Below are 72,089 nucleotides of genomic sequence, written 5' to 3'. Positions count from 1 at the left end.
ATGCACTTTTCTATCAATTGCTCGACAGTAATTTGTTCACCCACCATAATATTTATGCTATCTTGAGAGAAGCCACTAGTGAAACCTATGGCCCCCGGGTCTATTTTCCATCATATTAACCTCATGTCAACTAGCTATCTCTGTCACTGTTTATTTTGCAATCTTTACTTTCAATCTTTATCATAAAAATACCAAAAATATTATCTTATCATCTCTATCAGATCTCACTTTTGCAAGTGGCCGTGAAGGGATTGACAACCCCTTTATCGCGTTGGTTGCAAGGTTCTTAGTTGTTTGTGTAGGTATGAGGGACTTGCGTGTGGTCTCCTACTGGATTGATACCTTGGTTCTCAAAAACTGAGGGAAATACTTACGCTACTTTGCTGCATCACCCTTTCCTCTTCAAGGGAAAACCAACGCATGCTCAAGAGGTAGCAAATCCTAATTTCCGTCGTAGTTTGTCATTAAGTTTTTTTCCAACGATCAACATATTGCCTCAAATGCAACGTGTTCAAATTTGACATTTTCCCGGGCTCATTTACAATATTTAGGGTATTATGTGCATTTTCTAGGCATTAATGGACATAATTCAAATTCAAACAATCGGTGCATGAAAAGGTGCACAAGAACGGTCTGGAAAACCATGCTCGTGTTATTTAGCACATTCTCATGCCTTTTACAAGGAATGGGTAGATATTTCAAGGAAATGTATGGCAGTAGTCAACCATAAATGCGTCGTTTACTCGGTTAACAACTATACAAAAAATGAAGCACATGGTTGGAAAACATGACGCTTGGCTTGGTGCCATGGTATGGCCTCACCATGCCCTGGTAAAAATTGGAGAATGTTTTCCTTATGTCATGATGCGCACCTTTCATAAATCGAACCATCACCGAAGAAGTTTCATGGTTTCAAGGTGGAAATCACCAAGATTGAAGGGGGGTCCAAATTTACTTTGTCCTTTGTCCACGAGTTTTTTTCTACGATGAACATACAACCTGCAAATCACCGTGTTCAAATTTGGCACTTTTCCGGGTTCATTTTCCATATTTAGGGGATTATGTGCATTTCCTAGGCATTAATGCGCATAATTCAAGTTCAAACAATCGATGCATGAAAGGGTCCACAAGAACGGCCTAGAAAACCATGCTCGTGCCACTTAGTAAATTCTCATGCCTTTTACAAGGAATGGACAGATATTTCGATGAAATGTGTGGCAATAGTCAACCACAAATGCAGACTAAGGCATAGCCTAGTGGTGGGAAGGGGCTGATGCCTTCCCACCCACCCAGGTTCAAGGCATGGTACTTGCAATTTGGGGTTGTTGCACCAATTATACTGTAGGGGGTTCCCTTACAGTCTTTCTGTCAAAAAAAATAGTCAACCACAAATGTTTGTTTGTTGGGTTTTCAACTATAAAAAATGAAATAAATGCTTAAAAAACATGATGCCTGGCATGGTGCTATGGTATGACCTCACCATGCCTTGGTAAAAATTTGAGAAGGTTTGGCTTATGTTGTCATGCACGCCCTTCATAAATCGAACCATCACCGAGGAAGTTCCATGCTTTCGAAAGGGAAATCCTCAAGATTGAAGGGGAATCCAAATTTTCTTCGTTCTTTGCCCTGGAGTTTTTTTTCTACGATGAACATACACCCTGCAAATCACCGTGTTCAAATTTGGCATTTTTCCGGGCTCATTTACCATATTTAGGGGATTATGTGCATTTTCTAGGCATTTAGCGCATATAAATCCAATCCAGCTACAGGTGCACGGGTGTGATGTGAGGGATGTGGATTGCCGTTCGATCGTGGCGCATCCAACGGTGCACACGCGTGATCCGCGTGGCTGGGGTTCCGGCCAATCATAAAGCAACACACAATAGGCTCAGCGCACACTGTTTCCGGAAGCGATGGAGATGAACCGTGTGCGATAATGAACGAGCAAAATTGTAAGGGAAACCAAATTTCTGTTGTCGTTTGTGGTTGAGCTCTTGAATACCACCGCACTGTACGGCTGCCCGGCCCCTCCGTCCCAGAGCTCTCTCCAGGCGTCGTCCATGGCACCGTGGCGCACAATAACTGGTAAGGAAGCGATGGCATCCTGCTACGCCGTGTTCCTCGCTGCCCGCGACCGCACACATGGTAAGGAAATGATGGCGTCTCGCCGCGCCGAGTTCATCGCCGCCGCCGGCCAGACAGTTACATGGGCGGACTTTGAGGCTGCCATGGCCGAATGGGTGGTGGATCTAGAGGTGGCCAAAGCCGCACAGAAGGAGCGGAAAAGGCAGAAAGCAGTCAAGAAAAGAGAGTCCCGCCGCCGCAAGAAAAAAGAGGCCGCACGCCGTGGTGAGGAGAGCTTGGCGGAGATCGAAGCACGGTGGGCTGCCGCCTACAAGGCCGGGAAGGAGAACGCCGGCGTGTGGCCAGCATGCCCTGATGGCAGCATGTGAGAAGTAGTTTAAGTTTGTAGTATTAGAGCAAATTACCAGTAGTACTTTAAGTTTGTAGTATTAACGTACAATGTCGATAAGAGCATCCTTTGAGGGCTTTGAGCGTTGATTAGCATGTGTGCCCGTGTGCGTTTTTTGCGTTAATCATTAGAAGATCACAAAACACACGGTTTCTATGCCGTACCCGTCTGTGTTTTTTGCGTTAATGACCCATAAGTCAGTTACCTGTGCGATATTTCCTAATAAACCAGGCGTACCATTGACCGAAAAAAATCAAGTACACGTGTACATTTTTTTGGAGACGGGATCTGCCAACTTTCTTTTTTCTCGCACACGAGTATTTTACGCGCTTCGTCTCCGTTGTGTGTTTCCCCCGCCCAAGTTTCAAATTTCGCACCGAAATTTTCATTAGGCGCGCGATTTCAGAATTTATTCCTCCAACCACATCCCCTTCCCCTCAGTATCCCCCCTCCCTCGCGCCTCCCCCTACCGGCATCTCAAACCGCCGCCGCCGCAACCACAGCTTCAACCACATCTACGTTCTGCTCGGATCCAGTCAGGTAAGCCACCGATCTCTATCATGTCCCCAGCCTGATTCCTTAAATGGCGCCTGCGAAACATCCTTATGCCTCCAAATTGAAGGAAATATGCCCTAGAGGCAATAATAAAGTTGTTATTTATATTTCCTTATATCATGATAAATGTTTATTATTCATGCTAGAATTGTATTAACCGGAAACTTAGTACATGTGTGAATACATAGACAAACAGAGTGTCACTAGTATGCCTCTACTTGACTAGCTCATTGAATCAAAGATGGTTAAGTTTCCTAGCCATAGACATGAGTTGTTATTTGATTACCGGGATCACATCATTAGAGAATGATGTGATTGACTTGACCCATTCCGTTAACTTAGCATACGATCGTTTAGTATATTGCTATTGCTTTCTTCATGACTTATACATGTTCCTATGACTATGAGATTATGCAACTCCCGAATACCGGAGGAACACTTCGTGTGCTACCAAATGTCACAACGTAACTGGGTGATTATAAAGGTGCTCTACAGGTGTCTCTGATGGTACTTGTTGAGTTGGCATAGATCGAGATTACGATTTGTCACTCTGATTGTCGGAGAGGTATCTCTGGGCCCTCTCGGTAATGCACATCACTACAAGCCTTGCAAGCAATGCAACTAATGAGTTAGTTGCGGGATGATGTATTACGGTACGAGTAAAGAGACTTGCCGGTAACGAGATTGAACTAGGTATTAAGATACCGACGATCGGATCTCGGGCAAGTAACATACCGATGACAAAGGGAACAGTGTATGTTGTTATGCAGTTTGACCGATAAAGATCTTCGTAGAATATGTAGGAGCCAATATGATCATCCAGGTTCCGCTATTTGTTATTGATCGGAAACGAGTCTCGGTCATGTCTACATAGTTCTCGAACCCGTAGGGTCCGCACGCTTAACGTTCGGTGACGATCGGTAATATGAGTTTATGTGTTTTGATGTACCGAAGGTAGTTCGGAGTCCCGGATATGATCACGGACATGACGAGGAGTCTCGAAATGGTCGAGACATAAAGATTGATATATTGGAAGCCTATATTTGGACATCGAAATAGTTCCGGGTGAAATCGGGATTTTACCGGAGTGCCGGGGGGTTACCGGAACCCCCCGGGGGTTAATGGGCCTTGTTGGGCCCTAGTGGAGAGAGAGAGGGGCCGGCCAGGGCAGGCCGCGCGCCCCCTCCCCTTGAGTCCGAATAGGACAAGGAAGGGGGGCGCCCCCCTTGCCTTTCCCCTCTCCCACTCCTTCCTTCCCCCTCCTAGTGGGACTAGGAAAGGGGAGTCCTACTCCCACTAGGAGGAGGACTCCTCCTGGCGCGCCCTCCTAGGGCTGGCCTCCCTCCCCCTTGCTCCTTTATATACAGGGGCAGGGGGCACCCCATGGACACACAAGTTGATCAGTTGATCATTTAGCCGTGTGCGGTGCGCCCCTCCACCATAATCCACCTTGGTCATATCGTAGCGGTGCTTAGGCGAAGCCCTGCGTCGGTAGCATCATCATCACCGTCATCAGGCCATCGTGCTGACAGAAATCTCCCTTGAAGCTCTGCTGGATCGGAGTTCGTGGGACGTCACCGAGCTGAACGTGTGCTGAACTCGGAGGTGCCATGCGTTCGGTACTTGGATTGGTCGGATTGTGAGGACGTACGACTACATCAACCGCGTTCTCATAGCACTTCTGCTTACGGTCTACGAGGGTACATGGACAACACTCTCCCCTCTCGTTGCTATGCATCACCATGATCTTGCATGTGCGTAGGAATTTTTTTTTAATTACTACGTTCCCCAACAGTGCCATCCGAGCCAGGTTTATGCGTAGATGTTATATGCACGAGTAGAACACAAGTGAGTTGTGGGCGATACAAGTCATACTGCTTACCAGCACGTCATACTTTGATTCGGCGGTATTGTTGGATGAAGCGGCCCGGTCCGACATTACGCGTACGCTTACGCGAGACTGGTTCTACCGACGTGCTTTGCACACAGGTGGCTGGCGGGTGTCAGCTTCTCCAACTTTAGTTGAATCGAGTGTGGCTACGCCCGGTCCTTGTGAAGGTTAAAACACCACATACTTGACGAAATATCGTTGTGGTTTTGATGCGTAGGTAAGAACGGTTCTTGCTCAGCCCGTAACAGCCACGTAAAACTTGCAACAACAAAGTAGAGGACGTCCAACTTGTTTTTGCAAGGCATGTTGTGATGTGATGTGGTCAAGACATGATGCTAAATTTTATTGTATGAGATGATCATGTTTTGTAACCGAGTTATCGGCAACTGGCAGGAGCCATATGGTTGTCGCTTTATTGTATGAAATGCAATTGCCATGTAATTGCTTTACTTTATCACTAAGCGGTAGCGATAGTCGTAGAAGCAATAGTTGGCGAGACGACAATGATGCTACGATGCAGATCAAGGTGTCGCGCCGGTGATGATGGTGATCATGACGGTGCTTTGGAGATGGAAGATCAAAGGCACAAGATGATGATGGCCATATCATATCACTTATATTGATTGCATGTGATGTTTATCTTTTATTCATCTTATTTTGCTTAGTTCGACGGTAGCATTATAAGATGATCTCTCACTAAATTTCAAGGTATTAGTGTTCTCCCTGAGTATGCACTGTTGCGGAAGTTCGTTGTGCCGAGACACCACGTGATGATCGGGTGTGATAAGCTCTACGTTCACATACAACGGGTGCAAGCCAGTTTTGCACATGCAGAATACTCGGGTTAAACTTGACGAGCCTAGCATATGCAGATATGGCCTCGGAACACTGAGACCAAAAGGTCGAGCGTGAATCATATAGTAGATATGATCAACATAGTGATGTTCACCATTGAAAACTACTCCATCTCACGTGATGATCGGACATGGTTTAGTTGATATGGATCACGTGATCACTTAGATGATTAGAGGGATGTCTATCTAAGTGGGAGTTCTTAAGTAATTTGATTAATTGAACTTTAATTTATCATGAACTTAGTACCTGATAGTATTTTGCATGTCTATGTTGTTGTAGATAGATGGCCCGTGATGTTGTTCCGTTGAATTTTAATGCGTTCCTTGAGAAAGCAAAGTTGAAAGATGATGGTAGCAATTACACGGACTGGGTCCGTAACTTGAGGATTATCCTCATTGCTGCACAGAAGAATTACGTCCTGGAAGCACCGCTAGGTGCCAAACCCGCTGCAGGAGCAACGCCAGATGTTATGAACGTCTGGCAGAGCAAAGCTGATGACTACTCAATAGTTCAGTGTGCCATGCTTTACGGCTTAGAACCGGGACTTCAACGACGTTTTGAACGTCATGGAGCATATGAGATGTTCCAGGAGTTGAAGTTAATATTTCAAGCAAATGCCCGGATTGAGAGACATGAAGTCTCCAATAAGTTCTACAGCTGCAAGATGGAGGAGAATAGTTATGTCAGTGAGCATACACTCAAAATGTCTGGGTATAACAATCACTTGATTCAACTGGGAGTTAATCTTCCGGATGCTAGTGTCATTAACAGAATTCTTCAATCACTGCCACCAAGCTACAAGAGCTTCGTGATGAACTATAACAAGCAAGGGATGGATAAGACAATTCCCGAGCTCTTTGCAATGCTAAAGGCTGCGGAGGTAGAAAGCAAGAAGGAGCATCAAGTGTTGATGGTCAACAAGACCACCAGTTTGAAGAAAAAGGGTAAAGGGAAGAAGGGGAACTTCAAGAAGAACGGCAAGCAAGTTGCTGCTCAAGTGAAGAAGCCCAAGTCTGGACCTAAGCCGGAGACTGAGTGCTTCTACTGCAAAGGAACTGGTCACTGGAAGCGGAACTGCCCCAAGTATTTGGCGGATAAGAAGGATGGCAAGGTGAACAAAGGTATATGTGATATACATGTTATTGATGTGTACCTTACTAATGCTCGTAGTAGCACCTGGGTATTTGATACTGGTTCTGTTGCTAATATTTGCAACTCGAAACAGGGACTATAGATTAAGGGAAGATTGGCTAAGGACGAGGTCATGATGTGGGTGGGAAATGGTTCCAAAGTCGATGTGATCGCGGTCGGCACGCTACCTCTACATCTACCTTCGGGATTAGTTTTAGACCTGAATAATTGTTATTTGGTGCCAGCGTTGAGCATGAACATTATATCTGGATCTTGTTTGATGCGAGACGGTTATTCATTTAAATCCGAGAATAATGGTTGTTCTATTTATATGAGTAATATCTTTTATGGTCATGCACCCTTGAAGAGTGGTCTATTTTTATTGAATCTGGATTGTGGTGATACACATATTCATAATATTGAAGCTAAAAGATGCAAAGTTGATAATGATAGTGCAACATATTTGTGGCACGGCCGTTTAGGTCATATTGGTGTAAAGCGCATGAAGAAACTCCATTCTGATGGACTTTTGGAATCACTTGATTATGAATCACTTGGTACTTGTGAACCATGCCTTATGGGCAAGATGACTAAAACGCCGTTCTCCAGAACTATGGAGCGAGCAACAGATTTGTTGGAAATCATACATACTGATGTATGTGGTTGATGACCCACAAGTGTAGGGGATCTATCGTAGTCCTTTCGATAAGTAAGAGTGTCGAACCCAACGAGGAGCAGAAGGAAATGATAAGCGGTTTTCAGCAAGGTATTCTCTGCAAGTACTGAAATAAGTGGTAACAGATAGTTTTGTGGTAGGATAATTTGTAACGAGCAACAAGTAACAAAAGTAAATAAAGTGCAGCAAGGTGGCCCAATACTTTTTGTAGCAAAGGACAAGCCTGGACAAACTCTTATATAGAGAAAAGCGCTCCTGAGGACACATGGGAATTATCGTCAAGCTAGTTTTCATCACGTTCATATGATTCGCGTTCGGTACTTTGATAATTTGATATGTGGGTGGACCGGTGCTTAGGTGTTGTTCTTACTTGAACAAGCATCCCACTTATGATTAACCTCTATTGCAAGCATCCACAACTACAACAAAAGTATTAAGCTAAACCTAACCATAGCATGAAACATATGGATCCAAATCAGCCCCTTACGAAGCAACGCATAAACTAGGGTTTAAGCTTCTGTCACTCTAGCAACCCATCATCTACTTATTACTTCCCAATGCCTTCCTCTAGGCCCAAATAATGGTGAAGTGTTATGTAGTCGACGTTCACATAACACCACTAGAGGATAGACAACATACATCTCATCAAAATATCGAACGAATACCAAATTCACATGACTACTAATAGCAAGACTTCTCCCATGTCCTCAGGAACAAACGTAACTACTCACAAAGCATATTCATGTTCATAATCAGAGGGGTATTAGTATGCATATAGGATCTGAACATATGATCTTCCACCAAATAAACCAACTAGCATCAACTACAAGGAGTAATCAACACTACTAGCAACCTACTAGTACCAATCCCGGACTTGGAGACAAGAACTGGATACAAGAGATGAACTAGGGTTTTGAGAGGAGATGGTGCTGGTGAAGATGTTGATGGAGATTGCCCTCTCTCGATGAGAGGAGCGTTGGTGATGACGATGGCGATGATTTCCCCCTCCCAGAGGGAAGTGTCCCCGGCAGAACAGCTCTGCCGGAGCCCTAGATTGGTTCCGCCAAGGTTCCGCCTCGTGGCGGCGGAGTCTCGTCCCGAAAGGTTGCTTATGATTTTTTCCTCGATGAAAGACTTCATATAGCAGAAGATGGCCACCGGAGAGCCAACAGGGGGCCCACGAGGCAGGGGGACGCGCCCCCCACCGTCGTGGGCGGGTGGTGGCCCCCCTGACGTATTTCTTCCGTTCAGTATTTTTTATTATTTCCATAAATGACTTTCGTGGAGTTTCAGGACTTTTGGAGTTGTGCATAATAGGTCTCTAATATTTGCTCCTTTTCCAGCCCAGAATTCCAGCTGCCGGCATTCTCCCTCCTTATGTAAACCTTGTAAAATAAGAGAGAATAGGCATAAGTATTGTGACATAAAGTGTAATAACAGCCCATATTGCAATAAATATCGATATAAAAGCATGATGCAAAATGGACGTATCAACTCCCCCAAACTTGGACCTCGCTTGTCCTCAAGCGGAAGCCGATAACGATAAATATGTCCACATGTTTAGAGGTAGAGGTGTCGATAAAATAAAATACGGACATGAGGGCATCATGATTATTCTCATAACAGCAACATAAATGGATATTGTCATATGATTTCTTATGATCAAGTAATAATCTATTCACAATGCCAAGTATGAATCAGAAACTTTATTGAGAACTAACAAACTGTAATCTCAGTCATTGAAGCAATTGCAATTTATCATAACATCAGAAAGAGTCTATGTCAGAGCCTTCTAGCAAGTCCACATACTCAACTATCATTTAGTCTTTCATAATTGCTAACACTCACGCAATACTTGTGGTTACGGAGTTTTAATCGGACACAGAGAAAGATAGGGGCTTATAGTTTCGCCTCCCAACCTTTTACCTCAAGGGTAATGTCAACAATAATAACTCATGCTGACTTACATCCAATTAGATATATCTATCAGGATCTTTCCAACACCCTGTGCTTGCCAAAGGATAAAGTGTAAAAAGGAAAGGTGAAGATCACCATGACTCTTGCATAAGGAAGAAGATAATAATAAAAGATAGGCCCTTCGCAGAGGGAAGCAGAGGTTGCCATGCACTTTCAGGGTTGGATGCACAAAATCTTAATGCGAAAGAATGTCACTTTATATTGCCACTTGTGATATGAACCTTTATTATGCAGTCCGTCGCTTTTATTTCTTCCACATCACAAGATCATATAAAGTTTATTTCCTCCACACCAATCAATCATACATATTTAGATAGCAATTTTTATTGCTTGCACCGATGACAACTTACTTGAAGGATCTTACTCAATCCATAGGTAGATATGGTGGACTCTCATGGCAAAACTGGTTTAAGGGTTTTTGGAAGCACAAGTAGTATCTCTACTTGGTGCAAAGAATTTGGCTAGCATGAGGGGGAAAGGCAAGCCCAACATGTTGGATGATCCATGACAATATACTTTATCTCAGATATAAGAAAACATAACCCATTACGTTGTCTTCCTTGTCCAACATCAACTCTTTAGCATGTCATATTTTAATGAGTGCTCCCAATCATAAAAGATGTCCAAGATAGTATATTTATATGTGAAACCTCTCTTTCTTTATTACTTCCTATTAATTGCGACGATGACCAAAGCTATGCTTGTCAACTCTCAACAATTTTTAATCATCATACTCTTTCTATGTGAAGTCATTACTCTCAATAAGATCAATATGATCTCTTTGTTTCTTTTTATTCTTTTTCTCCCCCTTTTTTATTCACTCAAGATCATAGCAAGATAATCAAGCTCTTGACTCAACACTAATCTTTATTATATAGCTCATGGACTCGATTACATAGAGAGATCATAAAGCAAAACTCAAAACTAGACCATGCCATAAAATTTATTCTACTAGATCAAGATACTACTAATAGGATCGAACTAAGAAAGCGGTAAAGATAGGAGTGTGATGGTGATACGATACCGGGGCACCTCCCCCAAGCTTGGCAGTTGCCAAGGGGAGTGCCCATACCCATGTGATTATGTCTCCTTTGTTGGTGAAGAAGGTGGAGTTGTTGATGATGCGGGTTTGTCGTCCATCTTCCAAGGCATAGGCTCACCATCATAGAAGGATGATCGAGTCTCCGGGATCCTCAAATCTGCAGCCAAACTCATCCTTTTGAATCTATATTCATACTCACAGTTTTGGTTTTGCAGGTCATAGATTTGGGCTTGAAGGTGCTCGATCTTCTCGTGAAGCTTGAAGATGGTCTCCCCAATGTTGTTTGCATCTAGTTTGTGGTTGTTGGTGAACTCCGCGATCATCATGTGGTTGGGGTTGAGTCCAAGTTCCACCATCCCCTGGCACTTGAAAAGTTGTTGCTCCATTGCTTCGAGCCTCGTCTCCACGCTTCCGGTCCCCTTCGGTCCCTCAACATCGCGGATGTGCAGCAACCCATCACGCATCTCAATGGTTTGAGGGTGTCGCAGCACCTCCGCGAGGTAAGGATTGATGACCTTCTCGAAGAACTTGTCCTTGGGGGCACTTGGAGACGTCATGATAATCTAGATCTTGTCAGAAAAACAGCTCGAAACAAGGGCAGAGGATATTTGCGTGATACCGGGTCAAAACCTTCGGGAGATTATATAATGAATTTTTACCGACCAAAATACGTAATGTGTAAGAAAACGGAGTCCGGAGAGCACACGAGGTGCCCACGAGGTAGGGGGCGCGCCCAGGGGTAGGGCGTGCCCTCCACCCTCGTGGGGCCCTCGTGTCCTTCCCGGACTGATTCTTATTTTTCTATTTTTCTAAATATTCCAAAACGGAGAAATATTGCCATAAAAATTGTTTTGGAGTCGGTTTACTTACCGTACCACATACCTATTCCTTTTCAGAGTCTGAAACGTTCCGGAAAGTGTCCCTTATGTATTCCTCCGGGGTTACGGTTTCAACAACATTGGTTTCAACATTTATGGGATTACCTGAGATATAATGTTTGATTCTTTAACCGTTCACCACCTTCAGATTTGTGCCTTCGAAGTTGTTGATTTTTATGGCACCGGAACGATAGACCTCCTCGATAACGTAAGGGCATTCCCATTTAGAGAGAAGTTTTCCTGCAAAAAATCTTAAACGAGAGTTGTATAGCAATACATAATCACCTACGTTAAACGCACGCTTTTGTATCCTTTTGTCATGCCATCTTTTAACTTTTTCTTTAAACAATTTGGCATTTTCATAAGCTTGGGTTCTCCATTCATCACGTGAGCTAATGTCAAATAACCTTTTCTCACCGGCAAGTTTGAAATCATAGTTGAGCTCTTTAATAGCCCAATAAGCCTTATGTTCTAGTTCGAGAGGTAAGTGACATGCTTTTCCATAGACCATTTTATACGGAGACATACCCATAGGATTTTTAAATGCAGTTCTATAGGCCCATTATGCATCATCAAGTTTCTTGGACCAATTCTTCCTAGATCTATTAATAGTCTTTTGCAAAATTAATTTGAGCTCTCTATGACTCAATTCTACTTGACCACTAGACTACGGGTGATAAGGAGGTGCAATTCTATGGTTAACATCATACTTAGCAAGCATTTTACGAAAAGCACCATGAATAAAATGTGAACCACCATCAGTCATTAAATGTCTAGGGACTCCAAACCTCGGAAAAATAACTTCTTTAAGCATTTTAATAGAAGTGTTATGATCAGCACTACTAGTTGGAATAGCTTCTATCCACTTAGTAATGTAATCAACAGCAACTAAAATATGTGTATAGCCATTAGAGGCAGGAAAAGGTCCCATATAATCAAATCCCCAAACACCAAATGGTTCAATAACAAGTGAATAATTCATAGGCATTTCTTGACGTCTACTAATGTTACCAATTCTTTGGCATTCATCACAAGATAAGACAAACTTACGGGCATCCTTGAAGAGAGTAGGCCAATAAAAACCGGATTGCAATACCTTATGTGCAGTTCTGTCTCCAGCGTGGTGTCCTCCATATGCCTCGGAGTGACACTTGTGTAGGATCTTTTCCTGTTCATGCTCAGGTACACAACATCTAATAACACCATCTACTCCTTCTTTATAAAGATGTGGGTCATCCCAAAAGTAATGTCTCAAATCATAGAAAAACTTTTTCTTTTGCTGGTATGTGAAACTAGGTGGTATAAATTTAGCCACGATATAATTAGCATAATCAGCATACCACGGAGTACTACGAGAGGCATTAATGACATTTAATTGCTCATCAGGAAAGCTATCATCAATAGGTAGTGGGTCATCAAGAACATTTTCTAACCTAGACAAGTTGTCTGCAACGGGGTTCTCAGCTCCCTTTCTATCAACAATATGCAAATCAAATTCTTGTAGCAGGAGAACCCATCTAATAAGTCTAGGTTTAGCATCTTTCTTTTCCATAAGATATTTAATAGCAGCATGATTAGTGTGAATAGTTACTTTAGAATCGAACAATATAAGGTCTGAACTTATCACAAGCAAATACAACTGCTAAGAATTCTTTTTCAGTAGTAGCATAATTTCTTTGAGCATTGTCTAGAGTCTTACTAGCATATTGAATAACATTTAATTTCTTATCAACTCTTTGCCCTAGAACAGCACCTACAACATAATCACTAGCATCACACATAATTTCAAAGGGTAAATTCCAATCAGGTGGCTGAACAATAGGTGCAGAGATCAATGCTTTCTTAAGTATTTCAAATGCTTCTACACAATCATCATCAAAGACAAATGGTATATCTTTTTGTAATAAATTAGTCAGAGGCCGAGAAATTTTTGAGAAGTTCTTAATGAACCTCCTATAAAATCCGGCGTGACCAAGGAAACTTCTTATACCTTTGATGTCCTTGGGACATGGCATCTTTTCAATAGCATCAACCTTGGCTTTATCAACCTCAATACCTCTTTCAGAAACTTTATGCCCCAAGACAATACCTTCATTAACCATAAAGTGGCACTTTTCCCAATTCAAGACAAGATTAGTTTCTTCACATCTCTGCAAAACTCGATCAAGGTTGCTCAAGCAATCATCAAAAGAGGATCCATAGATGGAGAAGTCATCCATGAAAACCTCACAAATCTTTTCAAAAAAGTCAGAGAATATAGCCATCATGCATCTTTGAAAGGTAGCAGGTGCATTACATAAACCAAAAGGCATACGTCTATAAGCAAAAGTACCAAAAGGGCAAGTAAAAGTAGTTTTAGATTGATCGTTGGCTGACACGGTATTTGAGAGAAACCAGAATAACCATCTAGAAACCAAAAATGTGTATGTTTAGATAATCTTTCTAGCATTTGATCGATAAAAGGTAAGGGGTAATGATCTTTCTTAGTGGCCTTATTTAATTTGCGGAAATCAATTACCATCCTATAACCTGTAATAATTCTTTGCGGAATCAATTCATCTTTATCAATAGAAACGACGGTAATACCTCCCTTCTTAGGGACACAATGGACAGGACTTACCCACTGACTATCAGCAACGGGATAAATTATACCTGCCTCAAGGAGCTTTAGTATTTCTTTTCTTACCACTTCCTTCATCTTAGGATTCAGCCGTCGTTGATGATCACGAACTGGTTTGGCATCTTTTTCCAAATTTATTTGGGACTAATGCCCTTAAGATCATCAAGAGTATATCCAATAGCAGCACGGTGCTTCTTCAGAGTTTTCAATAGTCTCTCTTCTTCATGCTCTGAAAGGTTAGCACTAATAATAACAGGATATATCTTTTTCTCATCAAGCTAAGCATATTTAAGAGTATCAGGTAAAGGTTTGAGCTCAAACACGGGATCACCCTTGGGTGGAGGAGGATCCCCTAGGATTTCAACAGGCAAATTGTGTTTCAGGATAGGTTCCTGTTAAAAAAACACTTCATCTATTTCCCTTCTTTCATTCATAAACATATCTTGTTCTAAAGGATCACTAGGAGGTACGGCAATAGAAGCAAGACCAATAATTTCATCCTTACTAGGTAATTCTTCTTCACGGTGTTGTCTACGAAATTTAGAGAAATTAAACTCATGAGACATATCACCCAAACCAATAGTAACAACATCCTTTTCGCAGTCTATCTTAGCATTAACGGTGTTCAAGAAGGGTCTACCAAATATAATGGGACAAAAGCTATCTTGTGGGGAACCAAGAACAAGAAAATCAGCAGGATATTTAGTTTTCTCGCACAAGACTTCAACATCTCTAACAATTCCCATTGGTGAAATAGTATCTCTATTGGCAAGTTTAATCGTAACATCAATATCTTCTAACTCGGCAGGTGCAATATCATGCTTAATTTCTTTGTATAAGTCAATAGGTATGGCACTAGCACTAGCACCCATATCACATAAGCCATGATAACAATGATCTCCTATTTTAACAGAAATAACAGGCATGCCTACCACAGGTCTATGTTTATCTTTAGCACAAGGTTTGGCAATTCTAGCAGTTTCATCACGGAAATGAATAACATGCCCATCAATATTATCAGACAAGAGATCTTTAACAATAGCAATATTAGGTTCAACTCTAATTTTCTTAGGAGGTGTATAAGTTCTAATATTGCTTTTACGAACCACAGTTGAAGCTTTAGCATGATCCTTTATCCTAACAGGGAAAGGTGGTTTCTCAACATAAGAAGTAGGAACAATAGGATCATTATAAGTGATAGTCTTTTCTTCAACTTTAATAGGTGCGGCTACTTTTACTTCTATGGGAGGATGATATTTAAACCACTTCTCCTTGGGGAGATCAACATAAGTAGCAAAAGATTCACAGAATGAAGCTACTATCTCAGAGTCAAGTCCATATTTAGTGCTAAATTTACGGAAAACATCGGTATCCATAAAAGATTTAACACAATCAAACATAGGTGTCATACCTGACTCCTTACCTTCCTCGAGATCCCAATCTTCAGAGTTGCGTTTAATTCTATCCAGTAAATTCCATTTGAATTCAATATTCTTCATCATAAAAGAGCCAGCACAAGAGGTATCGAGCATGGTGCGATTGTTATCAGAAAGCCGAGCATAAAAACTTTGAATAATTATTTCTCTTGAGAGCTCATGATTGGGGCATGAATATAACATTGATTTAAGCCTCCCCCAAGCTTGAGCGATGCTTTCTCCTTCGCGAGGCCAAAAATTATATATATAATTGCGATCGCGATGAACAAGATGCATAGGATAAAATTTCTGATGAAATTCCAATTTCAATCGTTTATAGTTCCATGACCCCATATCATCACATAGCCTATACCATGTCGATGCATCTCCCTTCAAAGATAAAGGGAAGACCTTCCTCTTAACAACATCAGCGGGTATACATGCAAGCTTTAATCCACAAACTTCATCCACATATATTAGGTGCTCATCAGGATGCTTTGTTCCATCTCCTACAAAAGGATTAGCTAGCAGTTTTTCTAACATACCCGAAGGAATCTCAAAGTGGACATTTTCATTTTCATTTTCATTTTTAGTAGGTTCAGTGGGTTGAGGAGAAACTCTTTGCTCTACTGGTCGGGGTGAAGATACCCCGAACAAGCCCCTCAGAGGATTACTTTCCATAGTAACAAGTGACAGGAAATTTCAGCACACTATATAAATTTTTCCTTACCAAATTCCACCTACCAAAGGCGCTTCACTCCCCGGCAACGGCGCCAGAAAAGAGTTTTGATGACCCACAAGTGTAGGGGATCTATCATAGTCCTTTCGATAAGTAAGAGTGTCGAACCCAACGAGGAGCAGAAGGAAATGATAAGCGGTTTTCAGCAAGGTATTCTCTGCAAGTACTGAAATAAGTGGTAACAGATAGTTTTGTGATAGGATAATTTGTAACGAGCAACAAGTAACAAAAGTAAATAAAGTGCAGCAAGGTGGCCTAATCCTTTTTGTAGCAAAGTACAAGCCTGGACAAACTCTTATATAGAGAAAAGCGCTCCTGAGGACACATGGGAATTATCGTCAAGCTAGTTTTCATCACGTTCATATGATTCGCGTTCGGTACTTTGATAATTTGATATGTGGGTGGACCGGTGCTTAGGTGCTGTTCTTAATTGAACAAGCATCCCACTTATGATTAACCTCTATTGCAAGCATCCGCAACTACAACAAAAGTATTAAGGTAAACCTAACCATAGCATGAAACATATGGATCCAAATCAGCCCCTTACGAAGCAACGCATAAACTAGGGTTTAAGCTTCTGTCACTCTAGCAACCCATCATCTACTTATTACTTCCCAATGCCTTCCTATAGGCCCAAATAATGGTGAAGTGTTATGTAGTCGACATTCACATAACACCACTAGAGGATAGACAACATACATCTCATCAAAATATCGAACGAATACCAAATTCACATGACTACTAATAGCAAGACTTCCCCCATGTCCTCAGGAACAAACGTAAATACTCACAATGCATATTCATGTTCATAATCAGAGGGGTATTAATATGCATATAGGATCTGAACATATGATCTTCCACCAAATAAACCAACTAGCATCAACTACAAGGAGTAATCAACACTACTAGCAACCTACTAGTACCAATCCCGGACTTGGAGACAAGAATTGGATACAAGAGATGAACTAGGGTTTTGAGAGGAGATGGTGCTGGTGAAGATGTTGATGGAGATTGCCCTCTCCCGATGAGAGGAGCGTTGGTGATGACGATGGCGATGATTTCCCCCTCCTAGAGGGAAGTGTCCCCGGTAGAACAGCTCTGCCGGAGCCCTAGATTGGTTCCGCCAAGGTTTCGCCTCGTGGCGGCGGAGTCTCATCCCGAAAGGTTGCTTATGATTTTTTCCTCGATGAAAGACTTCATATAGCAGAAGATGGCCTCCGGAGAGCCAACAGGGGGCCCACGAGGCAGGGGGGCGCGTCCCCCACCCTCGTGGGCAGGTGGTGGCCCCCCTGACGTATTTCTTACGTTCAGTATTTTTTATTATTTCCAAAAATAACTTTCGTGGAGTTTCAGGACTTTTGGAGTTGTGCAGAATAGGTCTCTAATATTTGCTCCTTTTCCAGCCCAGAATTCCAGCTGCCGGCATTCTCCCTCCTTATGTAAACCTTGTAAAATAAGAGAGAATAGGCATAAGTATTGTGACATAACGTGTAATAATAGCCCATATTGCAATAAATATCGATATAAAAGCATGATGCAAAATGGACGTATCGGTGGTCTGATGAATGTTGAGGCTCGCGGCGGGTATCATTATTTTCTCACCTTCACAGATGATTTAAGCAGATATGGGTATATCTACTTAATGAAACATAAGTCTGAAACATTTGAAAAGTTCAAAGAATTTCAGAGTGAAGTGGAAAATCATCGTAACAAGAAAATAAAGTTTCTGCGATCTGATCGTGGAGGAGAATATTTGAGTTACGAGTTTGGTCTTCATTTGAAACAATGCGGAATAGTTTCGCAACTCACGCCACCCGGAACACCACAGCGTAATGGTGTGTCCGAACGTCGTAATCGTACTTTACTAGATATGGTGCGATCTATGATGTCTCTTACTGATTTACCGCTATCGTTTTGGGGTTATGCTTTAGAGACGGCTGCATTCATGTTAAATAGGGCACCATCTAAATCTGTTGAGACGACGCCGTATGAACTGTGGTTTGGCAAGAAGCCAAAGTTGTCGTTTCTTAAAGTTTGGGGCTGCGATGCTTATGTGAAAAAGCTTCAACCTGATAAGCTCGAACCCAAATTGGAGAAATGTGTCTTCATAGGATACCCAAAGGATACTGTTGGGTACACCTTCTATCACAGATCCGAAGGCAAGACATTCGTTGCTAAGAATGGATCCTTTCTAGAGAAGAAGTTTCTCTCAAAAGAAGTGAGTGGGAGGAAAGTAGAACTTGATGAGGTAACTGTACCTACTCCCTTATTGGAAAGTAGTTCATCACAGAAATATGTTCCTCTGACTACTTCACCAATTAGTGAGGAAGCTACTGATGATGATCATGTAACTTCAGATCAAGTTACTACCGAACCTCGTAGGTCAACCAGAGTAAGAACCGCACCAGAGTGGTACGGTAATCCTGTTCTGGAGGTCATGTTACTTGACCATGACGAACCGACGAACTATGAGGAAGCGGTGATGAGCCTAGATTCCACAAAATGGCTTGAGGCCATGAAATCTGAGATGGGATCCATGTATGAGAACAAAGTGTGGACTTTGGTTGACTTGCCCGATGATCGGCAAGCCATCGAGAATAAATGGATCTTCAAGAAGAAGACTGACGCTGATGGTAATGTTACTGTCTACAAAGCTCGACTTGTTGCGAAAGGTTTTCGACAAGTTCAAGGAGTTGACTATGATGAGACTTTCTCACCCGTAGCGATGCTTAAGTCCGTCCGAATCATGTTAGCAATTGCCGCATTTTATGATTATGAAATTTTGCAAATGGATGTAAAGACTGCGTTCCTGAATGGATTTCTGGAAGAAGAGTTGTATATGATGCAACCTGAAGGTTTTATCGATCCAAAGGATGCTGCTACCTCTTGAGCACTTCGTTGGTTTTCCCTTGAAGAGGAAAGGGTGATGCAGCAAAGTAGCGTAAGTATTTCCCTCAGTTTTTGAGAACCAAGGTATCAATCCAGTAGGAGGCTATGCGCGAGTCCCTCGCACCTACACAAAACAAATAAATCCTCGCAACCAACGCGATAAGGGGCTGTCAATCCCTACACGGTCACTTACGAGAGTGAGATCTAATAGATATGATAGGATAATATTTTTGGTATTTTTATGATAAAGATGCAAAGTAAAATAAAATCAAAATAAAAAGCAACAGAAATAACTAAGTGTTGGAAGATTAATATGATGAAGATAGACCCGGGGGCCATAGGTTTCACTAGTGCCTTCTCTCGAGAGCATAAGTATTCTACGGTGGGTGAACAAATTACTGTTGAGCAATTGACAGAATTGAGCATAGTTATGAGAATATCTAGGTATGATCATGTATATAGGCATCACGTCCGAGACAAGTAGACCGACTCCTGCCTGCATCTACTACTATTACTCCACACATCGACCGCTATCCAGCATGCATCTAGAGTATTAAGTTCATAAGAACAGAGTAACGTCTTAAGAAAGATGACATGATGTAGAGGGATAAATTCATGCAATATGGTAAAAACCCCATCTTGTTATCCTCGATGGCAACAATACTATACGTGCCTTGCTGCCCCTACTGTCACTGGGAAAGGACACCGCAAGATTGAACCCAAAGCTAAGCACTTCTCCCATTGCAAGAAAGATCAATCTAGTAGGCCAAACCAAACTGATAATTCGAAGAGACTTGCAAAGATAACCAATCATACATAAAAGAATTCAGAGAAGATTCAAATATTGTTCATAGATAAACTTGATCATAAACCCACAATTCATCGGTCTCAACAAACACACCGCAAAATAAGATTACATCGAATAGATCTCCACGAGAGAGGGGGGAACATTGTATTGAGATCCAAAAAGAGAGAGAAAGCCATCTAGCTACTAACTATGGACCCGAAGGTCTGAGGTAAACTACTCACACTTCATCGGAGAGGCTATGGTGTTGATGTAGAAGCCCTCCATGATGGATGCCCCCTCCGGCGGAGCTCCGGAACAGGCCCCAAGATGGGATCTCGTGGGTACAGAAGGTTGCGGCGGGGGAATTAGGTTTTTGGCTCCGTATCTGATCGTTTGGGGGTACGTAGGTATATATAGGAGGAAGAAGTACGTCGATGGAGCAACAGGGGGCCCACGAGGGTGGAGGGCGTGCCCCCCTACCTCGTGGCTTCCTCTTTTGTTTCTTGATGCAGGGTCCAAGTCTCCTAGATCATGTTCGTTCCGAAAATCACGTTCCCGAAGGTTTCATTCTGTTTGGACTCCGTTTGATATTCTTTTTCTGCGAAACTCTGAAATAGGCAAAAATAGCAATTCTGGGCTGGGCCCCGGTTAATAGATTAGTCCCAAAAATAATATAAAAGTGAATAATAAAGCCCATTAATGTCCAAAACAGAAGATAATATAGCATGGAGCAATCAAAAATTATAGATACGTTGGAGACGTATCAAGCATCCCCTTAATTCCTGCTCGTCCTCGAGTAGGTAAATGATAAAAACAGAATTTTTGATGCGGAGTGCTACTTGGCTTAATTTCAATGTAATTCTTCTTAATTGTGGTATGAATATTCAGATCCGAAAGATTCAAGATAAAAGTTCATATTGACATAAAAATAATAATACTTCAAGCATACTAACTAAGCAATTATGTCCTCTCAAAATAACATGGCCAAAGAAAGTTCGTCCCTACAAAATCATATAGTTTAGTCATGCTCCATCTTCGTCACACAAAAATGCTCTCATCATGCACAACCCCGATGACAAGCCAAGCAATTGTTTCATACTTTAGTAATCTCAAACTTATAAACCTTCACGCAATACATGAGCGTGAGCCATGGACATAGCACTATGGGTGGAATAGAATATGATGATGGGGGTTATGTGGAGAAGACAAAAAAGGAGAAAGTCTCACATCAACGAGGCTAATCAATGAGCTATGGAGATGCCCATCGATTGATGTTAATGCAAGGAGTAGGGATTGCCATGCAACGGATGCACTAGAGCTATAAATATATGAAAGCTCAACAAAAGAAACTAAGTGGGTGTGCATCCAACTTGCTTGCTCATGAAGACCTAGGGCACTTGAGGAGGCCCATTGTTGGAATATACAAGCCAAGTTCTATAATGAAAAATCCCCACTAGTATATGAAAGTGACAAAACAAGAGACTCTCTATCATGAAGATTATAGTGCTACCTTGAAGCGCAAGTGTGGTAAAAGGATAGTAACATTGTCCCTTCTCTCTTTTTCTCTCTTTTTTGGGGCCTTCTCTTTTTTTTATGGCCTTTCTCTCTCTCTTTTTATTCCTCACCTGGGACAATGCTCTAGAAAATGATGATCATCACACTTCTATTTATTTACAACTCAATGATTACAACTCGATACTAGAACAAAGTATGACTCCATATGAATGCCTCCGGCGGTGTACCGGGATATGCAATGAACCAAGAGTGACATGTATGAAAGAATTATGAACTGTGGCTTTGCCACAAATACTATGTCAACTACATGATCATGCGAAGCAATATGACAATGATGAACGTGTCATGATAAACTGGATGGTGGAAAGTTGCATGGCAATATATCTAGGAATGGCTATGGAAATGCCATAATAGGTAGGTATGGTGGCTGTTTTGAGGAAGATATAAGGAGGTTTATGTGTGAAAGAGCGTATCATATCACGGGGTTTGGATGCACCGGCGAAGTTTGCACCAACTCTCAATGTGAGAAAGGGCAATGCACGGTACCGAAGAGGCTAGCAATGGTGGAAAGGTGAGAGTGCGTATAATCCATGGACTCAACATTAGTCATAAAGAACTCACATACTTATTGCAAAAATCTACAAGTCATCAAAAACCAAGCACTACGCGCATGCTCCTAGGGGGATAGATTGGTAGAAAAAGACCATCGCTCGTCCCCGGCCGCCACTCATAAGGAAGACAATCAAAGAACACCTCATGTTTCAAACTTGTTACATAACGTTTACCATACGTGCATGCGACGGGACTTGCAAACTTCAACATAAGTATCTCTCAAATTCACAACTACTCAACTAGCACGACTTTAATATCACTACCTCCATGTCTCAAAACAATCATCAAGCATCAAACTTCTCTTAGTATTCAAAACACTCATAAGAAAGTTTTTACTAATCTTGAATACCTAGCATATTAGGATTTAAGCAAATTACCATGCTATTTAAGACTCTCAAAAAATATAAGTGAATCATGAGATATCAATAGTTTCTATAAAACAAATCCACCACCGTGCTCTAAAAGATATAAGTGAAGTACTAGAGCAAAAACTATATAACTCAAAAGATATAAGTGAAGCACATAGAGTATTCTAATAATTTCCGAATCATGTGTGTCTCTCTCAAAAGGTGTGTAAAGAAAGGATGATTGTGGTAAACTAAAAAGCAAAGACTCAAATCATACAAGACGCTCCAAGCAAAACACATATCATGTGGTGAATAAAAATATAGCTTCAAGTAAAGTTACCGATGGAAGTAGACGAAAGAGGGGATGCCTTCCGGGGCATCCCCAAGCTTTGGCTTTTTGGTGTCCTTAGATTATCTTGGGGGTGTCATGGGAATCCCCAAACTTAGGCTCTTGCCACTCCTTGTTCCATAATCCATCAAATCTTTCACCCAAAACTTGAAAACTTCACAACACAAAACTCAGCAGAAAATCTCGTGAGCTCCGTTAGCGAAAGAAAACAAAAGACCACTTCAAGGTACTGTAATGAACTCATTCTTTATTTATATTGGTGTTAAACCTACTGTATTCCAACTTCTCTATGGTTTATAAACTATTTTACTAGCCATAGATTCATCAAAATAAGCAAACAACACACGAAAAACAGAATCTGTCAAAAACAGAACAGTCTGTAGTAATCTGTAACTAACGCAAACTTCTGGAACTCCAAAACATTAGCCAAAATAGGAAGACCTAGGCAATTTTTTTATTGATCATCAGCAAGTGGAATCAAGATTTTATCACGTTCTGGTGATTTTTAACAATTGTTTTCGTGAACAGAAAGTTTCTGGAAATTACAGCAAGATCAAATAACTATCATCCAAGAAGATCCTATAGGTTTAACTTGGCACAAACACTAATTAAAACATAAAAACACATCTAACCAGAGGCTAGATCAAATATTTATTCTTAAACAGAAGCAAAAAACTAAAAACTAAAAATAAAATTGGGTTGCCTCCCAACAAGCGCTATCGTTAACGCCCCTAGCTAGGCATAAAAGCAAGGATAGATCTAGGTATTGCCATCTTTACTTGGCAATCCATAAGTGGATCTCATAATAGATTCATATGGTAGTTTTATTTTCTTCCTAGGGAAGTGTTCCATGTCTTTCTTTAATGGAAATTGGAATCTAATATTCCCTTCCTTCATATCAATAATTGCACCAATCGTTCTAAGGAAAGGTCTACCAAGAATAATAGGACATGAAGGATTGCAATCTATATAAAGAACAATAAAATATATGGGCACATAGTTCCTATTTGAAACAATAAGAACATCATTAATCTTCCCATAGGTTTCTTAATAGTGGAATCCGCAAGGTGCAAGTTTAAAAAGCAATCATCAAAATCACGGAAACCTAGCAAATCACACAAAGTTTTTGGAATCGTGGAAACACTAGCACCCAAATCACACAAAGCATAGCATTCATGATCTTTAATCTTAATTTTAATAGTAGTTTCCCACTCATCATAAATTTTTCTAGGGATAGAAACTTCCAACTCAAGTTTTTCTTCATAAGATTGCATCAAAGCATCAACGATATGTTTGGTAAAAGCTTTATTTTGACTATAAGCATGAGGAGAATTTAGCACAGATTGCAACAAGGGAATACAATCTATAAAAGAGCAATTATCATAATTAAATTCCTTGAAATCCAAAATAGTGGGTTTATTAATATCTAGGGTTTTGTTCTCTTCAATCCCATTTTTATCAAATTTAGCATCAAGATCTAAAAACTCTGAATTTTTGGAACGCCTTCTAGGTAAAGGTGGATCATATTCAGTCCCAGAATTATCAAGATTCATATTGCAAAACAAAGATTTGATAGGGGACACATCAATAACTTTTAGATCTTCATCTTTATTTTCATAGAAATCTGGTTTAGCGGCCATCTTATTAACTAAGGTAGCTTGCTTATCCGATATTTCAGCTATCAACTTTTCAAGACGAGCAATTTGGGATCTCAAACCATCAAATTCTTTAGACATATCATCGAGCTCTTTATTCATATAACTCATAAAGCTTTTTTGTTCCTTAAGCTCGTTTCTGAAGAAATTATTATGCTCAAATTGCAAAACCATAAAACTCCTGACGTTGCTTTCAATCTCTTCTAACCTTTTAAGGTGAAGATCACCAAATCTAGGTAGAGCCATCGTGACAAACAAGCAATCCAACACACGAGTAAACAAGAGACGGGCAAAAAGAGGCAAACGGAAAAGAAAGGGCGAATAAAACGGCAAGGGTGAAGTGGGGGAGAGGAAAACGAGAGGCAAATGGCAAATAATGTAATGCGGGAGATAAGGGTTTGTGATGGGTACTTGGTATGTTGACGTTTGCGTAGACCTCCCAGGCAACGGCGCCAGAAATCCTTCTTGCTACCTCTTGAGCATTGCAATGGTTTTCCCTTGAAGAGGAAAGGGTGATGCAGCAAAGTAGCGTAAGTATTTCCCTCAGTTTTTGAGAACCAAGGTATCAATCCAGTAGGAGGCTACGCGCGAGTCCCTCGCACCTACACAAAACAAACAAATCCTCACAACCAACGCGATAAGGGGTTGTCAATCCCTACACGGTCACTTACGAGAGTGGGATCTGATAGATATGATAGGATAATATTTTTGGTATTTTTATGATAAAGATGCAAAGTAAAATAAAAGCAAAATAAGAAGCAACCCAAATAACTAAGTGTTGGAAGATTAATATGATGAATATAGACCCGGGGGCCATAGGTTTCACTAGTGCCTTCTCTCGAGAGCATAAGTATTCTACGGTGGGTGAACAAATTACTGTTGAGCAATTGACAGAATTGAGCATAGTTATGAGAATATCTAGGTATGATCATGTATATAGGCATCACGCCCGAGATAAGTAGACCGACTCCTGCCTACATCTACTACTATTACTCCACACATCGACCGCTATCCAGCATGCATCTAGAGTATTAAGTTCATAAGAACAGAGTAACGCCTTAAGCAAGATGACATGATGTAGAGGGATAAATTCATGCAATATGATATAAAAAACATCTTGTTATCCTCGATGGCAACAATACTATGCGTGCCTTGCTGCCCCTACTGTCACTGGGAAAGGACACCGCAAGATTGAACCCAAAGCTAAGCACTTCTCCCATTGCAAGAAAGATCAATCTAGTAGGCCAAACCAAACTGATAATTCGAAGAGACTTGCAAAGATAACCAATCATACATAAAAGAATTCAGAGAAGATTCAAATATTGTTCATAGATAAACTTGATCATAAACCCACAATTCATCGGTCTCAACAAACACACCGCAAAAGAAGATTACATCGAATAGATCTCCACGGGAGAGGGGGAGGACATTGTATTGAGATCCAAAAAGAGAGAGAAAGCCATCTAGCTACTAACTATGGACCCGAAGGTCTGAGGTAAACTACTCACACTTCATCGGAGAGGCTATGGTGTTGATGTAGAAGCCCTCCGTGATGGATGCCCCCTCCGGCGGAGCTCCGGAACATGCCCCAAGATGGGATCTCGTGGGTATAGAAGGTTGCGGTGGTGGAATTAGGTTTTTGGCTCTGTATCTGATCGTTTGGGGGTTCGTAGGTATATATAGGAGGAAGAAGTACGTCGGTGGAGCAACAGGGGGCCCATGAGGGTGGAGGGCGCGCCCTAGGGGGGTAGGCGCGCCCCCCTACCTCGTGGCTTCCTTTTTGTTTCTTGACATAGGGTCCAAGTCTCCTGGATCATGTTCGTTCTGAAAATCACGTTTCCGAAGGTTTCATTCCGTTTGGACTCCGTTTGATATTCTTTTTCTGCGAAACTCTAAAATAGGCAGAAACAGCAATTTTGGGTTGGGCCTCCGGTTAATAGGTTAGTCCCAAAAATAATATAAAAGTGAATAATAAAGCCCATTAATGTCCAAAACAGAAGATAATATAGCATGTAGCAATCAAAAATTATAGATGCGTTGGAGACGTATCAGATGCTAACAAAGTGTGCAAGCTCCAGCGATCCATCTATGGACTGGTGCAAGCATCTCAGAGTTGGAATAAACGTTTTGGTAGTGTGATCAAAGCATATGGTTTTATATAGACTTTTGGAGAAGCATGTATTTACAAGAAAGTGAGTGGGAGCTCTGTAGCATTTCTAATATTATATGTGGATGACATATTGTCGATTGGAAATGATATAGAATTTCTGGATAGCATAAAAGGATACTTGAATAAGAGTTTTTCAATGAAAGACCTCGGTGAAGCTGTTTTGGACTTTCACGAAACACATACCTTGATAAAGTTTTAAAGAAGTTCAAAATGGATCAAGCAAAGAAAGGGTTCTTGCCTGTGTTACAAGGTGTGAAGTTGAGTCAGACTCAATGCCCGACCACTACAGAAGATAGAGAGAAAATGAAAGATGTTCCCTATGCTTCAGCCATAGGCTCTATCATGTATGCAATGTTTTGTACCAGACCTGATGTGTGCCTTGCTATTAGCTTAGCGGGGAGGTACCAAAGTAATCCAGGAGTGGATCACTGGACAGCGGTCAAGAACATCCTGAAATACCTGAAAAGTACAAAGGATATGTTTCTCATTTATGGAGGTGACAAAGAGCTCATCGTAATGGTTATGTCGATGCAAGCTTTGACACTGATCCGGATGACTCTAAGTCACAAACCGGATACGTGTTTATATTGAACGGTGGAGCTGTCAGTTGGTGCAGTTCTAAACAAAGCGTTGTGGCGGGATCTACGTGTGAAGCGGAGTACATAGCTGCTTCGGAAGCAGCAAATGAAGGAGTCTGGATGAAGGAGTTCATATCCGATCTAGGTGTCATACCTAGTGCATCGGGTCCAATGAAAATCTTTTGTGACAATACTGGTGCAATTGCCTTGGCAAAGGAATCCAGATTTCACAAGAGAACCAAGCACATCAAGAGACGCTTCAATTCCATCCGCGACCAAGTCAAGGAGGGAGACATAGAGATTTGCAAGATACATACGGATCTGAATGTTGCAGACCCGTTGACTAAGCCTCTCTCACGAGCAAAACATGATCAGCACCAAGACTCCATGGGTGTTAGAATCATTACTTTGTAATCTAGATTATTGACTCTAGTGCAAGTGGGAGACTGGAGGAAATATGCCCTAGAGGCAATAATAAAGTTGTTATTTATATTTCCTTATATCATGATAAATGTTTATTATTCATGCTAGAATTATATTAACTGGAAACTTAGTACATGTGTGAATACATAGACAAACAGAGTGTCACTAGTATGCCTCTACTTGACTAGCTCGTTGAATCAAAGATGGTTAAGTTTCCTAGCCATAGACATGAGTTGTTATTTGATTAACGGGATCACATCATTAGAGAATGATGTGATTGACTTGACCCATTCCGTTAGCTTAGCATACAATCGTTTAGTATATTGCTATTGCTTTCTTCATGACTTATACATGTTCCTATGACTATGAGATTATGCAACTCCCGAATACCGGAGGAACACTTTTTGTGCTACCAAACATCACAACATAACCGGGTGATTATAAAGGTGCTCTACAGGTGTCTCCGATGGTACTTGTTGAGTTAGCATAGATCGAGATTAGGATTTGTCACTCCGATTGTCGGAGAGGTATCTCTGGGCCCTCTCAGTAATGCACATCACTATAAGCCTTGCAAGCAATTCAACTAATGAGTTAGTTGCGGGATGATGTATTACGGTACGAGTAAAGAGACTTGCCGGTAACGAGATTGAACTAGGTATTAAGATACCGACGATCGAATCTCGGGCAAGTAACATACCGATGACAAAGGGAACAATGTATGTTGTTATGCGGTTTGACCGAGAAAGATCTTCGTAGAATATGTAGGAGCCAATATGAGCATCCAGGTTCCGCTTTTGGTTATTGACCGGAAACGAGTCTCAGTCATGTCTACATAGTTCTCGAACCCGTAGGGTCCGCACGCTTAACGTTCGGTGACCATCGGTAATATGAGTTTATGTGTTTTGATGTACCGAAGGTAGTTTAGAGTACCAGATATGCACGGACATGACGAGGAGTCTCGAAATGGTCGAGACATAAAGATTGATATATTGGAAGCCTATATTTGGACATCGGAATAGTTCCGGGTGAAATCGGGATTTTACCGGAGTGCTGGGGGGTTACCGAAACCCCCCGGGGGTTAATGGGCCTTGTTGGGCCCTAGTGGAGAGAGAGAGGGGTTGGCCAGGGCAGGCCGCGCGCCCACTCCCCTTGAGTCCGAATAGGACAAGGAAGGGGGGCGGCTCCCCCCCCCCTTGCCTTTCCTCTCTCCCACTCCTTTCTTCCCCCTCCTAGTGGGACTAGGAAAGGGGAGTCCTACTCCCACTAGGAGGAGGACTCCTCCTGGCGCGCCCTCCTAGGGCCGTCCGGCCTCCCCCTTGCTCCTTTATATACGAGGCCAGGGGGCACCCCATGGACACACAAGTTGATCAGTTGATCTTTTAGCCGTGTGCGGTGCCCCCCTCCACCATAATCCACCTCGGTCATATCGTAGCGGTGCTTAGGCGAAGCCCTGCATCGGTAGCATCATCATCACCGTCATCACGCCGTTGTGCTGACAGAACTCTCCCTCGAAGCTCTGCTGGATCGGAGTTCGTGGGACATCACCGAGCTGAATGTGCGCTGAACTCGGAGGTGTCGTGCGTTCGGTACTTGGATCGGTCGGATCGTGAAGACGTACGACTACATCAACCGCGTTCTCATAGCACTTCCACTTACGGTCTATGAGGGTACGTGGACAACACTCTCCCCTCTCGTTGCTATGCATCACCATGATCTTGCATGTGCGTAGGAATTTTTTTTAAATTACTACGTTCCCCAACACAAATCCCCCCCGCCAGGAGCTGATGGCGGTCCATGGCGCGATGGACGTTGTGCGTGTTGACCTGGAGGAACACCTCGCCTCCGCCGCCGCCGACATGGTGCAAGCTCTGGCCCAGATGAAGTCCCCCAGCGACTACCCCCCCCCCCAGGACTTAATAGGTAAGATCTGACCAGCTAAATCTTACCAATACCACTTGCAACGGCTATGATTTGTACGGTTGATGCATTAAGCATGTTCGTGCCTTGTTTATTTCAATACTACACATTGTGTGATGTTCAAATATTACCGTGCCCAGCTCAATTTCACCAATACCAGCAACAAACTTACAATACATGACTCAGGATATCACTAGAGATGCTGCCCATTTGCTATTTTTAGTGGATGCTAACCCTGTTGCACTTCACATGCCTGTCCATGTACTTACGCAGGGTCATAACGGCCGATGCTTTTGTTTGCCGTTGAGGTGAGCTGCATCCCATGTCTTAGAGTATTTCACATAATTTGTGCAATTGCAGTTTAACTTCTACCCATTTACTGGTTGCCTGTAGGTACACATGTCAGTGACACTGATCCACGCTTCGACCCGGAGGAACAGCTCGCCTCCGCCGTCGCTGACTTTGGGCGAGCTCTGGCCAAGATGAAGTGCCCCAGCAACTACCTCTCAGGACTTACCAAGTATGTACTCACCAGTTCAATCTTACCAATACCAGTTGCAATTAATGGCTATGTTCTGTACGGTCGATGTATTAAGCATGTTCTAGTAAACATGCCTAACACGTTTTTGCTACTATCCCTACCTTTTTATAGACATCTAGGCCATTCTCTGCTCTGGCAGCACCTGCCTTGTGATGTTTAACTATGCCAATTGCATTTTTATCAGTACCGGTTTCAATGTCTATTAAGCCTGTTGCAATTAACAGTTGAATCCATTTTTAAACAGTTGCATTTCAATGGCTACAAACTTACAAAACATGACTTAGGATGTTGTTAAGACTGTTGCAATTAACAGTTGTATCCATTTTTTAATTTGTCCATTTGCTACCATGCTACTCTCCGCAATGAAGATATACTAGAGATGCTGCCCCATTTGCTATTTTTGGTGGATGCTAACCCTGTTGTACTTAACATGCTTGTCCATGTACTTACGCAGGGACATAACGGCCAATGCTGTTGTTTGCCGTCAAGGTTAGCTGCATCCCATGTATTACAGTATTTCACATCATTTGTGCAATTGCAGTTTAACTTCTACCATTTACTGGTTGCCTGTAGGTACACATGTCAGTGGCACTGATCCACGCTTCGACCCGGAGGAACAGCTCGCCTCCGCCGCCGCTGACTTTGGGCGGGCTCTGGCCAAGATGAAGTGCCCCAGCAACTACCTCTCAGGACTTACCAAGTATGTACCCACCAGTTCAATCTTACCAATACCAGTTGCAATTAATGGCTATGTTTTGTACTGTCGATGTATTAAGCATGTTGTAGTAAACATGCCTAACACGTTTGAGCTATTTTCCCTACCTTTTTATAGACAACTGGGCCATTATCTGCTCGGGCAGCACCTGCCCTGTGATGTTTAACTCTGCCAATTGCATTTTTATCAGTACCGGTTTCAATGGCCATTAAGCCTGTTGCAATTAACAGTTGTATCCATTTTTAAAGAGTTGTATTTCAATGGCTACAAACTTACAAAACATGAATTAGGATGTTGTTAAGCCTATTGCAATTAACAGTTGTATCCATTTTTTAATCCGTCTCTTTGCTACCGTGCTACTCTTTCGAAATGAAGATATCACTACAGATGTTGGCGTTTTATTACCATTTGCTATTTTTTGTGGATGTTAACCCTGTTGTAGTTAACATCGGCTTTCCATGTACTTACACAAGGCTACAATGGGCGATGTTGTTGTTTGCCATCGAGGTTAGCTGCATCCCATGTCTTATACACCATCTATTCCTAAATATAAGTATTTTTAGAGATTCCAATATAGACTACATAAGGAGCAAAATGAGTGAATCTAGATTCTAATCTAAACTATATCTATAATTCTATATACATATGTATGTAGTTCATATTGAAATCTAAAAAAAATACTTGTACTTAGGAACATAGGTAGTTGTATTTTACATCATTTGTGCAATCTCAGTTTTGCTTCTAACATTTATTGGTTGCTTGTAGGTACATATATGAGGGGTACTGATCCACGCTTCGATCCCTTTTGCGTATGGGGCAATGAGATATTCATGAACAAGCGTCAAGTGAGGAAACTAAGAAAGATTGTTAGGCGAAAGAAACGGGTGATTGGAATTAACCTCTTTATTTACACTTTGTCGAAGACAACAGTGAACTTTAGGATGGTAAGTAATGTGTTGCCTTTTCCCCCTGCCCACAACAAGTTACTCTATTAGACCTCAGTATCTGATATTTTTCCCTTTTCAGTGGTTTTCGAAGCTATTTACTGATGATTACCTTGCAAACTACATGACCGGAGTGGAGGCAACTAAGGTTAAAGTATATAATTCATGCTACCATGATAATGCTGTAGAAGTATTCCTGAAGGCGGTGAAGGATGGGCGGGCGGTCGTCACAAGGGGTTGAACAAAAGTGGTTCGTGCCTATGGCATGCAGGAAGGCACATTATGGGCATTCCTCTTCTTCAACACTGTCGGCAGTCAAAATGATTTACACTTGTCTCTTCACCTTTACCGCCTTTAAATACTGTGGTTCATCATAGTTAATTGCTGCCTAATCCTGTAATTACTGAACATATTGTACTGGCAATTTTATTTATGGATTCGTTGTTGAACCATTGTGCTGAGAATTTGAATTTCATGTTTCGTATTTCAAAATTTCCAATTAGAATAATAAATTACAGGCAAAAATAAAAATAGAACAGACGGTCATGGACCTTTGCAAACGGTTCTAGCAGTAAAAGCGCTTGCGATGGATAGCCCAATGCCACACAGTTTTCTACATCAAATCGTGTGTGATGTAGTTAATGAAAGCAAACAGTTAACCAAGGCAGAGCGTGTGTGATAGTTACACCTTTCACACACGAGCGTATTCATAAAACCGTGTGGGATGTACATCCGAACGGAAACGTTTTCCCTGGATTGACTGTGTGGGATGTACATAAGAACGAAAACGTATTCCTTGGATTGACTGCGTGTGATATGCATACGAACAGAAATGTTTTTCTAGGATTCACCGTGTGGGATGTACATACCTACGGAAATGATTTCTAGAATTCACCGTGTGGGATGTACATACCTACGGAAATGATTTCTAGGATTCACCGTGTGGGATGTACATACCTACGGAAATGATTGGGTTTCGATGCCTCTCCCGATCGCACACGGCCCCAGCCTGGGTCCCAGGAGGGCCTATCCCCGACGATTTCTGGGTCGTGTGGGAAGGACACCCTATCGCACACACTCACTTGGCGACGGTTCCAAATGCCGTAGGGGAAAGGGGTTTTAAACCGTTTGTTTAGGACCGAGGCGCACCAGTGCTAGTGGCAATGGTATAGGAGGTGTGTTAATGCAAGAGAAGCGCCCAATTGCTTATTTTAGTGAAAAACTTTTCGACGCGCAACTCAATTATACCATCTATGACAAAGAGCTATATGCCTTAGTACTAGTTTTGCATGTGTGGGAACATTATCTCCATCCTCATGAATTTGTCATCCACACGGATCATGAAACGCTTAAATACCTTAAGGGTCAAACTAAATTGAATAAGCGACATTCCAAATGGAGTGAGTTTATTGAGTCTTTCCTTATGTCATCAAGTACATTAAGGGTAATTAAAGAGAATGTTGTGGTGGATGCTCTTTCCCGCAAATGCATGCTTGTTCCTCAACTTGAATTGAATGTCATTGGCTTTGAGCACATAAAAGACTTGTATGCACATGACCCTACTTTTGCTATTCCTTATGCCAAATGTTTGACGCATACTTCTTGGGAACGCTATTACATCAAAGATGATTATCTTATGAGAGCTAACAAACTATGTATCCCTGAGTCTTCTCTTTGTTTGTTACTTATACAAGAATCTCATGGAGGACTTATGCGACACTTAGGACGCGACAAGACCTTCGCTACGCTCTCGAAGAACTACTTTTGGCCCAATATGTTCCGCGACGTCTCCCGCTAAACCAATCGATGCTCTACATGTTGCAAAGATAAGTCTAAAGCTCAATCCCATGGTCTCTATATGCCACTTCATGTTCCGTATCACTCATGGGAAGATATTAGTATGGACTTTGTGCTTGGTTTGCCTAGAACTAGAAATGGCAAAGATTCTGTGTTTGTTGTTGTGGACTGTTTCTCTAAGATAGCACATTTTATTCCATGCGACAAGATAGACGATGCTTCACATGTTGCCAACCTCTTTTGTAGGAAAATCTTGCATCTACATGGAGTGCCCAAGACTATCGTGTCGGACCGCGACGTCAAATTCCTAAGCTACTTTTGGAAGATGCTATGCGCCAAGCTCGGAATCAAGCTCCTATTCTCCTCGGCATATCCACAAACTGACAGCCAGACAAAGGTCACGAACCGGACGCTATCCACTCTCCTACGCGTGTTGATCAAGAAGAACATCAAGGACTGGGAGGAGTGTCTACCCATCACCGAGTACGCCTACAACCGCGCAAGACATTCGACTACCGGCAAGTCCCCCTTCGAGGTCGTCTACGGCTTCAACCCGTTGTCCCCATTGGACATTCTACCGCTACCATTACAAGAGCGCATCAACATGGACGCGAGTGCACGAGCGAGCTATCTCAAGAAAGTGCATGAAGATACAAGGCACACCATCGAGCGCCAAGTACAACGCCTCGCGACCAAGATCAACATCAACAACAATCACATGATTTTAAACACCGGAGTTCTTGTGTGGCTACACCTTCGCAAGGACCGCTTCCCCAACGAACGCAAGTCCAAGCTTCTACCTCGAGCCGACGGACCCTTCAAGGTGCTAGCACGTTACAACAACAACGCCTACAAGATCGACATCCCACGTGACAAGTACTCCGTGAGCGACATCTTCAACGTCAAAGATCTCTCTCCCTACCATGGTAATGAGGCTTTCAATCCGATGTCGGATCTTTCCCAAGGGGGGAGATGATGCGGAGCATCCTATGGTCATCCCCATGGACTTACCTACGTCTCCCACGACACCACATGGACCAATGACTAGAGCTCGGGCACGGGCTATTGAAACTAAGGTGAACTCGCTCCTCTCCGAACTACCACTTTCCACATGTGAGACATGGCTACTACATCAAGCGGAGACCCTATGTGTGATCAGGTACTTAGAGGCAAGCCATGGAACAACTACATCCAACGGACAAGACAGCGAGAGCACCAAGTACAAGGACCAAGAAGAGGAGCTGCCAGAAAACCTACAGCCACCGGACGACCGGACTAGGCCGGACGTCCGACGCCTGAAGGGTCAGCCAGCCAGCCCAAGTCCCAGCTAGCGTATGCTACAGCGGCCGGACGACCGACACGGACCAGACATCCGACACCTCCCAGCTTCCGGACGACCGAGCCCCTCCGGACATCCGATGTCACCCAATAGAAGAGAAATTAACGGAAGTTTGAAGACCTTAGGACGACCGACGACCAGACATTCGACCCCGACCGGAAATCCGACACCGACCCATCTGAGGTAAAACGCCGGACGTCCGATCCCTACCGGACGACCAGACCCTCGCAAGCCACCGGACGACCGACGCCTGTCTGCGCACAGAGTGTTGAGCCGAGGCCCATGTACCCCTTCGCCCCTCTAGACTATATATACGACTCCACCTCCCCTTTTCTAGGGTTAGCATTGGTTTAGCTCATATGAGAGATAGAGCTTTGCTCATCCACTTGATACATACTCCATTGGAGACCGAGGCCTCCGCGGAGAAGATCCCAAGTGGATTCAAGACCCCGAAAGGGAAGATCCCCTAGTGGATTCAAGACCTCCTCTTGGAGAAGAACTAGCTACTTGTATCCTTCCTTTGTTGTCTTTGGATCGCTGTGACCTCTTTGTGTTCATGGATCTAGCACAAGTGTGATCGTTTCCCGTTGATTTGAGTGTTTCCTCTCGTTTCCCCTTGTGTTTTCCCTCGTGTGTTCGTCGTGTTCTTCATGGGATCCCCTCCAAATCGTGAAAGATCGGCCCTAGGGTTCCACCCTACATCATAACCCTTGAAGAAAAAGACTCTCAAATGATGAGAACTTATTTCTTATTACGATGAAGTAATATTTACAGGCTTTGACATTTTTTATGAGCTATTGTTTGTGTTTTTATTTATATGAACGAACAGTCTGACATGATACTATTCTAATGGTTGGTCTTAGTTTAACGGCGGGTCTGTTTATTCTGTTGGTTGTGCTTTAGGAGGAAAGCTTGGCCATGGCACCCGAACTGATGAGAAATACCCTAGATTGATTGAGCAGTTCCGGACTCTGAATATACAACCAATAGTTGTTGCTGCTAGTGCTTGGTATGCTGTTGTTGTGGGCAAGGATGGACGAGTTTGCACTTGGGGATGGGGACGTTATGGCTGCTTGGGTCATGGTAATGAGGAATGTGAGTATGTTCCCAAGGTGGTTGAGGCCTTGAGCAGTGTGAAGGCCGTTTATGTAGCAACTGGAGATTATAGCACATTTATTGTGTCACGCAAAGGTGATGTTTACTCGTTTGGATGTGGTGAGTCATCAAGCCTTGGCCACAACACTACAATTGAGGCTAGGCACTATCTAGCACACCTCCTAAGTGCTTAACAAACATGCAATTCAATTTAGTTTTGTATGTATTAGTTTAGTTGGCCTACTTGATCATCAATGCGGGATTCTTGTGGCAGTTTCTATTTTATATTAAGATTATATTGTTGATTTTTTGGATTACAAATCCTCAATATTACCGAAAATTTAGACTACACATTATGATCATACAAGGAAGAGCTAATGCACATGCAGTGGCGGGTGCTTGAGTTTTAGGGTTTATGTGCATGTCCATATAGGGTGTAAGCAAAAACAATTTGTATGACTAAACTTACGAGAGAGATTTGGTTTTGAGTTTTGTATTAATTATTTGTTCGATTGTAACTCCTATGATAGTGAAGAAAGAAAAAATTGATCGAAGTTTAGATTTTTCTGTGGGAAATAGCACATAGTATAACACCGTGGAAGATTGTGGCTACAAGTATAGCTGATATGCCAGTTTTTGCAATGATCATGTAATAGAGTTATATTCCTTGAAGTTTCCGTGGAAAGCTAGCCAACACGGGGCTATTGGATGTGCACTATTGTATCTAGAATTTATTAGTTATAGAGTGATTTTTTTTGTGTGTTGTTCGATATTATGTTTTTGTTCGGTTGGTTAACCTCTTATGGCACCGTTAATCTTCCGTTTGCAGATAATTGCTTTAGTTTGCGTTGTAAGAATAAGCAGAAAGATCATATTTGTTAATACAAGTCCTTTTAGTCCTCTCTAATTTAGCTTGCTACTTCTGAATCAATCGTCATTTTCTTTACCATCTATGTGTGCTTTTCCAGGGTAACAACATGCAGAGCAACGTCCTTAGCCCTGATCAGGTGACTTCGTTGCAGAGTATGAATGAGAAGGTGGTGTAGGTCAGCCTTACGAATTCCATATACTGGAATGCGCATACATTTGCACTGATAGTCAGGCAAATTCTACGCTTTCGGCGCAGGGGATAAAGGGCAGCTAGGTAGTGAACTTGTCGCACAAGAAAGTGAGAGGGGAACCCCGGAGCGGGTCGAAATTGACCTCAGTTAGGTTCAGTTGCAACATCTCCTTCTCACTCCAATTGCATGCTACTAACCATCACCTTCCTAATTAACTTTTGATTGCAAGCACTTAGTTTGTACTCCCTCAGTCCGAAAAGGTTTGTCCCAAACTTATCCCTCAAATGGATGTATATAGCATTAACTTGGTGCTAGATACATTCATTGGAGGGACAAGCTTTTTCGAACGGAGGGAGTACCCCTGTTTTGTTGGGTCTCATCTGTGTCTCAGCCGATCCTTGTGAAAACAGTTACCCTGCAAGACATTGTTTTTTTTTTGAGTGAAGGCCATCATGACTAGCTTTATTAAAATTAAACAATGTTTGCATCGTCTATGAGCTTACTAACAACACAGTCAGGAGGCTCGCCCAACCAACCAAAGGCCCAGCCGATCCTTGTGAAAATAGTTACCCTGCAAGACATTGTTTTTTTCGAGTGAAGGCCATCATGGCTAGCTTTATTAAAATTAAACAATGTTTGCATCGTCTATGAGCTTACTGACAACACAGTCAGAAGGCTCGCCCAACCAACCAAAGGAGGATTTATTACAGAAACAAAAATTGGCTAGCACATGAGCTGCTTGGTTACAAGAGCGATAACAATGCTTAAAAATGACCTTCCCGATCAAGGAACTAGTATCCACACATTCTGCAAAGATTGCCACTGTTGAGTCCCACCATCTAGTTTGACCATTACAAAAGTTAATAACCTGTAAGGAGTCTGATTCCAATGCACACGATTGAATCCGAGAGAATTAGCAAATACTAGACCATCTCTCATTGCCAAAGCTTCTGTAGTGATGACATCTGCAGCGAAAGGAATAAATTTGCATATAGTTGAAACTGTAAATATAAGGACCATGTCTTGTAGTCCGCTCCTTGAAAAATGAGCAGTTGATTGTGGTTGATAATTTAACATATTGTGAAACGTACCTTGATTGGTATACTATTTTTATTTCGGTGTGATGCTGCTGTGTTGTATTTTTTATACTTTAAGTATGAACCCATGTTTAATACATGTGACCATTTTGGTAACTAGATTCGGAGGCTGCATGGCGATTGTTAACTTACTACTAGTGCTTCGTTTAAGGTGATTTTTTTCCATCACCCCCTCGGTGAAAAGCAGCAGTGTCTGGAGAGCAGCGTTTTGGCTGCCGAGCCCAGCTGCTCTCGTAATCTGTACCGCTGAATCATATTTGGGGATGCGTGACATTGGGTTTTCTGCTGCAGGTACGGTTCGCTCAAAAATAGTGTATTTCAAGCCTCCGTATGGCCCTTGTTCATGGCAGGGTTGGCAGCAGATACGTCGACCGATGGCCCAGAATCGGTGGGCGTCATAGACCTGGTACAGAAAATGTGCATATATGTTTTGCGTGCTGGACGCCGCTCCTAGTCCATGCACGCGGTGTGCTCGACCAAAGGCGAGCCACGCTCCAGTGTCCCGGGAGGCCAGGAGGAGTTGCAGGCTGTTGTCCGCGGGGCGCAGGCCATGGCCGTGTGGATGAGAAAACCTCACACCAAGTCGTCTGTTCGTCAGAATTCTGTGAATCTGTGATTTGGTTCGTGCGTTTGTTAACGAGCCGGAACGACCGAACGAGTTGTTTGCTCAGGCCAGCAATGTGGTGCTTGTGGTGATGCAGTGGCGAAGTGGCAATAGTCATGCGATGTCCACACTATCATCCATGAATAATTGCTGAAGATGATGATGCCGATGTATGTATAGCGTGTGTTTGTTGCAGTTAAAATCATGCACGATTTGCACGCAAAAAACATGCAGTACGTACCAATCGTCTATTCTTGGTCAGGTCTGAACTCTGAACGTCGAGCATGGTTAGCCACTTCTGTCCTGCCACCGCGCTCGGTATCACCCAGCAGCCAGCCAGCCACGCGTGCACAAGACCTCTCCCGACAAAACCAACCAGGCCACGGACGACCAAGATGATCACTGGAGCTCCTCCCGCAACATCGATGAGCGGCTTGCCTTTCGTCGAGCACACAACATGAGTGCACCAGAAGCAACACCCAGCACACCGGACGCTGGCCCATCGAGGCGCTGACGCTAGTCCCATGCTGTGGGCTCACTTTCTGCCACTTGGTTGCCAACCTTGAATACTGAGCAAGACGAGAGCTCCGCCATGGTGCACCGGTGTCTCCTTGTGCAAGCATAAAGCATTGTCGCCTCCCCATGCAACAACGGTGCACCAGGTGAGCACCAGGCACAGAACCGGCAAGCGACGGTACATAATTTATGCACAGATCCAGGACTGTCAAAAGATCTACTTTTTTTTTACCGGTCACGGAGAGAAGCATTCAATTTCTGTGGACCACCCATGGGCCTCATCTGTAAATTAAAAACCCAACCAATTCACTGTACGGGGAAGAATACAGGCTGGAAACCAAATCCCCATGCGATTGAGCGACACAGATTTCGGGAGCAGATACGCTCGGGCACCGAAAGGGATTTCCGTATGCATAAAACTTATATTGAATCAGTAGTATACGAACTCAAGCAAGTTAACACTGCACTTGGATTTGTAGTATACAAACTCAAGCAAGTAGGCAACACAATAGTTGCGTAACTGCAATGAATATTGTAACATCAACATTACGTCATTTGCATTACCACTAGTATGCACTGTTCAAACCAACTCAACAAGAATACTCATCTTTACAATAAAAAAGTGTGCAAGGAAACAAGCTTCCCAAAATTTGAAGGATAACATATATACACTAACCCTACTACTGTACTGAAAATCACCCTTCTAGTATTAACTAACAGAGTTCCTTCCGAAAGAAAACAAACATTTTATCAATCCGGCACATGCCAATAGCCTCACAGCCCTAAAGACATGGGGGATAACAATTGGGACGCATCAAAACAGCAACTTGAATAAGAGGATATAAAATTACTACAACACAAATACAGATCATGTGTACTAACATAAGATTGGCAACCTTTTACTGGCAGTCGGTACATCCTACTGTCCCATCCCATACCATCTACCCCTTGCCGCCCTTCTCTCCAGATCCAACATAGGATGCACAAGCATCCCTCTCACAAGCTGGTGGCAACTGGCATGCAACTCAACAAGCAACAGAATTCACTCCGTATGTGCCATCCGCACTTGGAAATAAGCCATCAGAACCTCTGGGCTGCAGTTAAGCACTGAAGCTTCAGGGTGGTTAAAGTATTACATGGTGTACACGTGAAGCCTAATGTTCCATCAAAGCTGCATCAGTTTCTGATAATGGTGCTGCAAAACAGACAAGTTATCAGTTGGTGTCAAACAGGAAGTAAAACAGACAAGTGACTTGAAACAGAAAAGGGTGCGGCAAACCCTATCCTTTTCTAGATCAATTCAGACAACACAACTACTCCCTCCGTAAACTAATATAAGAGCGTTTAGAATACTAAAATAGTGATCTAAACGCTCTTATATTAGTTTACAGAGGGAGTACTTACAAAAGTAGCACTGGTTTAGTTACAGCATACACATAATTACTTTAACAAGTTTGTAAAGACATACCAAGCAAGTCCTCGTACATGTCGGGGAACAAGGAAGACTCCAGCAGAAGTGGCGGGGAGAATACTTGATCAAGAGCATCATCTGTCATAAACGACTGACCACTGACTGGGTAAAAAAAGTTTGCAGCACTGCTTGGATCGTCATGGCCATTCAGTTTACTTGACACAGCTGGGGTTGTATGCATTGGGCTGTCAGGATTGAAGTAAAGATCGCTTGTGCTCTTGGGTAACTTCGACTGTGACGACGATGGACCTATCTTTTGTTTTCTTCGGTTTGCCACGGCACCCACATCCTTCCTTGCAGCACCTGTTGATAGGGGAATGAAGAAGTGCTCCGAACCATCATCACTACTCTTGTCCTGTGGACTCTCCATGTTGCTCAATGGCTTTGATAGAGCAGCTTCACGAACAGAACGTCTGATGTCATGAGCAAAATAACCATCATTTTCTGCAAAGAGAATATAGAGTAGCTAATAATTAAATGAAACAAGACTCATCAAAAGCAGATTATAATCAGCAAAATAACAACATAAAGAAGAAGCATATTTTTACAGTTAGGCATTCCCTACAGTTTTCAGTTAAGAAAGAAGCTGATCTAGCCTATGTATTAAGATATGAATACCATGCATCGAACCATTTGCTTGATCTTTGGCTGAGGGGTGGGTAAGTGCTTTCTCTTCAGGCATAATTTCTTGCCTAGGTTGGTGTGCTAAGGCATTCCGTCTTTGTGTCTGTGCTCCTTTTCCAGAAGAACTTGGAGTCAGACTAAATAGAGGAGGTAGCTTTAGAGCAGGACTACTCCCAGCCTTGCCGATCTGTGTTGAACAGAGCTTAGAAGTCATCTCTGAAACTTCGCCGCTGCTTTCCTGCTTTAAAGTAAATAAGTAATTAGAAAGCATGTGAATAAATAAACAGAGAAAGGTGCAAAAAATGTTTTGCACGCTGAGACTCTAACGTAGAGATTTAATAAAGATGAAATGTACATACCCCCCTAAACTTCCAGGTTGGGCCACATCACCCCCTGAACTCCAAAATACCTGACTTAATCCCCGCAACTTCCAAAAACCAGACAAATCATCCCCTGGTACCCTCGTGAGTGGTTTTGCCTATGTGGAGGTTGTTTTGTTTTGTCAGCAAGGCTTAGCAGAGGCACGTAAAGAAGGCAGGAAACGGCTGAGAGGTTCCTGCCTCCATGCGAGCTCACTGGTCCTCCACTTCCTTGATTTGGTGCAGGGATTTGGGCCGGCGCCGTCATCTCTCTTGGCTCCGGCGAGCGTTGCCGCAACACCCCCTCGCCGTCATCCTCTCTGAGCACTTATGGTGACCTATAGAAGCTCCTGGTGCCTTGGTGAATCCTCCCGACCAACAACCAAAGCCCCTCCCCGATGCCAGCAGATGCGGCCCCATCACCTCGGTTGTTCGCGAACTTGTCCGAGCACGAATTCGAACTCAGGGTGAGCTCCCAGTTCCTTCACTGACTCCTCCCTCTCCCTCCAGCTGTCTCTCTAGCGCCTGCTCCAGTTTCTCATTCCAAACGTCGCCGGCGGCGATCATGGTGCCATCTCCGGTAGCCTTGTGACCCTGGACTGACGCAGGTGAGCTCGTAGCTTTAGCCGCTCCCGTTTGGTGCATGTGACGCATCCACAGGCCCCTGCAACACGTCTTCCGGCGTAGAGCCACCGCTGCCGCAAAGCTTGCTGGAATTGGCACGATGACGGCGTCCTGCAGGCCGGGCCAAAGAGTCGATGACGTAGGGGAAGCCGTCAAGAACGCCACGCCGGATTGCAAGATGAAAATAGCATCGGAGCAGATGGCTGCTGTTGGAGTGAGCTTTGCTCCTAGGAAGAACGCCGTGGGAACGCAGAGGCACAAGACTGCTGCTGCACGCACGCGCCGCAATGATGAGGGCTGGCGGCTCTTGGCGTGCGTCCTCCATCTTATCTGGCAGCATGACGCGGGCATTGGCGCCGAACACAGAGGCCTTGATCAACGTATGTGGACATTTTTTGGCTGAGGTGGCTGCCATATCACGTCCCACAGAGGCAAAAACACTAAAAAAAAACATCGAGTGGGCTACGGGGTGATTTGTCCGGTTTTTGGAAGTTGGGGGGATTAAGTAAGCCATTTTGAAGTTCAGGGGGTGATGTGGCCGAAACCTGCAAGTTTAGGGTGTTTATAATGTCACTGAAAAGGTGCTATGTGATGATCTGTGAGAAAACAATGGTCCATTTGGTTTGACAAATGCCCCTATGCTAGAATATCTCCTCACTCATTGAGAGGATTGGGGCCATAGTCATGTGACAGCCTCTTGCTATCAACACTTCTGCCCTTCATGAATAGTCAATGCTAGCATGAGTTCACCCCATTGCACCAACCAAAACGCAAGCCTCTTGGATCCTAGGATTCAACGGTGACAAACCAAAATTTTCACCTTTCAGCAATTATATTATTACCAGGATGGAGGTGTTCCTCATAGCAAACAACCCTAATGATATGAAAGAAACTAAATATTCTGGTATGAACACGAGGAATGACAGTAGTACAAAGGAAAAATATACAATCAGAACAGCAGTTGCATTTTTGTCCATATTGAACAAGTTAAACAGGAAATACGATAAATCGTCAAACAGTAGAATCATGCAAATGAGAGCGATTTCGTACTTCTGGTCTTCCAAGCACTGTATTTTGGACAGACAACTGTCTGGAGTTTGTTTGATCCATCAGATTACTAGGTACACTATTAACTTCTTCGGAAAGTTTTGTTATTGACTGCTGCATTGCTGGAATAGCTTCCTTGAGTTGATTAATTAGGCCCTAAAAAAGGAAAAATAATGGCAAATGATTAAACAATCAGTCAAATGCCACATAAATTCGTCCTCGGTAAAATCTGTAAATGAGGTGCATCTTCGCAAGCCATGCTTACAACAGATGAATGGAGAAAAATAGCATAGCTTCTGAAGGATGTTGTTATTACCTGTATACTGACTAAATGCTGGCGATGTTCGGCCAATGTTGCAGTTAATGAGTCGGCATGGCTACTAGTTTCGCTGTCAGATGCACTGCAGAGTAATTCTGGCCCCTCCCCATCATTTGCTTTGGCCTACACCATTAGTTGGTTGTATGTTACTCCCTCCGTTCCGAATGACTTGTCGCAGGTATGGATGTATCTAGATGTATTTTAGTTCTAGATACATCCATTTATGCGACGAGTAATTTGGAACGGAGGGAGTACAAGTTATAACCGAATACATTGGTTCAGAACATGTGATGTGCCTGTACTTCAGGATGTGACAATACCACTATGCAATACCGATCTGTCATCAATACACCACCAATGCAGAAATATGCATGGGTGGTATGTAAGGTTATTTTCATCTTTATAAGGAAAGAAAAACAAATGGGGATTAAATGTCCCTGTTTCTAAATATTGTCCAGTCCACGGACCATTTAATCGTACGTCGTTTGTCTTGTGGTCTATTAAAAATTTAATCATATAATTCTTCATAGGTGGTTATACTTGACCCAAAATAAAATATCAATGATTTAGAGAAAATGATGCATCATCACTATACCGGCATTGCCGGCTAGATTTCACTAACCAAAATGAAATCAAGTCAGAAGGTACAGAACGACCACACAAAACATGAGAGAAACAACGGTCTGAAAGATTGAAACAATTAAGAACTGGAAGAACATTGCAGAAAATTTGAACTAAATATGGCTATTAACATTTTGCAGAAGTTAATAGACCTTGAAGCATGAAAAACAGGGACGTGGCAGGAGCTCTCGATGCTAAATTTTGGTTACCAAAGAATGCTGCTATACTGTATAAAATGGCCATCAAGTGAAATGGACTGCGGCAATTCATGAGTTATCTCCAGGTTAATAGGTGTGTCGCTTAGCATAAAAATGCTACTGCTGCACAAGGGCACGAGCCATAGTGAAACACTGAAACTGAAAAAACCACTAAAGATAAGAGAGGCCAGCATATTAATAGGGACAAAGCAGTTCTTTGCCAGCTCTAGCACTGTAAAATATATTGATAGTTCTGGAGGCACAGTTCTTTGCCAGCTCTAGCACTGTAAAATATATTGATAGTTCTGGAGGCACAGTTCTTTGCCAGCTCTAGCACTGTAAAATATATTGATAGTTCTGGAGGCTCAAGACCTTTTGACTATTTGCAGGTTATGCCACAGATGATGTTGTTTGTCTGTACTCCTCAAAATCGATGTGTCTTATAATTCCACAGCTTATTATTGCGCAATAATCCTATAGTGGTTTGTAGCAGATCTAATGGGAGGTTGAACTTTCTCCCAGTCGAATAAATTGAAATGTTGACCCCATTTAGAAAAAGAACATTTGAGCTAAAAATATATATGTGTGGGACATATTCAAATTACTGATGATTACAAACCAATGTTAGCACATAATCTGTGATGCTAAACTTTGTATAGGTGCCAAAATTCTTTTACCGTAGTGACCAAGATAATTGACAACACTTTTTACCCAATATTACACAGAAATAACATGAGCTATAACTTTGTGCCGCTTGATGGAAAACTATAACAGCATTGTGCAGAAAAAAGCTGGTCTAATATATAGGAATAGTTTACTCACAACTCACAGTGCATGACATTTGATGCTTCCATAAGATCAATGAGTTTAAATTAATATTTAATAAAATGACTGCAACATATTAGAATGCAGAGAGAAGAATATCACATGGAAACCAAGTTTCGAAGAAACTTTATGGAAACCACATTTGAAAGTTTCGAAAAAATCTGAAAAAAATACAGGATGTTAAGAGAATGATGTTCTATTCCCAATTTTCCATACGAAATTCCAAGTTCAAACACATTACCATCTACAAGCTATGAAAAGAACAAATTTAGCAATGAATAGTGATGTTTACTGTTCGACCTACTCAATGCTGATTTTAATTTTTTTTTCATACCTCGTAAATGGTAATGTGTTTGAACTTAGGAATTTCACATGCTAATAGAACATCACACTCTTAACATCCCTTTTTTTACAATTTTTTCAAAACTACAAAACATTATTTCCACAGTTTTCACCGGTTTCCACCAAAACTTGGTTTTCATGTTGTGATATTCTCTCTCTAGAGTGTAAGCTCTGGTAAAACTGGTAGTTCGATCATGCTGCGAGATTAAATAAATTCATGGTTTAAAAAGGTGTGCCTACGCAATTGCAGAACGCCTAGCTGCTAGACTGCTAGGCATGTGCTTAAGCATGCCTAGGTGTGTGCTTAGGCAAGACAGTTGCTAGGCAGATACAAGACTAGGAATTTAACCTGGTGCTTTTTTTAACCCTGCACAAATTAAACAATTGCTTACCAAATGAAGAGATTGTTTATGAATACGCTGCAAAGCATGAGTCCAACGTCGAAGAATTTCAGCTACGTCAACAGTTTGTTGGACACGCCCATTCCTATCATCTAATCTTGGAAGAGCTTCTTCCTTTCCCTGGAATAAAGATATCTGCTCCTGCTTGTCCAAAATTTGAGACGTTTCACCAGCTCGGGCTGATAGTAATTCAGAATGTGGGATGCTTGAACTTGTATCCATTGCTGCTAGCAATTGCGATCCAGATATACGGTACCTAAAAGAACGTATTTTGTGGAGCAAGGTGAGTAGTGATGATTAAGGATATTTGGATCAAAATGTAAAGTTTAACAGAAAGTGTATCACACCTATGCTCACGGTGTGCTATAAGATCTTCAATTGGCCCAGAAGCTAAAACCTCATGCTGGCCTGCAAGGGTATTTCCATTACTATCTAGAAGAAGCTAAAACATTATGCTGTCGTGCATGATATGGATAGTTTGAGCATGCTGGACACACATATTCTGGAAACGATACTTCATTGACTGTACCTTTGCGAGCCAATATCGATTCCCACAAACGTGTTGCCTTAGATACCAAATGTGAATTCTGTCCAGATGAGCTTGAGATACGTTCGTCCCACAGTTCCCCCTCTAGCTTGGCTTTGTTCCTCATATCTTGTAGCTTCTCTAACTCCTGTTGCAGATATGCCTGAAAGCTCCATGCAAACATCATAAGAAATGAAAACAGGACCCAAAACATAACCATCTGAATGGACTGTATAGAAGCTACCCTGTACCTCTTCAGCACATAGACTTCGGAATTCAGCTGTCATTTCATGGGCTAAATTTGACCAGGTTGTCTGCCTTTGAACAGCAATGTTTGCATTTTTAAGAAATTTACGCCTCTCAAGAGCAATCCTTGCCTGTTAGGAATATCACATATGAGCTCGCAGATAAACTCATAAAGAGAAATAAGCCCTGAGATAACCGGGTGTTTTTACTACAAGGACAAACACCAGAGACCAATTTTCCTTAATGGTAGCAAAGGTGGTCCGTGCGTTTGGATAAATTATGCTATCAGGCTCAGTTTGTTGTTGCTGAACTGTGTTGTGATGTGCGTATTTGTTAAGCTACTGCATATAAGAACTCAAAAAGGATCCACTGCTCTTCCTTAGAAGCCAAATAAAATGTACATAAATCAGGTTGACTAATGGTTTTCCTCTCACATTTCATCTTGCATCTTCCACAACGAAAAGAAGAGTACATTTGCAAAATGACCAAGTAAGCGAGCAGCCAAACAATCATAATCCAACAGCAGTTCAACGCATCATGATTATATTATAACAATCCGCCTCAATGCCAAACAGAGCGTATATCTGGATCTAAAAATGGTTTGTGTACCCATCAGTTATTATACAAGCCTACTAGCTTCATTGGGTTTGCATCTTGTACAAGATTCAAATTATTCTGTTCTGTTTATTTCCTAGGTAAGAATATACTTACTGGAGTGGAATCATACTCAAATTCTACAGGCAAGTGAAGTCATCAGGTTTCAACAAAGAAGTTAGCTTGCTAAGGGGTATATTATCTTGTCATGCTCAAGAAAGGAAGAGATACATCTTGCTTCACTAAACTGAATTACTGTGCATAAAGACTAACTTAAGACTGAAGTGGTGAAGCCTGCTGTATCCACGTTATTGGTCTCGCATCAAAAAATCAAACTGTACCTCATGTGAGGTGCCCGAAGTCCCCAGCATTAAATTAAAGTATACCAAACAAAATACTCGCCAGTCTAGAAAAGTTTCGTACTGATAAGAACTTTTAGGACTTCATGTTCCCTTTATAAGTGATTTGCATTTTAGGGTAGAAGGTAGTCCTGAAAGAGGGTCACCATACGATATAACATAAATTAACAGTTCAGAAAATTTAAGAGCAAGCTATCCTTGCCTTTGTTACAGGAAGTAATGCAGCTGCATGAAGATAAGAAACGTCTGTGAGTGCTGCCGGCAGTGGATTTGATGCTACATCAGCCGCAAATGTTCTCCTATGGACTTCCCTCAAGGCATGTACAGAGAGTTGCCACAAAAGCTCAACAAATCTGCATCAGTGTAGGGAGTATAAGCTGTTACAAGGACAATTCTGAAAATATACCAAGTTGTCTGATCAGCTGATTTACAAGCAGTTAGTTTACATCAATGACTATTGGACTTTGTTTTCTAAGAGTGAGAACTGAGTGGCTACATATTGTAGTCACGTTTTTGATATCTTAAAGATCAGCATGTTGTTTTGGCCTTCAGTATGGCACTTGAAACAATACTTGACAAGTTGACCAATGCAATAGAACTTATTAACACCTGTTCCAAATCTATGAAGGAACAATATGGAATCATCAACAGGCACATAAAGTTAAACGCAGTCTAAATTGTGTGCCTACGGGGTATGGTGACATGAGGTGAGGTGCGGCACAATGCCTCAAGCAGTTCACAGCGCAATGTGTTAGGCCTAAACACTCCTGTTTGGTGTGTCAGTGTTTCTCTCCTACTCGCTTTTCATGTGCTTTGTACTTCAGGTGACTTAAGGATCTAGCACATTGAGCAGTGGTGCAACCTTGATTGCATTGCTCAATTCTCATAATACATTGTCTGCTATCTTAGGTGAATAATCAAAGTCGAGAAGCATGTAGAGAACTCATTTCTAGCACAGTAAATACTATAATCGATCCCCTTCTAAATTTTATTTAAAAGGAGCATTAAGCACTAGCATTCACTACCTATCTTCAAATTAGCTGACATAATATTTGAGAGAAACCATGAACTATGGATAGAGACAAGCAAAGCCGCATGATTGCATCCAGTTTCAGCAGACCTTTTCAACTTAGTAACAACGTTTCAATGAATGCAGTTAAGCTACATTGCACATTTGCGCAGCACGACAAGCCGCACAAACAGGACTAGCCGATTTCTAACCGACCAAACTACAGGCATCCATGTGTACTGACCTCGGCCCGCAGCAGGTGGCGAGAGACGAAACCCTGGAGTTGCTCCGTGGCAGCGCTCCCTGCTGCTCCAGCTCGCTGATGATACATTGTACGATCTAACCAAGCAACGAAACCAAAAGTCAAAACAAAGGCTGCTTTCGCGTGCACCCAAGCTAAGCAAATCTGCAAAATCTAACCTTGCGGAACTCCCTGGACTGCGCGGAATCAAAGATCGGCCACACTTTGTCGAAGTCCTGCGCAACGGAGAATCACACTCGGAAATCATATATCTCAAAAGAACCGGAGAAGGAATACCAGCGAACGGGGTAAAATAGCGAAGAGCCGGAGAGGCTGAGGAGGATTTGAGGGCGCGTGCGTGCGTGCCTTGGCGGACTGCGCGGGGCCGCGGAGTGAGGATAGGAGGAAGTAGAGGAGCTGTTCGCCGAGGCGAGGGTTGGAGTGCCGGAAGAGGCCGACGCGAGGAGAGGCCGCGCCGGCGGGGGAGCCGAGGACGACTGGATCGAGGCCGAGGAGGAGGCAGTTGGTATACATGGCGCCCTCCAGCTCCGCCTCCCGCTCCTTCTCCCTATCGGTCGACATGGTCGCCGGTTTCTACTGGGTGGCTGGGTTGGGGCTAGGTTTAGGAGGAGGCGGGCGCCATTGGAGTTGGGAGATCTCGCGAGGCGGAGGTGGAGGTGGAAGACAAAAAAAAAGTAAAATACATGTCCGGTCTAGCATCTCTAGCACACCCCGTGTAATGTCGACGAGTTAATTACATCCATAATACATAAACTTGCAATAAGATAACAATATCATACATAATTTTTAAAAACTCATAAAAATAGTACAACAACTTCATAATAACACATACTAGTAGAATGCCCGTGCGTTGCCACGGGCCTTTTAGTTTATTTTATTGTATCCATAAATACAAATGCATATCTCTTTCGCTTTCTTACTCTATCTACCACCCTTCATATCTCTTCCTCTCCTTCTCTCCCACCCATGCTCTCTCTAGCCCTCTCTCACTCTCTCTCTTACACACACCGTCTTCCTCTTCCATGACTTAATTTAATTTGAGCTCAACTTAATTTTAGCTTAGTGTTAACATTCTCGGCTATAGTATATCCTAGTAGCTTAAACACTAAAAGAAAAACTTAACTTTTACACGGGATCTAGTTAAGTTGTCCGTGCGTCGCAACGGGAGCGCGCATATTTTGACGGTTCAACACCAATCGTGTCTAATATATAATGTTTACAAGCTCCATACACATATGTATCGTTGTATACATACTTTACCACTACATCACTCTGTAATGACACGTCGAACAAATAATTAAACAAATAATTAATGTTGCCTCCAAGGTCAAAGTTCATTTGTCTCTCGCACGTTCGAGCATGTTCAGACATCAAATGGATGTCTAGCAGGCTCCCCAAAATTCAAGCATCTAGATATGAGCTAAAACTCTTAAACCTTAACGGGTAGCGCACTACAACAACCCATTCTGTATAGAATTGTTTTCATTATACATGATTCTGATAATAAGACTATCCTACCTCCAAACCAAGGCTATCTAAAGATCTAAAGATTTGCCGAGGCTCAGGATGTTCTGAATGGAGTTCAATTGTCAAACCAGCTAGGTTGCCAAAAGATCGTTGTTCAATCTGACTGTCTTGAAGTTATTAGTACACTACAGGTTAGAGGATTTTCGGTAATAGCAGCAGCTTCTACATACGAAGACATCAGCATTTAAGCTTCTTCTTTTGTGAAAGATTTGTATTTCTTTTGCTAGAGAGAAGTAATAAAGACAACTGAAAGATCGTGGATGTCGCCTAGAGGGGGTGAATAGGCGCTTTAAAATAATTACGGTTGAGGCTTGAACAAATGCGGAATAAACCTAGCGGTTAATTTGTCAAGCACAAAACCTACAACAACTAGGCTCACCTATGTGCACCAGCAACTTATGCTAAGCAAGAAAAAGGGATAATTAGATTTATGCCCCTAGTTGTGTCCCACTCGTCTGTTTTACCCCTAATTCCCAAAAGTCACCGGTTCTGTCCAAGTCACTTTGCTCCTCTTATGCTTTTGCCCTTTGACCGTTTGACCGTCAGTTTGAAAACTTCATAACTAATTCATACTGAATCAGAAAAAATGCAAATAAGATACCAAAATGTTCAGAAAAACATCACCTATATGTCAGTGTCACTTGCATTCATGAAAAAAGTGTTGGAAAGTGCACATCCGAGTTTTAGCTCTTTTGATACCACCATGCATAGTGAACTCTAAAAAAATTCAAAAAAATTCAAAAAAATATGGTGGCGAAGAACAACAAATGTTCTAAGTGCTTGCCAAGTTTCATTAGGGAACGACATTCATGGAAGTCGTGGCAAAAAAATAATCTATTTTGAAGTGTTGATTGTTTTTTTTGCCGCAGCACCCACGAATGTTATTCCCTGATGAAACTTGGCAGGCACTTAAAACATTTGTCATTCTTTGCCACCAATTTTTTTTTTAATTTTTTTGAACTTTTTTTATTTTACTATTCATGGTGGTAGCATAAGAGCTAAAACTCGGATGTGCACTTTCCAACACTTTTTTCATGAATGCAAATGACACTGACATATAGGTGATGTTTTTGTGAACATTTTGGTATCTTATTTGCATTTTTCTGATTTAGTATGAATTAGTTACGAAGTTTTCAAACTGATGGTCAAACGGTCAAAGGGCAAAAGCATAATAGGAGCAAAGTGACTTGGACAGAACCAGTGACTTTTGGGAATTAGGGGTAAAACAGACGAGTGGGATACAACTAGGGGCATAAATCTAATTATCCCCAAGAAAAACTACTTAGGTGATAGCAAGATATATGACAAGAAACAATGTGGCTATCACAAAGTAAAGTGCATAAGTAAAGGGCTCGGGTAAGAAATAACCGAGGCACGCGGAGACGACGATTTATCCCGAAGTTCACGCCCTTGCGGATGCTAATCTCCGTTTGGAGCGGTGTGGAGGCACAATGCTCCCCAAGAAGCCACTAGGGCCACCGTAATCTCCTCACGCCCTCGCACAATGCAAGATGCCGTGATTCCACTAAGGGACCCTTGAGGGCGGTCACCGAACCCGTACAAATGGCAACCCTTGGGGGCGGTCACCGAACCCGTACACTTTGGCAACCCTTGGGGCGGTCACTAGAACCCGTCAAATTGCTCGGGGCGATCTCCACAACCTAATTGAAGACCCCGACGCTTGCCCGGAGCTTTACACCACAATGATTGAGCTCCGAACACCACCAACTGTCTAGGGCGCCCAAGCACCCAAGAGGAACAAGCTCAAGGGTACCAAGCACCCAAGAGTAATAAGCTTCTCAACTTGTAACTTCCACGTATCACCGTGGAGAACTCAAACCGATGCCCAAATGCAATGGCAAGGGCACACGGAGTGCCCAAGTCCTTCTCTCTCAAATCCCACCAAAGCAACTAATGCTAGGGAGGAAAATGAGAGGAAAAACAAGAAGGAGAACACCAAGAACTCCGAGATCTAGATCCAAGGGGTTCCCCTCACATAGAGGAGAAAGTGATTGGTGGAAATGTGGATGTAGATCTCCTCTCTCTTTTCCCTCAAAAACTAGCAAGAATCCATGGAGGGATTGAGAGTTAGCAAGCTCGAAGAAGGTCAACAATGGGGGAAGAACACGAGCTCAAAAGGATAAGGTTCATTGGGGAAGAAGACCCCCTTTTATAGGAGGGGGAAAATCCAACCGTTATGTGCTCAGCCCGCACACGAGCGGTACTACCGCTCCACGAGCGGTACTACCGCTCGGGCGGAAGAAGCAGGAAAAAGGAGCAACAAAATAAGAACCTTGGGGCGGTAGTACCGCCGATAAGCGGTACTACCGCTCACCCCAGCGGTACTACCGCTGGAGTAGCAGAACACGGGACAAAAGGAGGCAGGACAGAGCAGTGTACGGTGGCAGTAGTGCAGTAGCGGTACTACCGCTCGACCGGAGCGGTACAACCGCTTATAGGCGGTACTACCGTGCCTTACTGCCGCGCGACTACTGCTGAACCCGACACGAAAAGAGCAGACCCAAAATCGAGGCGGTAGTAGAGCGGTACTACCGCTTGACGCTACAAGCGGTACTACCGCTGCCACCGCGGTACTACCGCAGGGAGAAAAACAGAACTGCCAAAACTTCTTCATATGAGCTCCGAATTGAGCAAACTCAAGCTTGTTGGATACAAGACGACGAGTAGCATCAAAACAGCGACTGGTTATAGTAAGAAGAGGCAGAGGAGGTATGCCTAACAAATAGAGGAGTGAAACCTCCAACCGAGAAGAACCGACATAACCTCCAACATCGAAAACATCATAGAAGATGCAAGTGAACTCCGTTTTCGGTGAAGTCGAGCTTGTCATCAAGATGACCATAAGCTCCAAAACTCACAAAGAGAAGAACCAAACAAGAACAAATAAAGATGATGCAAGGATGCAATGGTTTGAGCTCTCTATGAACGGTACGATCAAGCTACTCATCGAGAGCCCCCCTTGATAGTACGGCAATCGATCCTATAACCCGGTCTCCCAACTACCATCATGAGACCGGTAAAATAGAAAACCTATTAAGAGCAAACCTTTGTCTTGCACATGGTCCACTTGAGCTAGATGATGACGATCTTGACTACCTCAAGATGGACCACCTTTCTTGATTGCGTTGGCTCGATGAAGACTAGTTGATTGCTCCCCATACTCCACTATGGGTGAGCCACCCTTCCGCACATCTTCACAAGTCCATTGTCACCACAATGGATGGCAAGCTTCAAGCATTTGATCTCTTCGTGATGCTTTACTTGAACTTGCCCGCTTCACTTGAACTTGCACACCGCAACCTAACCCCACAAAGAACTCTCACGAAGACCATGGGTTAGTACACAAAGCGTAATTGACAATGCTTACCATACCATGGGATCGCTTGATCCCTCGGTACATCTTGTGCGCTTTGTGTGTTGATCAACTTGATTCACTCTTGACTTAGTCTTGATCAACCTTGACTCTTTCCAACTCTCTTCATTTGGATGATGTCTTGAAGGTAAAAATGAATGATCACACAATCTTCTTCTTCAAGACATGCTTGCAATAAGCTCAACTCTCACATGACCAATCTTTGGATAATTCCTTAATAACACCTTGGTCACCACATAAACTCCTTGAAACCAACACATGGACTTCAAGAAATGCCTATGGACAAATCCTTCAAATATAACTCAAGGCAACCATTAGTCCATAGAGATTGTCATCAATTACCAAAACCAAACATGGGGGCACCGCATATTCTTTCAACAACTATCGAAGAACAATTAATGCATGCAAAAAAAGATAATATCACAAGTGTTTATAAATCACTACCCCGTGAATTTCACAAGGCCATCAAGAGGAAAGTTGAAAAAAAAGGAAAAAGATCAGTTTGATTTACTACATTTACCAATCTACAGATATTCTATAACATTTCAAGCTACAACTATGAACTTAGGCACTTATTTTCTTCTAATACTGAAAAGCAAACTATACAGTGCTCAATTAAGCTCTCCATCTATATTTCATAGCATTTACAAGCACATAATGATAAGGAATTCCCATCAGCTCCAAATTGCAATAAGCTAATATTAGTTTTTAATCTTGGTCTACCATATTTTTGTATTCTCTCGAGTTAAAAAAAACCATGGGTTGATGCTCACAATTTTTTGAATTGAAAAAAAATCATGTAAGAGATCAGTTAGCTCCCTCCTCTGGTGAATGCAGAACAGGTCTTCCTTCTGATCTCTAGTCAAAAGAACAAAAATAAATATCTAGAGGAGGATTATAGAAAGTGGACTAACTCAGCGAAATAAGCAAACCATTCAATTATTAACATAGATTTGTGTAACCAGCTTATTGACAAGGCCAATTACCATGCAGACTGAATATGAGGACATACATGTACTGATTCTTTATTCTTGTATACAGAAATATGGAAATAGTAATTAGTATTGTTCATGCACGACCAAACCAAAAAAGCATACAAGATTGTCTTCATACTTGAAGACCACTTAGGTGAGCTCATTTCAATTCTGATAGGGTGAGTAGATAAGTTCCAAAATAATGGGAAGACAATATTACCCCTATCTTAAAATATTGGAATGATCTAAAATTATGTGTGAGATTCATAGGAAAGCATCATTCATGAAGTGTGATATTTCTCTTGCTTTTATTCTTCTCAAGGGATAGCTCAACATAAGTGGAAAAGAAGCGACTACTGCCATTGAGTATTTTCATCAAACACAATGCGCCCAACTATATACGCCATCAAGTCTAATAAAACTGAACATGGTAAATCATATTCATATTGGTATCATCCCTAGTAGAAGCTCTACGTAATTTAATGAGAAATGAAATTAGCATGAAAAATGGTCATATCCAGATCAATTCTCTTTAATGAGAAATGAAAACGACCCTATGCATGTCCCAAAAGAACAGTGCCCTATGGCGACTTGCAAAATAACATGCGCCACCGAATAATTTACTTAATAATTAAGCGAGTGCGGTGCCCATCAACGATGACGGAGTTGTTCACCAATTCCTCCAGCGCGTCCGGCCAGCCAGCCGCCGCCCGTTTGGAGGTGTTCGGCGCTGGCGTTGGCTCCCCGACCCCTTCTCCACTAAAAGGAGGAACCTGTGTCGTCGAGGGCCTCAGGGCCTCGGGAGTGGACGACTGATGGGGCCCGGATGGTCCGGACTCTCTTCCCGCACCGGCGAGGAGGGACGCGCCCTCCTGTTCTTCGGCGACCAAGGTGTTAACCTCGGCCATGATGGTGTCGACCTCCCCATCTGTGTTCGTCGGAGGAGGAGGAGTCCTTCGGGACCGCACCTCACCGACCTCTTCAGAGATCAAGGGAGGCGCGGAGCATGATGCGGACCCACTATCCGCCAGTTCGGCGGGTGGTTACGTCCCCTTTGAGGTTGGTTTGGGGGGCGGTCACGTGGAGGGATGCAATTCTCAAGAGTTAGCCTCCAACCAGAATGAATTACTAAAGGCACTTATTTTCTTCTAATACTGAAAAGCAAACTATGCAGTGCTCAATTAAGCTCTCCATCTATATTTCATAGCATTTACAAGCACATAATGATAAGGAATTCCCATCAGCTCCAAATTGCAATAAGCTAATATTAGTTTTTAATCTTGGTCTACCATATTTTTGTATTCTCTCGAGTTAAAAAAACCATGGGTTGATGCTCACAATTTTTTGAATTGAAAAAAAATCATGTAAGAGATCAGTTAGCTCCCTCCTCTGGTGAATGCAGAACAGGTCTTCCTTCTGATCTCTAGTCAAAAGAACAAAACTAAATATCTAGAGGAGGATTATAGAAAGTGGACTAACTCAGCGAAATAAGCAAACCATTCAATTATTAACATAGATTTGTGTAACCAGCTTATTGACAAGGCCAATTACCATGCAGACTGAATATGAACTGATTCTTTATTCTTGTATACAGAAATATGCAAATAGTAATTAGTATTGTTCATGCACGACCAAACCAAAAAAGCATACAAGATTGTCTTCATACTTGAAGACCACTTAGGTGAGCTCATTTCAATTCTGATAGGGAGAGTAGATAAGTTCCAAAATAATGGGAAGACAATATTACCCCTATCTTAAAATATTGGAATGATCTAAAATTATGTGTGAGATTCATAGGAAAGCATCATTCATGAAGTGTGATATTTCTCTTGCTTTTATTCTTCTCAAGGGATAGCTCAACATAAGTGGAAAAGAAGCGACTACTGCCATTGAGTATTTTCATCAAACACAATGCGCCCAACTATATACGCCATCAAGTCTAATAAAACTGAACATGGTAAATCATATTCATATTGGTATCATCCCTAGTAGAAGCTCTACGTAATTTAATGAGAAATGAAATTAGCATGAAAAATGGTCATATCCAGATCAATTCTCTTTAATGAGAAATGAAAACGACCCTATGCATGTCCCAAAAGAACAGTGCCCTATGGCGACTTGCAAAATAACATGCGCCACCGAATAATTTACTTAATAATTAAGCGAGTGCGGTGCCCATCAACGATGACGGAGTTGTTCACCAATTCCTCCAGCGCGTCCGGCCAGCCAGCCGCCGCCCGTTTGGAGGTGTTCGGCGCTGGCGTTGGCTCCCCGACCCCTTCTCCACTAAAAGGAGGAACCTGTGTCGTCGAGGGCCTCAGGGCCTCGGGAGTGGACGACTGATGGGGCCCGGATGGTCCGGACTCTCTTCCCGCACCGGCGAGGAGGGACGCGCCCTCCTGTTCTTCGGCGACCAAGGTGTTAACCTCGGCCATGATGGTGTCGACCTCCCCATCTGTGTTCGTCGGAGGAGGAGGAGTCCTTCGGGACCGCACCTCACCGACCTCTTCAGAGATCAAGGGAGGCGCGGAGCATGATGCGGACCCACTATCCGCCAGTTCGGCGGGTGGTTACGTCCCCTTTGAGGTTGGTTTGGGGGGCGGTCACGTGGAGGGATGCAATTCTCAAGAGTTAGCCTCCAACCAGAATGAATTACTAAAGGCACTTATTTTCTTCTAATACTGAAAAGCAAACTATGCAGTGCTCAATTAAGCTCTCCATCTATATTTCATAGCATTTACAAGCACATAATGATAAGGAATTCCCATCAGCTCCAAATTGCAATAAGCTAATATTAGTTTTTAATCTTGGTCTACCATATTTTTGTATTCTCTCGAGTTAAAAAAACCATGGGTTGATGCTCACAATTTTTTGAATTGAAAAAAAATCATGTAAGAGATCAGTTAGCTCCCTCCTCTGGTGAATGCAGAACAGGTCTTCCTTCTGATCTCTAGTCAAAAGAACAAAACTAAATATCTAGAGGAGGATTATAGAAAGTGGACTAACTCAGCGAAATAAGCAAACCATTCAATTATTAACATAGATTTGTGTAACCAGCTTATTGACAAGGCCAATTACCATGCAGACTGAATATGAACTGATTCTTTATTCTTGTATACAGAAATATGCAAATAGTAATTAGTATTGTTCATGCACGACCAAACCAAAAAAGCATACAAGATTGTCTTCATACTTGAAGACCACTTAGGTGAGCTCATTTCAATTCTGATAGGGAGAGTAGATAAGTTCCAAAATAATGGGAAGACAATATTACCCCTATCTTAAAATATTGGAATGATCTAAAATTATGTGTGAGATTCATAGGAAAGCATCATTCATGAAGTGTGATATTTCTCTTGCTTTTATTCTTCTCAAGGGATAGCTCAACATAAGTGGAAAAGAAGCGACTACTGCCATTGAGTATTTTCATCAAACACAATGCGCCCAACTATATACGCCATCAAGTCTAATAAAACTGAACATGGTAAATCATATTCATATTGGTATCATCCCTAGTAGAAGCTCTACGTAATTTAATGAGAAATGAAATTAGCATGAAAAATGGTCATATCCAGATCAATTCTCTTTAATGAGAAATGAAAACGACCCTATGCATGTCCCAAAAGAACAGTGCCCTATGGCGACTTGCAAAATAACATGCGCCACCGAATAATTTACTTAATAATTAAGCGAGTGCGGTGCCCATCAACGATGACGGAGTTGTTCACCAATTCCTCCAGCGCGTCCGGCCAGCCAGCCGCCGCCCGTTTGGAGGTGTTCGGCGCTGGCGTTGGCTCCCCGACCCCTTCTCCACTAAAAGGAGGAACCTGTGTCGTCGAGGGCCTCAGGGCCTCGGGAGTGGACGACTGATGGGGCCCGGATGGTCCGGACTCTCTTCCCGCACCGGCGAGGAGGGACGCGCCCTCCTGTTCTTCGGCGACCAAGGTGTTAACCTCGGCCATGATGGTGTCGACCTCCCCATCTGTGTTCGTCGGAGGAGGAGGAGTCCTTCGGGACCGCACCTCACCGACCTCTTCAGAGATCAAGGGAGGCGCGGAGCATGATGCGGACCCACTATCCGCCAGTTCGGCGGGTGGTTACGTCCCCTTTGAGGTTGGTTTGGGGGGCGGTCACGTGGAGGGATGCAATTCTCAAGAGTTAGCCTCCAACCAGAATGAATTACTAAAGGCACTTATTTTCTTCTAATACTGAAAAGCAAACTATGCAGTGCTCAATTAAGCTCTCCATCTATATTTCATAGCATTTACAAGCACATAATGATAAGGAATTCCCATCAGCTCCAAATTGCAATAAGCTAATATTAGTTTTTAATCTTGGTCTACCATATTTTTGTATTCTCTCGAGTTAAAAAAACCATGGGTTGATGCTCACAATTTTTTGAATTGAAAAAAAATCATGTAAGAGATCAGTTAGCTCCCTCCTCTGGTGAATGCAGAACAGGTCTTCCTTCTGATCTCTAGTCAAAAGAACAAAACTAAATATCTAGAGGAGGATTATAGAAAGTGGACTAACTCAGCGAAATAAGCAAACCATTCAATTATTAACATAGATTTGTGTAACCAGCTTATTGACAAGGCCAATTACCATGCAGACTGAATATGAACTGATTCTTTATTCTTGTATACAGAAATATGCAAATAGTAATTAGTATTGTTCATGCACGACCAAACCAAAAAAGCATACAAGATTGTCTTCATACTTGAAGACCACTTAGGTGAGCTCATTTCAATTCTGATAGGGAGAGTAGATAAGTTCCAAAATAATGGGAAGACAATATTACCCCTATCTTAAAATATTGGAATGATCTAAAATTATGTGTGAGATTCATAGGAAAGCATCATTCATGAAGTGTGATATTTCTCTTGCTTTTATTCTTCTCAAGGGATAGCTCAACATAAGTGGAAAAGAAGCGACTACTGCCATTGAGTATTTTCATCAAACACAATGCGCCCAACTATATACGCCATCAAGTCTAATAAAACTGAACATGGTAAATCATATTCATATTGGTATCATCCCTAGTAGAAGCTCTACGTAATTTAATGAGAAATGAAATTAGCATGAAAAATGGTCATATCCAGATCAATTCTCTTTAATGAGAAATGAAAACGACCCTATGCATGTCCCAAAAGAACAGTGCCCTATGGCGACTTGCAAAATAACATGCGCCACCGAATAATTTACTTAATAATTAAGCGAGTGCGGTGCCCATCAACGATGACGGAGTTGTTCACCAATTCCTCCAGCGCGTCCGGCCAGCCAGCCGCCGCCCGTTTGGAGGTGTTCGGCGCTGGCGTTGGCTCCCCGACCCCTTCTCCACTAAAAGGAGGAACCTGTGTCGTCGAGGGCCTCAGGGCCTCGGGAGTGGACGACTGATGGGGCCCGGATGGTCCGGACTCTCTTCCCGCACCGGCGAGGAGGGACGCGCCCTCCTGTTCTTCGGCGACCAAGGTGTTAACCTCGGCCATGATGGTGTCGACCTCCCCATCTGTGTTCGTCGGAGGAGGAGGAGTCCTTCGGGACCGCACCTCACCGACCTCTTCAGAGATCAAGGGAGGCGCGGAGCATGATGCGGACCCACTATCCGCCAGTTCGGCGGGTGGTTACGTCCCCTTTGAGGTTGGTTTGGGGGGCGGTCACGTGGAGGGATGCAATTCTCAAGAGTTAGCCTCCAACCAGAATGAATTACTAAAGGCACTTATTTTCTTCTAATACTGAAAAGCAAACTATGCAGTGCTCAATTAAGCTCTCCATCTATATTTCATAGCATTTACAAGCACATAATGATAAGGAATTCCCATCAGCTCCAAATTGCAATAAGCTAATATTAGTTTTTAATCTTGGTCTACCATATTTTTGTATTCTCTCGAGTTAAAAAAACCATGGGTTGATGCTCACAATTTTTTGAATTGAAAAAAAATCATGTAAGAGATCAGTTAGCTCCCTCCTCTGGTGAATGCAGAACAGGTCTTCCTTCTGATCTCTAGTCAAAAGAACAAAACTAAATATCTAGAGGAGGATTATAGAAAGTGGACTAACTCAGCGAAATAAGCAAACCATTCAATTATTAACATAGATTTGTGTAACCAGCTTATTGACAAGGCCAATTACCATGCAGACTGAATATGAACTGATTCTTTATTCTTGTATACAGAAATATGCAAATAGTAATTAGTATTGTTCATGCACGACCAAACCAAAAAAGCATACAAGATTGTCTTCATACTTGAAGACCACTTAGGTGAGCTCATTTCAATTCTGATAGGGAGAGTAGATAAGTTCCAAAATAATGGGAAGACAATATTACCCCTATCTTAAAATATTGGAATGATCTAAAATTATGTGTGAGATTCATAGGAAAGCATCATTCATGAAGTGTGATATTTCTCTTGCTTTTATTCTTCTCAAGGGATAGCTCAACATAAGTGGAAAAGAAGCGACTACTGCCATTGAGTATTTTCATCAAACACAATGCGCCCAACTATATACGCCATCAAGTCTAATAAAACTGAACATGGTAAATCATATTCATATTGGTATCATCCCTAGTAGAAGCTCTACGTAATTTAATGAGAAATGAAATTAGCATGAAAAATGGTCATATCCAGATCAATTCTCTTTAATGAGAAATGAAAACGACCCTATGCATGTCCCAAAAGAACAGTGCCCTATGGCGACTTGCAAAATAACATGCGCCACCGAATAATTTACTTAATAATTAAGCGAGTGCGGTGCCCATCAACGATGACGGAGTTGTTCACCAATTCCTCCAGCGCGTCCGGCCAGCCAGCCGCCGCCCGTTTGGAGGTGTTCGGCGCTGGCGTTGGCTCCCCGACCCCTTCTCCACTAAAAGGAGGAACCTGTGTCGTCGAGGGCCTCAGGGCCTCGGGAGTGGACGACTGATGGGGCCCGGATGGTCCGGACTCTCTTCCCGCACCGGCGAGGAGGGACGCGCCCTCCTGTTCTTCGGCGACCAAGGTGTTAACCTCGGCCATGATGGTGTCGACCTCCCCATCTGTGTTCGGAGGAGGAGGAGGAGTCCTTCGGGACCGCACCTCACCGACCTCTTCAGAGATCAAGGGAGGCGCGGAGCATGATGCGGACCCACTATCCGCCAGTTCGGCGGGTGGTTACGTCCCCTTTGAGGTTGGTTTGGGGGGCGGTCACGTGGAGGGATGCAATTCTCAAGAGTTAGCCTCCAACCAGAATGAATTACTAAAGGCACTTATTTTCTTCTAATACTGAAAAGCAAACTATACAGTGCTCAATTAAGCTCTCCATCTATATTTCATAGCATTTACAAGCACATAATGATAAGGAATTCCCATCAGCTCCAAATTGCAATAAGCTAATATTAGTTTTTAATCTTGGTCTACCATATTTTTGTATTCTCTCGAGTTAAAAAAACCATGGGTTGATGCTCACAATTTTTTGAATTGAAAAAAAATCATGTAAGAGATCAGTTAGCTCCCTCCTCTGGTGAATGCAGAACAGGTCTTCCTTCTGATCTCTAGTCAAAAGAACAAAACTAAATATCTAGAGGAGGATTATAGAAAGTGGACTAACTCAGCGAAATAAGCAAACCATTCAATTATTAACATAGATTTGTGTAACCAGCTTATTGACAAGGCCAATTACCATGCAGACTGAATATGAACTGATTCTTTATTCTTGTATACAGAAATATGCAAATAGTAATTAGTATTGTTCATGCACGACCAAACCAAAAAAGCATACAAGATTGTCTTCATACTTGAAGACCACTTAGGTGAGCTCATTTCAATTCTGATAGGGAGAGTAGATAAGTTCCAAAATAATGGGAAGACAATATTACCCCTATCTTAAAATATTGGAATGATCTAAAATTATGTGTGAGATTCATAGGAAAGCATCATTCATGAAGTGTGATATTTCTCTTGCTTTTATTCTTCTCAAGGGATAGCTCAACATAAGTGGAAAAGAAGCGACTACTGCCATTGAGTATTTTCATCAAACACAATGCGCCCAACTATATACGCCATCAAGTCTAATAAAACTGAACATGGTAAATCATATTCATATTGGTATCATCCCTAGTAGAAGCTCTACGTAATTTAATGAGAAATGAAATTAGCATGAAAAATGGTCATATCCAGATCAATTCTCTTTAATGAGAAATGAAAACGACCCTATGCATGTCCCAAAAGAACAGTGCCCTATGGCGACTTGCAAAATAACATGCGCCACCGAATAATTTACTTAATAATTAAGCGAGTGCGGTGCCCATCAACGATGACGGAGTTGTTCACCAATTCCTCCAGCGCGTCCGGCCAGCCAGCCGCCGCCCGTTTGGAGGTGTTCGGCGCTGGCGTTGGCTCCCCGACCCCTTCTCCACTAAAAGGAGGAACCTGTGTCGTCGAGGGCCTCAGGGCCTCGGGAGTGGACGACTGATGGGGCCCGGATGGTCCGGACTCTCTTCCCGCACCGGCGAGGAGGGACGCGCCCTCCTGTTCTTCGGCGACCAAGGTGTTAACCTCGGCCATGATGGTGTCGACCTCCCCATCTGTGTTCGGAGGAGGAGGAGGAGTCCTTCGGGACCGCACCTCACCGACCTCTTCAGAGATCAAGGGAGGCGCGGAGCATGATGCGGACCCACTATCCGCCAGTTCGGCGGGTGGTTACGTCCCCTTTGAGGTTGGTTTGGGGGGCGGTCACGTGGAGGGATGCAATTCTCAAGAGTTAGCCTCCAACCAGAATGAATTACTAAAGGCACTTATTTTCTTCTAATACTGAAAAGCAAACTATACAGTGCTCAATTAAGCTCTCCATCTATATTTCATAGCATTTACAAGCACATAATGATAAGGAATTCCCATCAGCTCCAAATTGCAATAAGCTAATATTAGTTTTTAATCTTGGTCTACCATATTTTTGTATTCTCTCGAGTTAAAAAAACCATGGGTTGATGCTCACAATTTTTTGAATTGAAAAAAAATCATGTAAGAGATCAGTTAGCTCCCTCCTCTGGTGAATGCAGAACAGGTCTTCCTTCTGATCTCTAGTCAAAAGAACAAAACTAAATATCTAGAGGAGGATTATAGAAAGTGGACTAACTCAGCGAAATAAGCAAACCATTCAATTATTAACATAGATTTGTGTAACCAGCTTATTGACAAGGCCAATTACCATGCAGACTGAATATGAACTGATTCTTTATTCTTGTATACAGAAATATGCAAATAGTAATTAGTATTGTTCATGCACGACCAAACCAAAAAAGCATACAAGATTGTCTTCATACTTGAAGACCACTTAGGTGAGCTCATTTCAATTCTGATAGGGAGAGTAGATAAGTTCCAAAATAATGGGAAGACAATATTACCCCTATCTTAAAATATTGGAATGATCTAAAATTATGTGTGAGATTCATAGGAAAGCATCATTCATGAAGTGTGATATTTCTCTTGCTTTTATTCTTCTCAAGGGATAGCTCAACATAAGTGGAAAAGAAGCGACTACTGCCATTGAGTATTTTCATCAAACACAATGCGCCCAACTATATACGCCATCAAGTCTAATAAAACTGAACATGGTAAATCATATTCATATTGGTATCATCCCTAGTAGAAGCTCTACGTAATTTAATGAGAAATGAAATTAGCATGAAAAATGGTCATATCCAGATCAATTCTCTTTAATGAGAAATGAAAACGACCCTATGCATGTCCCAAAAGAACAGTGCCCTATGGCGACTTGCAAAATAACATGCGCCACCGAATAATTTACTTAATAATTAAGCGAGTGCGGTGCCCATCAACGATGACGGAGTTGTTCACCAATTCCTCCAGCGCGTCCGGCCAGCCAGCCGCCGCCCGTTTGGAGGTGTTCGGCGCTGGCGTTGGCTCCCCGACCCCTTCTCCACTAAAAGGAGGAACCTGTGTCGTCGAGGGCCTCAGGGCCTCGGGAGTGGACGACTGATGGGGCCCGGATGGTCCGGACTCTCTTCCCGCACCGGCGAGGAGGGACGCGCCCTCCTGTTCTTCGGCGACCAAGGTGTTAACCTCGGCCATGATGGTGTCGACCTCCCCATCTGTGTTCGGAGGAGGAGGAGGAGTCCTTCGGGACCGCACCTCACCGACCTCTTCAGAGATCAAGGGAGGCGCGGAGCATGATGCGGACCCACTATCCGCCAGTTCGGCGGGTGGTTACGTCCCCTTTGAGGTTGGTTTGGGGGGCGGTCACGTGGAGGGATGCAATTCTCAAGAGTTAGCCTCCAACCAGAATGAATTACTAAAGGCACTTATTTTCTTCTAATACTGAAAAGCAAACTATACAGTGCTCAATTAAGCTCTCCATCTATATTTCATAGCATTTACAAGCACATAATGATAAGGAATTCCCATCAGCTCCAAATTGCAATAAGCTAATATTAGTTTTTAATCTTGGTCTACCATATTTTTGTATTCTCTCGAGTTAAAAAAACCATGGGTTGATGCTCACAATTTTTTGAATTGAAAAAAAATCATGTAAGAGATCAGTTAGCTCCCTCCTCTGGTGAATGCAGAACAGGTCTTCCTTCTGATCTCTAGTCAAAAGAACAAAACTAAATATCTAGAGGAGGATTATAGAAAGTGGACTAACTCAGCGAAATAAGCAAACCATTCAATTATTAACATAGATTTGTGTAACCAGCTTATTGACAAGGCCAATTACCATGCAGACTGAATATGAACTGATTCTTTATTCTTGTATACAGAAATATGCAAATAGTAATTAGTATTGTTCATGCACGACCAAACCAAAAAAGCATACAAGATTGTCTTCATACTTGAAGACCACTTAGGTGAGCTCATTTCAATTCTGATAGGGAGAGTAGATAAGTTCCAAAATAATGGGAAGACAATATTACCCCTATCTTAAAATATTGGAATGATCTAAAATTATGTGTGAGATTCATAGGAAAGCATCATTCATGAAGTGTGATATTTCTCTTGCTTTTATTCTTCTCAAGGGATAGCTCAACATAAGTGGAAAAGAAGCGACTACTGCCATTGAGTATTTTCATCAAACACAATGCGCCCAACTATATACGCCATCAAGTCTAATAAAACTGAACATGGTAAATCATATTCATATTGGTATCATCCCTAGTAGAAGCTCTACGTAATTTAATGAGAAATGAAATTAGCATGAAAAATGGTCATATCCAGATCAATTCTCTTTAATGAGAAATGAAAACGACCCTATGCATGTCCCAAAAGAACAGTGCCCTATGGCGACTTGCAAAATAACATGCGCCACCGAATAATTTACTTAATAATTAAGCGAGTGCGGTGCCCATCAACGATGACGGAGTTGTTCACCAATTCCTCCAGCGCGTCCGGCCAGCCAGCCGCCGCCCGTTTGGAGGTGTTCGGCGCTGGCGTTGGCTCCCCGACCCCTTCTCCACTAAAAGGAGGAACCTGTGTCGTCGAGGGCCTCAGGGCCTCGGGAGTGGACGACTGATGGGGCCCGGATGGTCCGGACTCTCTTCCCGCACCGGCGAGGAGGGACGCGCCCTCCTGTTCTTCGGCGACCAAGGTGTTAACCTCGGCCATGATGGTGTCGACCTCCCCATCTGTGTTCGGAGGAGGAGGAGGAGTCCTTCGGGACCGCACCTCACCGACCTCTTCAGAGATCAAGGGAGGCGCGGAGCATGATGCGGACCCACTATCCGCCAGTTCGGCGGGTGGTTACGTCCCCTTTGAGGTTGGTTTGGGGGGCGGTCACGTGGAGGGATGCAATTCTCAAGAGTTAGCCTCCAACCAGAATGAATTACTAAAGGCACTTATTTTCTTCTAATACTGAAAAGCAAACTATACAGTGCTCAATTAAGCTCTCCATCTATATTTCATAGCATTTACAAGCACATAATGATAAGGAATTCCCATCAGCTCCAAATTGCAATAAGCTAATATTAGTTTTTAATCTTGGTCTACCATATTTTTGTATTCTCTCGAGTTAAAAAAACCATGGGTTGATGCTCACAATTTTTTGAATTGAAAAAAAATCATGTAAGAGATCAGTTAGCTCCCTCCTCTGGTGAATGCAGAACAGGTCTTCCTTCTGATCTCTAGTCAAAAGAACAAAACTAAATATCTAGAGGAGGATTATAGAAAGTGGACTAACTCAGCGAAATAAGCAAACCATTCAATTATTAACATAGATTTGTGTAACCAGCTTATTGACAAGGCCAATTACCATGCAGACTGAATATGAACTGATTCTTTATTCTTGTATACAGAAATATGCAAATAGTAATTAGTATTGTTCATGCACGACCAAACCAAAAAAGCATACAAGATTGTCTTCATACTTGAAGACCACTTAGGTGAGCTCATTTCAATTCTGATAGGGAGAGTAGATAAGTTCCAAAATAATGGGAAGACAATATTACCCCTATCTTAAAATATTGGAATGATCTAAAATTATGTGTGAGATTCATAGGAAAGCATCATTCATGAAGTGTGATATTTCTCTTGCTTTTATTCTTCTCAAGGGATAGCTCAACATAAGTGGAAAAGAAGCGACTACTGCCATTGAGTATTTTCATCAAACACAATGCGCCCAACTATATACGCCATCAAGTCTAATAAAACTGAACATGGTAAATCATATTCATATTGGTATCATCCCTAGTAGAAGCTCTACGTAATTTAATGAGAAATGAAATTAGCATGAAAAATGGTCATATCCAGATCAATTCTCTTTAATGAGAAATGAAAACGACCCTATGCATGTCCCAAAAGAACAGTGCCCTATGGCGACTTGCAAAATAACATGCGCCACCGAATAATTTACTTAATAATTAAGCGAGTGCGGTGCCCATCAACGATGACGGAGTTGTTCACCAATTCCTCCAGCGCGTCCGGCCAGCCAGCCGCCGCCCGTTTGGAGGTGTTCGGCGCTGGCGTTGGCTCCCCGACCCCTTCTCCACTAAAAGGAGGAACCTGTGTCGTCGAGGGCCTCAGGGCCTCGGGAGTGGACGACTGATGGGGCCCGGATGGTCCGGACTCTCTTCCCGCACCGGCGAGGAGGGACGCGCCCTCCTGTTCTTCGGCGACCAAGGTGTTAACCTCGGCCATGATGGTGTCGACCTCCCCATCTGTGTTCGGAGGAGGAGGAGGAGTCCTTCGGGACCGCACCTCACCGACCTCTTCAGAGATCAAGGGAGGCGCGGAGCATGATGCGGACCCACTATCCGCCAGTTCGGCGGGTGGTTACGTCCCCTTTGAGGTTGGTTTGGGGGGCGGTCACGTGGAGGGATGCAATTCTCAAGAGTTAGCCTCCAACCAGAATGAATTACTAAAGGCACTTATTTTCTTCTAATACTGAAAAGCAAACTATACAGTGCTCAATTAAGCTCTCCATCTATATTTCATAGCATTTACAAGCACATAATGATAAGGAATTCCCATCAGCTCCAAATTGCAATAAGCTAATATTAGTTTTTAATCTTGGTCTACCATATTTTTGTATTCTCTCGAGTTAAAAAAACCATGGGTTGATGCTCACAATTTTTTGAATTGAAAAAAAATCATGTAAGAGATCAGTTAGCTCCCTCCTCTGGTGAATGCAGAACAGGTCTTCCTTCTGATCTCTAGTCAAAAGAACAAAACTAAATATCTAGAGGAGGATTATAGAAAGTGTACTAACTCAGCAAAATAAGCAAACCATTCAATTATTAACATAGATTTGTGTAACCAGCTTATTGACAAGGCCAATTACCATGCAGACTGAATATGAACTGATTCTTTATTCTTGTATACAGAAATATGCAAATAGTAATTAGTATTGTTCATGCACGACCAAACCAAAAAAGCATACAAGATTGTCTTCATACTTGAAGACCACTTAGGTGAGCTCATTTCAATTCTGATAGGGAGAGTAGATAAGTTCCAAAATAATGGGAAGACAATATTACCCCTATCTTAAAATATTGGAATGATCTAAAATTATGTGTGAGATTCATAGGAAAGCATCATTCATGAAGTGTGATATTTCTCTTGCTTTTATTCTTCTCAAGGGATAGCTCAACATAAGTGGAAAAGAAGCGACTACTGCCATTGAGTATTTTCATCAAACACAATGCGCCCAACTATATACGCCATCAAGTCTAATAAAACTGAACATGGTAAATCATATTCATATTGGTATCATCCCTAGTAGAAGCTCTACGTAATTTAATGAGAAATGAAATTAGCATGAAAAATGGTCATATCCAGATCAATTCTCTTTAATGAGAAATGAAAACGACCCTATGCATGTCCCAAAAGAACAGTGCCCTATGGCGACTTGCAAAATAACATGCGCCACCGAATAATTTACTTAATAATTAAGCGAGTGCGGTGCCCATCAACGATGACGGAGTTGTTCACCAATTCCTCCAGCGCGTCCGGCCAGCCAGCCGCCGCCCGTTTGGAGGTGTTCGGCGCTGGCGTTGGCTCCCCGACCCCTTCTCCACTAAAAGGAGGAACCTGTGTCGTCGAGGGCCTCAGGGCCTCGGGAGTGGACGACTGATGGGGCCCGGATGGTCCGGACTCTCTTCCCGCACCGGCGAGGAGGGACGCGCCCTCCTGTTCTTCGGCGACCAAGGTGTTAACCTCGGCCATGATGGTGTCGACCTCCCCATCTGTGTTCGGAGGAGGAGGAGGAGTCCTTCGGGACCGCACCTCACCGACCTCTTCAGAGATCAAGGGAGGCGCGGAGCATGATGCGGACCCACTATCCGCCAGTTCGGCGGGTGGTTACGTCCCCTTTGAGGTTGGTTTGGGGGGCGGTCACGTGGAGGGATGCAATTCTCAAGAGTTAGCCTCCAACCAGAATGAATTACTAAAGGCACTTATTTTCTTCTAATACTGAAAAGCAAACTATGCAGTGCTCAATTAAGCTCTCCATCTATATTTCATAGCATTTACAAGCACATAATGATAAGGAATTCCCATCAGCTCCAAATTGCAATAAGCTAATATTAGTTTTTAATCTTGGTCTACCATATTTTTGTATTCTCTCGAGTTAAAAAAACCATGGGTTGATGCTCACAATTTTTTGAATTGAAAAAAAATCATGTAAGAGATCAGTTAGCTCCCTCCTCTGGTGAATGCAGAACAGGTCTTCCTTCTGATCTCTAGTCAAAAGAACAAAACTAAATATCTAGAGGAGGATTATAGAAAGTGGACTAACTCAGCGAAATAAGCAAACCATTCAATTATTAACATAGATTTGTGTAACCAGCTTATTGACAAGGCCAATTACCATGCAGACTGAATATGAACTGATTCTTTATTCTTGTATACAGAAATATGCAAATAGTAATTAGTATTGTTCATGCACGACCAAACCAAAAAAGCATACAAGATTGTCTTCATACTTGAAGACCACTTAGGTGAGCTCATTTCAATTCTGATAGGGAGAGTAGATAAGTTCCAAAATAATGGGAAGACAATATTACCCCTATCTTAAAATATTGGAATGATCTAAAATTATGTGTGAGATTCATAGGAAAGCATCATTCATGAAGTGTGATATTTCTCTTGCTTTTATTCTTCTCAAGGGATAGCTCAACATAAGTGGAAAAGAAGCGACTACTGCCATTGAGTATTTTCATCAAACACAATGCGCCCAACTATATACGCCATCAAGTCTAATAAAACTGAACATGGTAAATCATATTCATATTGGTATCATCCCTAGTAGAAGCTCTACGTAATTTAATGAGAAATGAAATTAGCATGAAAAATGGTCATATCCAGATCAATTCTCTTTAATGAGAAATGAAAACGACCCTATGCATGTCCCAAAAGAACAGTGCCCTATGGCGACTTGCAAAATAACATGCGCCACCGAATAATTTACTTAATAATTAAGCGAGTGCGGTGCCCATCAACGATGACGGAGTTGTTCACCAATTCCTCCAGCGCGTCCGGCCAGCCAGCCGCCGCCCGTTTGGAGGTGTTCGGCGCTGGCGTTGGCTCCCCGACCCCTTCTCCACTAAAAGGAGGAACCTGTGTCGTCGAGGGCCTCAGGGCCTCGGGAGTGGACGACTGATGGGGCCCGGATGGTCCGGACTCTCTTCCCGCACCGGCGAGGAGGGACGCGCCCTCCTGTTCTTCGGCGACCAAGGTGTTAACCTCGGCCATGATGGTGTCGACCTCCCCATCTGTGTTCGGAGGAGGAGGAGGAGTCCTTCGGGACCGCACCTCACCGACCTCTTCAGAGATCAAGGGAGGCGCGGAGCATGATGCGGACCCACTATCCGCCAGTTCGGCGGGTGGTTACGTCCCCTTTGAGGTTGGTTTGGGGGGCGGTCACGTGGAGGGATGCAATTCTCAAGAGTTAGCCTCCAACCAGAATGAATTACTAAAGGCACTTATTTTCTTCTAATACTGAAAAGCAAACTATGCAGTGCTCAATTAAGCTCTCCATCTATATTTCATAGCATTTACAAGCACATAATGATAAGGAATTCCCATCAGCTCCAAATTGCAATAAGCTAATATTAGTTTTTAATCTTGGTCTACCATATTTTTGTATTCTCTCGAGTTAAAAAAACCATGGGTTGATGCTCACAATTTTTTGAATTGAAAAAAAATCATGTAAGAGATCAGTTAGCTCCCTCCTCTGGTGAATGCAGAACAGGTCTTCCTTCTGATCTCTAGTCAAAAGAACAAAACTAAATATCTAGAGGAGGATTATAGAAAGTGGACTAACTCAGCGAAATAAGCAAACCATTCAATTATTAACATAGATTTGTGTAACCAGCTTATTGACAAGGCCAATTACCATGCAGACTGAATATGAACTGATTCTTTATTCTTGTATACAGAAATATGCAAATAGTAATTAGTATTGTTCATGCACGACCAAACCAAAAAAGCATACAAGATTGTCTTCATACTTGAAGACCACTTAGGTGAGCTCATTTCAATTCTGATAGGGAGAGTAGATAAGTTCCAAAATAATGGGAAGACAATATTACCCCTATCTTAAAATATTGGAATGATCTAAAATTATGTGTGAGATTCATAGGAAAGCATCATTCATGAAGTGTGATATTTCTCTTGCTTTTATTCTTCTCAAGGGATAGCTCAACATAAGTGGAAAAGAAGCGACTACTGCCATTGAGT

At 42.6% G+C, this 72,089-nt stretch overlaps 1 protein-coding gene and 1 pseudogene across 4 annotated transcripts; one reads left to right on the top strand and one right to left on the bottom strand.

The window, feature by feature from the left end:
• Positions 1-34,611: 34,611 nt before the first annotated feature.
• On the top strand, positions 34,612-37,137 carry LOC141022676 (ultraviolet-B receptor UVR8-like; annotated as a pseudogene).
• A 2,598-nt stretch (positions 37,138-39,735) lies between these two features.
• Positions 39,736-49,746, bottom strand: LOC109770526 (AUGMIN subunit 6). Of its 4 annotated transcripts, none has more exons than XM_020329231.4 (13): positions 49,375-49,746; positions 49,188-49,244; positions 49,012-49,106; positions 47,961-48,111; positions 46,811-46,936; positions 46,563-46,722; positions 46,381-46,441; positions 46,025-46,289; positions 43,645-43,770; positions 43,332-43,484; positions 41,305-41,539; positions 40,672-41,118; positions 39,736-40,398 (listed from the first exon to the last, which is right to left on the bottom strand). In XM_020329231.4, exons 1-13 carry the CDS (start codon positions 49,588-49,590, stop codon positions 40,358-40,360), a joined length of 2,133 nt encoding a protein of 710 aa, XP_020184820.1. In that variant the 5' UTR covers positions 49,591-49,746; the 3' UTR covers positions 39,736-40,357. The 4 variants fall into 4 exon arrangements, with proteins under 4 accessions (XP_020184820.1, XP_020184821.1, XP_020184818.1 ...); XM_020329232.4 differs by having other exon boundaries at positions 41,305-41,536; positions 49,375-49,742; XM_020329229.4 differs by having other exon boundaries at positions 41,293-41,539; positions 49,375-49,727.
• Between the last annotated feature and the right edge of the window lie 22,343 nt (positions 49,747-72,089).

This window comes from Aegilops tauschii, chromosome 5, assembly GCF_002575655.3.
Source record: "Aegilops tauschii subsp. strangulata cultivar AL8/78 chromosome 5, Aet v6.0, whole genome shotgun sequence".
NCBI classification, from domain to species: domain Eukaryota; kingdom Viridiplantae; phylum Streptophyta; class Magnoliopsida; order Poales; family Poaceae; genus Aegilops; species Aegilops tauschii.
The sequence above is the reverse complement of the archived record's forward strand: the minus strand, read 5'-3'. Positions and strand labels throughout refer to the sequence as shown.

Excerpts from the sequence above, each read along its gene's own strand:
- LOC109770526 (XM_020329229.4), bottom strand. The coding sequence starts at position 49,590 with ATGTCGACCGATAGGGAGAAGGAGCGGGAGGCGGAGCTGGAGGGCGCC. Across the intron at positions 46,290-46,380 it reads ATAGCACACCGTGAGCATAG|GTACCGTATATCTGGATCGC; the intron begins GTGTGATACACT and ends ACGTTCTTTTAG. Across the intron at positions 40,399-40,671 it reads CATGTACGAGGACTTGCTTG|CACCATTATCAGAAACTGAT; the intron begins GTATGTCTTTAC and ends TCTGTTTTGCAG.